Source organism: Staurois parvus, unplaced genomic scaffold, assembly GCF_062004578.1.
Source record: "Staurois parvus isolate SC_StPar_1 unplaced genomic scaffold, SC_StPar_1.0 ptg000633l, whole genome shotgun sequence".
NCBI classification, from domain to species: domain Eukaryota; kingdom Metazoa; phylum Chordata; class Amphibia; order Anura; family Ranidae; genus Staurois; species Staurois parvus.
The window spans coordinates 353,551-425,639 of record NW_028318429.1 but is presented as its reverse complement, the minus strand read 5'-3'; the positions used below and the strand labels follow the sequence as shown (position 1 = coordinate 425,639).

At 45.9% G+C, this 72,089-nt stretch overlaps 1 protein-coding gene across 1 annotated transcript; it reads left to right on the top strand.

The window, feature by feature from the left end:
* The first annotated feature begins 38,622 nt into the window (after positions 1 to 38,622).
* Positions 38,623 to 45,019, top strand: LOC149449298 (E3 ubiquitin-protein ligase TRIM39-like). Its single transcript, XM_089693431.1, has one exon. It carries the CDS (start codon positions 43,068 to 43,070, stop codon positions 44,640 to 44,642), a length of 1,575 nt encoding a protein of 524 aa, XP_089549557.1. The 5' UTR covers positions 38,623 to 43,067; the 3' UTR covers positions 44,643 to 45,019.
* The last annotated feature ends 27,070 nt before the right edge of the window (positions 45,020 to 72,089 follow it).

Sequence of the window (72,089 nt, the reverse complement as noted above, 5' to 3'; positions counted from 1 at the left end):
ACACACATATATGAAGGAAGGTCGGACACATTGGAGGAGGAAGTTCTTCTATGTAATGAGAAATGTTGCTTTCAGTGAGAAGAATGCGGAGCGGACACATTGTTACATTGTACAGATACCACTTGTGTGTGAAGGGAACAGCAAGGTCCAGTTCTACTGATCACTGTCAGTGATAAACCGCAATCACAACATCTGTTATCCCACACTCAGTGACATCTCACCGTGATTGGTCCTGTAAAGTATAGCTCCGCCCAGTGCTGGGACAAGGCCATCCAATGCCCAGAGTGCAGATTAAAATGTGCTTCCAGGGGGCGCCCCCGATAGGAGTCAGCCTATGTGTGTAGCCCCCTTGTCCTCGTTATTTTCACCCTCAGACCTGGGGAAATAAATCTGCGGACACCGAAGTGTGCTCAATAAATCTCTGAACGTTTAATGCAGAACAAGAACGGATATACAGAACTCAGTAGGCGTGGCTTAATCTCAGGGTGACCAATGAAACATGTCAGTCTATAAATATAGTTATGTGAAGAATAGAAACTGCAGACAGTTGAGGGATACAATATAAGGCAGTTCCGTTTCATCAGAAATATAAACTCAGAAAACAAGAGAGAAGTTACAAGTGAAACTAACTGTTCACACATCTAGAAATGGCGGCATTATACAGAACAGATGACAGTTAATAAGACACACCTCCTTGCCCCGCCCTCTCCCGTCCCTAGCAGGCTGGAATTGGAAGGAGGAGAGAGCAGAGTCTCTGGCTGCACGAGCAGTTTCAGCCCAGCCCCATTCACTTGAATAGGTTGAGTTTCGTGCGCACTACTGCCTGAGGAACGTGATGGGGGTATCATTTCTGCTGCATCCGTGATGGAAAGCACCAAGCCATGTGTACCCCCATCCACTGCCTTTGCAGCTTAAGGGGGAGTAGCTGGGGGAAGTAAAAACACAGCTTAGGTGCATGTTTTTTACTGCCCCCACAACCGCAAGTGTAAAGGAGCCTTAATAGTCACTACAGGAAAACACATAAAGTGCAGTGCCTCCAATATAATCCATCAAATAGTAGAAAGTTGCCCTAAGGGCTCGTTCGCACTAGTTGTCTGGTGGTGGTAAAACCCAGAGGTTAAGCTGCGCTTTTACTGCCTCTCAACCACTCCCCCTTTAGCTGCAGAGGCAGTGGCCAGGGGTGTACACATGCTGTCCAGAGGCATTGGTGGGGGGTGTCCACACACTGTCCAGAGGCAGTGACCAGGGGTTCTCACACGCTGTCCAGAGGCAGTGACCAGGGGTTCTCACACGCTGTCCAGAGGCAGTGACCAGGGGTGCCCACACGCTGTCCAGAGGCAGTGGCGGGGGTGTCCACACGCTGTCCAGAGGCAGTGGCCAAAGGTGTCTACATGCTGTCCAGAGGTAGTGGTGGGGTGTCTACATGCTTTCCTGGGGCAGTGGGGGGGGGGGGGGAGGGGTGTCCACATGCTTTCCTGGGGCAGTGGGGGGGGGAGGGGTGTCCACATGCTGTACAGAGGCAGTGGCCAGAGGTGCTCACAATCTGTCCAGAGGCAGTGGCCGGGGGTGCTCACATGCTTTCCAGAGGCAATGGCCAGGGGTGCTCACATGCTGTGCAGAGGCAGTGGCCAGGGGTGCCCACATGCTGTCCAGAGGCAGTGGCCGGGGGTGCTCACATGCTGTCCAGAGGCAGTGGCCGGGGGTGGCTCACATGCTGTCCAGAGGCAGTGGCCGGGGGTGCTCACATGCTGTCCAGAGGCAGTGGCCGGGGGTGCTCACATGCTGTCCAGAGGCAGTGGCCGGGGGTGCTCACATGCTGTCCAGAGGCAGTGGCCGGGGGTGCTCACATGCTGTGCAGAGGCAGTGGCCGGGGGTGCTCACATGCTGTCCAGAGGCAGTGGCCGGGGGTGCTCACATGCTGTCCAGAGGCAGTGGCCGGGGGTGCTCACATGCTGTCCAGAGGCAGTGGCCGGGGGTGCTCACATGCTGTCCAGAGGCAGTGGCCGGGGGTGCCCACATGCTGTCCAGAGGCAGTGGCCGGGGGTGCTCACATGCTGTCCACAGGCAATGGCCGGGGGTGCTCACATGCTGTCCAGAGGCAGTGACCAGGGGTGCCCACACGCTGTACAGAGGCAGTGGCGGGGTGTCCACACGCTGTCCAGAGGTAGTTGGTGGGGTGTCTACATGCTTTCCTGGGGCAGTGGGGGGGAGGGGTGTCCACATGCTGTACAGAGGCAATGGCCGGGGGTGCTCACATGCTGTCCAGAGGCAATGGCCGGGGGGTGCTCACATGCTGTCCAGAGGCAATGGCCGGGGGTGCTCACATGCTGTACAGAGGCAATGGCCGGGGGTGCTCACATGCTGTCCAGAGGCAATGGCCGGGGGTGCTCACATGCTGTCCAGAGGCAATGGCCGGGGGGTGCTCACATGCTGTCCAGAGGCAATGGCCGGGGGTGCTCACATGCTGTCCAGAGGCTGGGAGTAACTCATAAATCAGCAAAGCCAGCAATAAACAGTACATAAAAGCATTCAGTGCAATGTGAATAATAATACAATAACTAGTTAGAGGGCATGCTAGAAGGATGACTAGGACATGGACGGTGTAATGTCTCCTGAAAGGCACCTCTCAGCGTAGGCAATAAGAAAGGTCTTTGTGTAGCAGCTGTATGGGGGCAGTTAACAGTCCTAACTCCTCAGCCGGCTAGTGTGGGGCCCATTTTATTTACTGTTGGTGCACATAAGTAGTCACAGTCAAGCCTGCAGGCAACAATACGGCTACTAGATGGTTGTATTGGTATTTCCTAAAGGGCTCAGTCTCTCCAGCAGCAGATAGGAAATCCCCACAGCAGCAGCTCACCATTCTCAGCGATATTGCAACTCACCAGATAATTGTGGCTGTTGGCACCTCCCAACTTAGAACTCTTCTATGACTCTCCTCTCCTGAAATACTCTGCGCTGCTGGAGGACTCCGCTCCTTCCTCTATAACTCCTCTCCTGAAATACTCTGCGCTGCTGGAGGACTCCGCTCCTTCCTCTATAACTCTCCTCTCCTGAAATACTCTGCGCTGCTGGAGGACTCCGCTCCTTCCTCTATAACTCTCCTCTCCTGAAATACTCTGCGCTGCTGGAGGACTCGGCTCCTTCCTCTATGACTATTCTTTCCTGAAATACTCTGCCCTGCTGGAAGACTCCGCTCCTTCCTCTATAACTCTCCTTTCCTGAAATACTCTGCTCTGCTGGAGGACTCCGCTCCTTCCTCTATAACTCTCCTCTCCTGAAATACTCTGCACTGCTGGAGGACTCCGCTCCTTCCTCTATAACCTCTCCTCTCCTGAAATACTCTGCACTGCTGGAGGACTCCGCTCCTTCCTCTATAACTCTCCTCTCCTGAAATACTCTGCACTGCTGGAGGACTCCGCTCCTTCCTCTATAACTCCTCTCCTGAAATACTCTGCACTGCCGGAGGACTCCGCTCCTTCCTCTATAACTCCTCCTCCTGAAATACTCTGCACTGCTGGAGGACTCCGCTCCTTCCTCTATAACTCCTCTCCTGAAATGCTCTGCGCTGCTGGAGGACCCCGCTCCTTCCTCTATAACTCTCCTCTCCTGAAATACTCTGCACTGCTGGAGGACTCCTCTCCTTCCTCTATAACTCTCCTCTCCTGAAATACTCTGCTCTGCTGGAGGACTCCGCTCCTTCCTCTGTAACTCTCCTCTCCTGAAATACTCTGCACTGCTGGAGGACTCCGCTCCTTCCTCTATAACTCCTCTCCTGAAATACTCTGCGCTGCTGGAGGACTCCGCTCCTTCCTCTGTAACTCTCCTCTCCTGAAATACTCTGCACTGCTGGAGGACTCCGCTCCTTCCTCTATAACTCCTCTCCTGAAATACTCTGCTCTGCTGGAGGACTCCGCTCCTTCCTCTATAACTCTCCTCTCCTGAAATACTCTGCGCTGCTGGAGGACTCCTCTCCTTCCTCTATAACTCTCCTCTCCTGAAATACTCTGCGCTGCTGGAGGACTCCGCTCCTTCCTCTATAACTCTCCTCTCCTGAAATACTCTGCGCTGCTGGAGGACTCGGCTCCTTCCTCTATAACTCTCCTCTCCTGAAATACTCTGCGCTGCTGGAGGACTCGGCTCCTTCCTCTATAACTCTCCTCTCCTGAAATACTCTGCTCTGCTGGAGGACTCCGCTCCTTCCTCTATAACTCTCCTCTCCTGAAATACTCTGCACTGCTGGAGGACTCCGCTCCTTCCTCTATAACTCTCCTCTCCTGAAATACTCTGCACTGCTGGAGGACTCCGATCCTTCCTCTATAACTCTCCTCTCCTGAAATACTCTGCACTGTTGGAGGACTCCTCTCCTTCCTCTATAACTCTCCTCTCCTGAAATACTCTGCACTGCTGGAGGACTCCGCTCCTTCCTCTATAACTCTCCTCTCCTGAAATACTCTGCACTGCTGGAGGACTCCGCTCCTTCCTCTATAACTCTTCTCTCCTGAAATACTCTGCACTGCTGGAGGATTCCGCTCCTTCCTCTATAACTCTCCTCTCCTGAAATACTCTGCTCTGCTGGAGGACTCCGCTCCTTCCTCTATAACTCCTCTCCTGAAATACTCTGCGATGCTGGAGGACTCCGCTCCTTCCTCTATAACTCCTCTCCTGAAATACTCTGCTCTGCTGGAAGACTCTGCTCTTTCCCCTATAACTCTCCTCTCCTGAAATCCTCTGCACTGCCGGAGGACTCCGCTCCTTCCTCTATAACTCCTCTCCTGAAATACTCTGCGCTGCTGGAGGACTCCGCTCCTTCCTCTATAACTCCTCTCCTGAAATACTCTGCGCTGCTGGAGGACTCCTCTCCTTCCTCTATAACTCTCCTCTCCTGAAATACTCTGCACTGCTGGAGGACTCTTCTCCTTCCTTTATAACTCTCCTCTCCTGAAATACTCTGCACTGCTGGAGGACTCCTCTCCTTCCTCTGTAACTCTCCTCTCCTGAAATACTCTGCGCTGCTGGAGGACTCCGCTCCTTCCTCTGTAACTCTCCTCTCCTGAAATACTCTGCACTGCTGGAGGACTCCACTCCTTCCTCTATAACTCCTCTCCTGAAATACTCTGCGCTGCTGGAGGACTCGGCTCCTTCCTCTATAACTCTCCTCTCCTGAAATACTCTGCGCTGCTGGAGGACTCGGCTCCTTCCTCTATAACTCTCCTCTCCTGAAATACTCTGCTCTGCTGGAGGACTCCGCTCCTTCCTCTATAACTCTCCTCTCCTGAAATACTCTGCACTGCTGGAGGACTCCGCTCCTTCCTCTATAACTCTCCTCTCCTGAAATACTCTGCACTGCTGGAGGACTCCGCTCCTTCCTCTATAACTCTCCTCTCCTGAAATACTCTGCACTGCTGGAGGACTCCTCTCCTTCCTCTATAACTCTCCTCTCCTGAAATACTCTGCACTGTTGGAGGACTCCTCTCCTTCCTCTATAACTCTCCTGTCCTGAAATACTCTGCACTGCTGGAGGACTCCGCTCCTTCCTCTATAACTCCTCTCCTGAAATTCTCTGCTCTGCTGGAGGACTCCGCTCCTTCCTCTATAACTCCTCTCCTGAAATACTCTGCGCTGCTGGAGGACTCCTCTCCTTCCTCTATAACTCTTCTCTCCTGAAATACTCTGCACTGCTGGAGGACTCCTCTCCTTCCTCTATAACTCCTCTCCTGAAATACTCTGCACTGCTGGAGGATTCCGCTCCTTCCTCTATAACTCTTCTCTCCTGAAATACTCTGCACTGCTGGAGGATTCCGCTCCTTCCTCTATAACTCTCCTCTCCTGAAATACTCTGCTCTGCTGGAGGACTCCGCTCCTTCCTCTATAACTCCTCTCCTGAAATACTCTGCTCTGCTGGAGGACTCCGCTCCTTCCTCTATAACTCCTCTCCTGAAATACTCTGCGATGCTGGAGGACTCCGCTCCTTCCTCTATAACTCTCCTCTCCTGAAATACTCTGCGCTGCTGGAGGACTCCGCTCCTTCCTCTATGACTCTGCTCTCCTGAAATACTCTGCTCTGCTGGAAGACTCCGCTCCTTCCTCTATAACTCCTCTCCTGAAATACTCTGCTCTGCTGGAAGACTCCGCTCCTTCCTCTATAACTCCTCTCCTGAAATACTCTGCTCTGCTGGAAGACTCCGCTCCTTCCTCTATAACTCCTCTCCTGAAATACTCTGCGCTGCTGGAGGACTCCGCTCTTTCCCCTATAACTCTCCTCTCCTAAAATACTCTGCACTGCCGGAGGACTCCGCTCCTTCCTCTATAACTCTCCTGAAATACTCTGCTCTGCTGGAGGACTCCGCTCCTTTCTCTATAACTCTCCTCTCCTGAAATACTCTGCACTGCTGGAGGACTCCGCTCCTTCCTCTATAACTCCTCTCCTGAAATACTCTGCACTGCTGGAGGACTCCGCTCCTTCTTCTATAACTCTCCTCTCCTGAAATACTCTGCTCTGCTGGAGGACTCCGCTCCTTCCTGTATAACTCTCCTCTCCTGAAATATTCTGCGCTGCTGGAGGACTCCGCTCCTTCCTCTATAACTCTCCTCTCCTGAAATACTCTGCGCTGCTGGAGGACTCGGCTCCTGCCTCTATAACTCTCCTCTCCTGAAATACTCTGCGCTGCTGGAGGACTCGGCTCCTTCCTCTATAACTCTCCTCTCCTGAAATACTCTGCACTGCTGGAGGACTCCGCTCCTTCCTCTATAACTCTCCTCTCCTGAAATACTCTGCACTGCTGGAGGACTCCTCTCCTTCCTCTATAACTCTCCTCTCCTGAAATACTCTGCACTGCTGGAGGACTCCTCTCCTTCCTCTATAACTCTCCTCTCCTGAAATACTCTGCACTGCTGGAGGACTCCGCTCCTTCCTCTATAACTCTCCTCTCCTGAAATACTCTGCACTGCTGGAGGACTCCGCTCCTTCCTCTATAACTCCTCTCCTGAAATCCTCTGCACTGCTGGAGGACTCCGCTCCTTCCTCTATAACTCCTCTCCTGAAATACTCTGCACTGCTGGAGGACTCCGCTCCTTCCTCTATAACTCTCCTCTCCTGAAATACTCTGCACTGCTGGAGGACTCCGCTCCTTCCTCTATAACTCCTCTCCTGAAATACTCTGCACTGCCGGAGGACTCCGCTCCTTCCTCTATAACTCCTCTCCTGAAATACTCTGCACTGCTGGAGGACTCCGCTCCTTCCTCTATAACTCTCCTCTCCTGAAATACTCTGCACTGCTGGAGGACTCCGCTCCTTCCTCTATAACTCTCCTCTCCTGAAATACTCTGCACTGCTGGAGGACTCGGCTCCTTCCTCTATCACTCTCCTCTCATCCTCTGCACTGCTGGAGGACTCCTCTCCTTCCTCTATCACTCTCCTCTCATCCTCTGCACTGCTGGAGGACTCCTCTCCTTCCTCTATCACTCTCCTCTCATCCTCTGCACTGCTGGAGGACTCCTCTCCTTCCTCTATAACTCTCCTCTCCTGAAATACTCTGCTCTGCTGGAGGACTCGGCTCCTTCCTCTATCACTCTCCTCTCATCCTCTGCCCTGCTGGAGGACTCCTCTCCTTCCTCTATCACTCTCCTCTCATCCTCTGCCCTGCTGGAGGACTCCTCTCCTTCCTCTATCACTCTCCTCTCATCCTCTGCACTGCTGGAGGACTCCTCTCCTTCCTCTATCACTCTCCTCTCATCCTCTGCACTGCTGGAGGACTCCTCTCCTTCCTCTATAACTCTCCTCTCCTGAAATACTCTGCTCTGCTGGAGGACTCGGCTCCTTCCTCTATCACTCTCCTCTCATCCTCTGCCCTGCTGGAGGACTCCTCTCCTTCCTCTATCACTCTCCTCTCATCCTCTGCCCTGCTGGAGGACTCCTCTCCTTCCTCTATCACTTTCCTCTCATCCTCTGCACTGCTGGAGGACTCCTCTCCTTCCTCTATCACTCTCCTCTCATCCTCTGCACTGCTGGAGGACTCCTCTCCTTCCTCTATAACTCTCCTCTCCTGAAATACTCTGCGCTGCTGGAGGACTCCTCTCCTTCCTCTATAACTCTTCTCTCCTGAAATACTCTGCACTGCTGGAGGACTCCTCTCCTTCCTCTATAACTCCTCTCCTGAAATACTCTGCACTGCTGGAGGATTCCGCTCCTTCCTCTATAACTCTTCTCTCCTGAAATACTCTGCACTGCTGGAGGATTCCGCTCCTTCCTCTATAACTCTCCTCTCCTGAAATACTCTGCTCTGCTGGAGGACTCCGCTCCTTCCTCTATAACTCCTCTCCTGAAATACTCTGCTCTGCTGGAGGACTCCGCTCCTTCCTCTATAACTCCTCTCCTGAAATACTCTGCGATGCTGGAGGACTCCGCTCCTTCCTCTATAACTCTCCTCTCCTGAAATACTCTGCGCTGCTGGAGGACTCCGCTCCTTCCTCTATGACTCTGCTCTCCTGAAATACTCTGCTCTGCTGGAAGACTCCGCTCCTTCCTCTATAACTCCTCTCCTGAAATACTCTGCTCTGCTGGAAGACTCCGCTCCTTCCTCTATAACTCCTCTCCTGAAATACTCTGCTCTGCTGGAAGACTCCGCTCCTTCCTCTATAACTCCTCTCCTGAAATACTCTGCGCTGCTGGAGGACTCCGCTCTTTCCCCTATAACTCTCCTCTCCTAAAATACTCTGCACTGCCGGAGGACTCCGCTCCTTCCTCTATAACTCTCCTGAAATACTCTGCTCTGCTGGAGGACTCCGCTCCTTTCTCTATAACTCTCCTCTCCTGAAATACTCTGCACTGCTGGAGGACTCCGCTCCTTCCTCTATAACTCCTCTCCTGAAATACTCTGCACTGCTGGAGGACTCCGCTCCTTCTTCTATAACTCTCCTCTCCTGAAATACTCTGCTCTGCTGGAGGACTCCGCTCCTTCCTGTATAACTCTCCTCTCCTGAAATATTCTGCGCTGCTGGAGGACTCCGCTCCTTCCTCTATAACTCTCCTCTCCTGAAATACTCTGCGCTGCTGGAGGACTCGGCTCCTGCCTCTATAACTCTCCTCTCCTGAAATACTCTGCGCTGCTGGAGGACTCGGCTCCTTCCTCTATAACTCTCCTCTCCTGAAATACTCTGCACTGCTGGAGGACTCCGCTCCTTCCTCTATAACTCTCCTCTCCTGAAATACTCTGCACTGCTGGAGGACTCCTCTCCTTCCTCTATAACTCTCCTCTCCTGAAATACTCTGCACTGCTGGAGGACTCCTCTCCTTCCTCTATAACTCTCCTCTCCTGAAATACTCTGCACTGCTGGAGGACTCCGCTCCTTCCTCTATAACTCTCCTCTCCTGAAATACTCTGCACTGCTGGAGGACTCCGCTCCTTCCTCTATAACTCCTCTCCTGAAATCCTCTGCACTGCTGGAGGACTCCGCTCCTTCCTCTATAACTCCTCTCCTGAAATACTCTGCACTGCTGGAGGACTCCGCTCCTTCCTCTATAACTCTCCTCTCCTGAAATACTCTGCACTGCTGGAGGACTCCGCTCCTTCCTCTATAACTCCTCTCCTGAAATACTCTGCACTGCCGGAGGACTCCGCTCCTTCCTCTATAACTCCTCTCCTGAAATACTCTGCACTGCTGGAGGACTCCGCTCCTTCCTCTATAACTCTCCTCTCCTGAAATACTCTGCACTGCTGGAGGACTCCGCTCCTTCCTCTATAACTCTCCTCTCCTGAAATACTCTGCACTGCTGGAGGACTCGGCTCCTTCCTCTATCACTCTCCTCTCATCCTCTGCACTGCTGGAGGACTCCTCTCCTTCCTCTATCACTCTCCTCTCATCCTCTGCACTGCTGGAGGACTCCTCTCCTTCCTCTATCACTCTCCTCTCATCCTCTGCACTGCTGGAGGACTCCTCTCCTTCCTCTATAACTCTCCTCTCCTGAAATACTCTGCTCTGCTGGAGGACTCGGCTCCTTCCTCTATCACTCTCCTCTCATCCTCTGCCCTGCTGGAGGACTCCTCTCCTTCCTCTATCACTCTCCTCTCATCCTCTGCCCTGCTGGAGGACTCCTCTCCTTCCTCTATCACTCTCCTCTCATCCTCTGCACTGCTGGAGGACTCCTCTCCTTCCTCTATCACTCTCCTCTCATCCTCTGCACTGCTGGAGGACTCCTCTCCTTCCTCTATAACTCTCCTCTCCTGAAATACTCTGCTCTGCTGGAGGACTCGGCTCCTTCCTCTATCACTCTCCTCTCATCCTCTGCCCTGCTGGAGGACTCCTCTCCTTCCTCTATCACTCTCCTCTCATCCTCTGCCCTGCTGGAGGACTCCTCTCCTTCCTCTATCACTTTCCTCTCATCCTCTGCACTGCTGGAGGACTCCTCTCCTTCCTCTATCACTCTCCTCTCATCCTCTGCACTGCTGGAGGACTCCTCTCCTTCCTCTATAACTCTCCTCTCCTGAAATACTCTGCTCTGCTGGAGGACTCGGCTCCTTCCTCTATCACTCTCCTCTCATCCTCTGCACTGCTGGGAATGCGGAGTTGCTCCCTATGTTGGGATCACACACACAATACACACATATATGAAGGAAGGTCGGACACATTGGAGGAGGAAGTTCTTCTATGCAATGAGAAATGTTGCAAAGAATGCGGAGCGGACACATTGTTAGATTGTACAGATATGACTTGTGTGTGAAGGGAACAGCAAAAAACAAGGAAAAATTCCCAGCTCACTTACCAGCCGGCAACAAACCGGATGGTCCTGTCTAACAGTTCACGTTATAACAAGGGGTTTAGTTTGCACACATTTGCAAATACATGTGTAAGCTGCAGAATCGGCATTGCACCCCACATCACGGCACCCCACATCACGGCACCCCACGTCACGGCACCCTACATCACAGCACCCTACATCACGGCACCCCACGTCACGGCACCCCACATCACGGCACCCTACGTCACGGCACCCCACATCACGGCACCCCACATCACGGCACCCTACATCACGGCACCCCACGTCACGGCACCCCACGTCACGGCACCCCACATCACGGCACCCCACATCACGGCACCCCACATCACGGCACCCCACATCACGGCACCCTACGTCACGGCCCCCCACGTCACGGCACCCCACGTCACGGCACCCCACATCACGGCACCCTACATCATGGCACCCCACGTCACAGCACCCCACATCACGGCACCCCACATCACGGCATCCCACATCACGGCACCCTACATTACGGCACCCCACATCACGGCACCCCACGTCACGGCACCCTACATCACGGCACCCCACGTCACAGCACCCCACATCACGGCACCCCACATCACGGCACCCCACATCATGGCACCCTACATCACGGCACCCCACGTCACGGTACCCTACGTCACGGCACCCCACATCACGGCACCCCACGTCACGGCACCCTATGTCACGGCACCCCACGTCACAGCACCCCACATCACGGCACCCTAGATCACGGCACCCTACATCACGGCACCCCACATCACGGCACCCCACATCACGGCACCCCACATCACGGCACCCCACGGCACCTCACGTCACGCCACCCCACATCACGGCACCCCACATCATGGCACCCTACATCACGGCACCCTAGTGTACTGCAGTCCTAAGTTTAAATTTGAGAGTCTCCATAGTAGGAGAAAATATATAATAATGGATAGATTAAAGCGGAGTTCCAGATAAAAAAAATAAAATAAAAGTCAGCAGCTACAAAAACTTAAAATACAGCCACTTATCTGTCCCTCGGTCCAGCAGTGTCCTCACCACCACTGGTTTCACCAGCTGTCTTCTCTCCCTGGTGCCAGCATCTTCATTGTGGGCACCCGGCTGTGACAGCTTGCGGCTTCACAGCCGGGTGCCTACTGCACATGTGCGAGAAGCGCTGCGCTTTGTGAATGGCCCCGGAGTCCTCTGGGACCTGTCACGTGTCCCAGAAGACCACTGGGAGGGAGGGGGGAGGACAACTTCCGCTTCTGACCACCTAGGTGATCGAAGCGGAAGTGGGAGCGGTGTTCTGTTAGTGGATCCTGCTCAGATGCTCACACACTGTAGTTAACAGGAGACATTTTATTAGGTGCTTCTAGCTGCCATTATACATGTGTCTGCCCTAGAACTACAACCAAAGAGAGGCCATCACACAGTTGTACCAGTATCTAAGTAGTGAGACCCCTAGAGGCCATACACAGCATATAACATATTGCTACATCCTTTCTCTTTTAAATCAAAGAACAATGAAATATAACAAACACAAAATGGTGAAGTAGAACATAGCTATAAATTAGATATAATCCTTGAGGTGAGCCGGCTTTCTGATTGTTCTGCCAGCTCGCGTAACATATGAGGTTTCTTCTGATTCTGGCAGTCTATTTTCTGGGACTGTCTCTCTCTGCCTAGAGACCTCCCTATGCTCCTCAGCAGTTCCTGTTTCTTTGTTGCTGGTATTCATAGTCTCATCGCTTTGAGTGTCCATATACTGTTCCCAGGGCCCTGTATCATCTCCTTCTTGTGTTTTTCTCAGATGTCTCCGATTTCTCCTCCATCTTCTTCCTTCCTCTGTTATAATTTCATAGGACCGTGGTCCCAATTTCTGTACAACCTTCGCTTTTTTCCAGTGTTTGTCATATTTCCCTATTGGCTGAATCCGTACATTGTCATTGTTCTGGAGAACAGGCAGATCTTTTGCAGATTTATTATAATAGAAAGCTTGCCTATCTTGATTCTTCGTTAGTTTGGCTTTAACATTGCCCACAAGCTTTGGCTTTAGTAGTTGACCTGCAGTTGGTAGGAGAGTCCTTGTACGTCTACTCATAGGCCGCTGTGCTGGACTGGTGTCTAGGCCTTGTGTGGGTGTGTTTCTGTGGTCCAGTATAGACAGGTATATCTCTGTACCTGCCTGTTTTGCCTTTTGCATGAGTCTTTTGGCTGTTTTTACTGCTGACTCGGCTTTACCATTACTCTGCGGATATCCAGGAGATGATGTCTGGTGCTCAAATTCCCACCTCTCCCTGAATTTTTTGAATTCTTCCGATGTAAATTGAGCGGCGTTGTCAGAGAACACAATATCCGGAATGCCATATCTGGCAAAATGGGCCTTGAGTTTTTTAATTACTGTTTTGGCCCTTGTGTCCTGTAAGTAGTCTATCTCCCAGAAGTTGGAAAAATAGTCCACAGTTACCAGATATTCCTTGTCGTTCCACGTGAACAGATCTGTTCCTACTTTTGACCATGGTCTGTTTGGAATTGTATGTGGTTGCAATGTCTCTTTCGGTTGCTTATCATTGCACGATGCACATATTTCACACTGTGCTATAAAGTTTTTTATGTGGTCATTCATTCCAGGCCAATAAACATATTCTCGTGCACGACGTAGACATCCTTCTACACCTAAGTGAGTCGAGTGCAATCTTTCTATAATGTCTCTTCTAAGTGATTGTGGTATGACAGCCCTTTCTCCTTTAAAGATGATTCCATGCTGCACAGAGAGTTCATCTCTTATATGAAAAAATGGAGAAACCTCCATTGGAGCATGCTGCTTGTGTTTTGGCCATCCCTTCAAGATGACAGTCGATAGGATCTGTAGAGTTTTATCTTCCGCTGTGCTGGTTTGTATTTGTTTCAGTCTGTCTTTTGAGACAGACAGATATTCACACGTATTGATGCTTTCAATGTCTTTTTCTTCTTCATTTGTGATGGGTAAGTAAGCTCTGCTCAGGGCATCTGCAATCAGTAAATCCTTCCCTGGACAGTAACAAATGTTCAAATCATATTTCTGAAGCCTTAACAGCATACGCTGCAGTCTTTTTGGGGCATTCAGTAGTGGCTCTTTGTAATACTTTCTAAAGGCTTGTGATCTGAATGCACCACCACTTGTGGACCGTAGGTGTACTGGTGAAATGTCTCTAACCCAAATACTACCGCTAGTAGTTCCTTCTCGATTTGAGCATATCCTTGCTCTGTTAGAGTTAACGCTCTGCTTGCATATGTGATTGGCTGTTTATCCTGCATTAGTGTGGCTCCAAGGCCAGTTTCTGAGGCATCACATTGTACTACCACTGCTTGATCTGGATCAAAATATTTTAGCGTTGCTGCGTCTGCAATAGCATTTTTCACTGACTGAAAAGCAGTTTCATGGCTTTCTGTCCATTTCCAGAGTACGTCTTTGTGAGTTAGCTGTCTCAGTGGCTCACACATGTCTGATAAATGCTTGCAAAATTTGGAAAGATAATTCACCGTGCCCAGGAATCGTTGTACTCCACGTATATCTGTAGGTGTCGGCATGTCCTGTATCGCCCTCACCTTCTCTGGATCGACTTTAACACCATTTGAGGTAAGAAGATGTCCAATATATGGTACTTCTGTCATTTTTAGTTTGAATTTTTCCAAGTTCAGTTTGATTTGTTTTTTTCTACATCTGTCTAAGAATTGTATCATCTTTTTATCGTGATCCTTTGTTGCGGATTCGAGATCATCACCTTCCCCAACTATTAGTATATCGTCTGCTATTATTTTTACTCCAGACAGTCCTTCCAAAGCTTGCATCAATTTTTGTTGGAACACTTCTGGAGCCGGGCTTACTCCCATTGGCATTCTAAGCCACTTATAGCGTCCAAATGGGGAAGAAAATGCTGTTAATAAACTTGATTCTTTATCCAGTTCCACGTGCCAGAACCCATTTTTCACATCACATACCGAAAATATTTTAGCCTTTGATAGATCTGGTAGAATATCTTCTATTGTTGGCATTGGATAGTGATTTCTTTTAAGGGCCTTGTTCAGTGGCTTAGGATCAATGCATATTCTTAACTTGCCTGATGGTTTTTTCACTATCACCAAACTGCTTATCCAGTCTGTGCTTTCCTGTACTGGTGCTATCATACCTCTGCTGTGCAGATCCTGCAGTGCTTTCCTGTACTGGTGCTATCATACCTCTGCTGTGCAGATCCTGCAGTTCCTCTTTAAGCGGTTGCATTAAGGCTACAGGTACTCTTCTTGTAGGCAGTCTGGTAGGCTGTATTGTGTGATCAATTTCTAGTTTGTATTTACCTTCCAGGCACCCATCACCTTCAAATAAATCAGCATACTCTGTTTTTATGTGGTGAAAATCCAAAATGTATTCTGCCTTTTGTGTAGGATTTTGAGTATTGTCAGAAACTTCCAGAGCCATGATGTTATGGGACTGCACCTTTATTAAGTCCATAGCCTGAACTGCTTTAACTCCCAGCAAAGGAATGTGATCGTCCTCCTGCAACACAGTAAACTCCATTCTGTAGCTCTTTCTGTTACGTGGATTTCTTAATTTTAGCTTGCATGTTCCCATGGGTTTCAGAACACTTTTGTTGTACATGACCAGTACCTTATCAGTGGGCTCAATGGGAACCTGTTTGTTAAGCAGAGTAAATGGAATGACATTGCAGCTTGCTCCACAATCCAGCTGAAATCTTATGGGCTGTTCATCCACCATAAATATGGCAAAGAGCTGCTTTGCATCATTGGCTACTGGCTGTTTGACTACATTGACGTTCTCTGTTGCAGACTGCAGCTGCAGCCATGTGATGCCCTCTGTGCTGTCCTCGTCTGTGTCCTGGGTCACTGTGTGGACTTGTCTGTACTGTTTGCTGGTTTTGAATCTGCACACAGCTGAAAAGTGGTTCATCTTGCCACAAGTCCTGCAGGACTCCCCATACGCTGGACATTTCTCTTTGTCTCTTTCATGTCTTTTGCCACAGTATTTACACTGGACTGAGCTCACAGGGAGCCTGGACCTTGCTCTGCCTTTCACAGATACTGCATGTACTGAGGCATCACTGGTGCCCTCCATCATCTTCAGCCTGTCTTTAGTCAGCTCTGCAGCCCTGCAGATTTGTATACATTTCTCCAGCGCCAGCTCTTCCTCCCTCAGTAATCTTTCTCTGAGGTGAGAGTCTCTGATGCCACACACTATCCTGTCTCGGATAAGGGAGTCCCTGATGTCCCCAAATCCACAGGTTGCAGCCAGTCTCCTCAGCTCTGTCACATATCTGTCCACACTGTCCCCAATCTCCTGATTCCTTGAGAAGAACTTGTATCTCTCCACCGTCTCATTCTTTTTGGGGTCACAGTGCTTATCAAATGCTTGCAGTATGTCTGTCAGTGCCATGCTGTCTGTGAGCAGGGTCTCGGCTAGTTCTCTGCCTTTTTCCCCAATCAAGTAATAAAACAGCTTTACTTCCCTCTGCTCATCTCTGGGTGCCACTGTCAGGTCCACATACAGAGTAAACTCTTCCTTCCAGTGTCTCCATGTCTGTGAGAGATTGGAAGAAGTGACATCCAGTCTCTGAGGGGGTTTCAGGCCACTCTCCATAGTGCAGTCTGATAGGGACTCTGTACTTACAGTTGCTGATTCTCTGTACAGTTCTAGTGTCACACAATCTGTATTTGTAGACAGAAGACTTGCTATTCAGAGGTTCAGTGCCCAGCTGCCACCATGTTCTGTTAGTGGATCCTGCTCAGATGCTCACACACTGTAGTTAACAGGAGACATTTTATTAGGTGCTTCTAGCTGCCATTATACATGTGTCTGCATAAGAACTACAACCAAAGAGAGGCAATAACACAGTTGTACCAGTATCTAAGTAGTGAGACCCCTAGAGGCCATACACAGCATATAACATATTGCTACAAGCGGGTACCTGTCAGATTCGGGTACCCACTCCCTAAAGGTGCCAATCCTTTTATAGGCTTCCCATTGGGACAGGGGGTTGCCTCGGGGATGTCATTATCTGTGAAGCAATCATGGATACCTGTCAGGAGTGTGAGCAATCTGCATGTGCCTTTCAGTAAGGATGAATCCAGTCTCCAAACTTTTGCCTTCAGGCTTTTCTTTGGGAATACTAAAGTAATAGTTATAAGATGGTGGTCAGTCAAAACATAGACTCTAAAGGGCTTTGTATAGAAAAGAGAGGTCAGCTGGAGAATAAAGGAGGTGTCCTCAATCAGTCCATGTAGGTCCAGCACAGAAGAGGTCAGAGTAGATATTGGAGGAGGTGAGTATGGTTGCTAAAATGTCAAAATGGAGTGAACCTTAAAGCCTGAAGACCATCCTAAGAGGGGTTATACTCAGGGGTGTATTAGTTCTCCCTAGGACTTCTCAATTAGTATATCTCTAAATCCCTTGCTCAGGGACAAGACAGCCAGGTGGATGAGATTTTCATCTGGGGGCTGATGAGGTTCACTAAAAGGGACCAAGTACTCCTTAAAAAGACTTTGTGCTGATTTTTGTCTGTTTTACCTAAGAAGTTTTGTTCTGCAAGTTGTACAATTCCATTGGGCATTCCATATATGCCTAGACCCCGTCCAAGTTGTTAACCCCAATAAAGCAACAAAAACCAAGCTCATGGACTTGGTGTGGAAAATGCCTGGCTGTGCAGAACTTATGGGGACCCAAAAAATGCATCGACCCTCAAGAGGGTAATGCTACACATTTAATTGAGGCAGAAAAGAGGAAAAAAAACTTAGAGAGACACCCCATGTCAAAGGTGGCCAGGAACTCAGGAACTCAGGGGCTCGGGGCTTAGATTGTAGACCAAATAAATGTTTGTAGACAGTCTCCTCGTGAAATTCTAGGCCGCTCCAAGATGACACTCCCTCTGTATCAATACAATATATACAGTATATCACAACCCTGAACTTAAAAAAAAAACACACACAAAAAATATAAATTGGAAGTACAGCATTCCATGTAACGAGAGCTTGCTGTGACTCAGAAAGCAGATATTGACTTCCTGGTACAGACATTTCTTAAAGAATTTCTATAGCTTCTGTACCGTAAAAGCATAAAGACCATAGCTGTAGGGGTAGTAACTCCCTGACGTTCTATAGAGTACTTTATACAAGGACAAGCTGACATTCACAATAAAACAACTTAATCCCAAACATAGGGATAAAGTAATCACACAAAGTGTAAACCGAACACAAAATCCACGTCCACACTCTGTGATTCCAATATAACTAATAATGTACAATTCAATTCCTTTGCAAAACAATGCCAGATATACACCCACCGGTCACTTTATTAGGTGCACCTTGCTGGTACCAGGTTGGACCCCCTTTTTCATTCAGAAGTGCCTTCATTCTTCATGGCATAGATTCAACAAGGTGTTGAAAACATTCCTCAGAAATGTTGCTCCATATTGACATGATAGCATCCCGCAGTTGTTGCAGATGTGTCGGCTGCACATCCATGATGCGAATCTCCCATTCCACATCCCAAAGGTGCTCTATTGGATGGAGATCTGGTGACTGCGGAGGCCATTGGGGTACAGTAATCTCATTATCATGTTGGAGATGATTGGAGAATTGTGACATGGTGCATTATCCTGCTGGAAGTAGCCATCAGAAGATGGGTACACTGGGACTTAGGCTGCTGTAGCCCATCTGCTTCAAGGTTCAATGTGTTGTGTGTTCAGAGATGGTATTCTGCATACCTTGGTTGTAACGAGTGGTTATGTGATTTACTGTTGCCTTTCTGTCCTCTCGAACCAGTCTGCCCATTCTCTTCTGGCCTCTGACATCATCAAGGCATTTTTATCCACACAACTGCCACTCACTTTATATTTTCTCTTTTTTGGACCATTCTCTGTAAACCCTAGGGATGGTTGTGCGTGAAAATCCCAGCAGATCAGCAGTTTTTGAAATACTCAGACCAGTTCATCTGGTACCAACAACCTTGCCACATTCAAATCACATAAATACTCTTTCTTCCCCTTTCTGTTGCTCGGTTTGAACTTCAGCAAGTTGTCTTCACCACATCTAGATGCCTAAATTGCATGGAGTTGCTGCCATGCGATTGGCTGATTAGCAATTTGTGTTACCAAGCAATTGAACAGGTGGACCTAATAAAGTGGCCGGTAAGTACATAAGTGAAAATCTGCTCTCCTGATCTGACCCCGGATTGGCTAACAGATATTCTCACTCACTCTCCTGTGTATGACCCCGGCTATCCTATTGACTATGTCTGCTCCAATCTCCACCCGGCATCTGACCTTGGCTTTGAACCGACTACTCTGTGGTCCTCTGCTACCCTGAAGGCCTGCATACCTCTCATGGGCACCACCATTCCAGTGCATCAGCTGTGCTCCTGGGAGTACCTCCTACAGGTGACCCGTGCTAGTTTGGGCCTGACTCCTTCTGTTCCATATCCAGGGGAGTCTGGAACTTAGCCGCCAGGGAAGCCCTCTCTCCATTAGTCTCTAACGCCAGGTACGTGATAGTCCCTCTGGTGACCTTTGAGGTTGGAACTACTCTATATATTACAAAATACCACTAGGTATGCTACATACTTGATGTTTTACCTTGCAGATAATATACATGCATCTACTCCTGAAGAAGTGAACAAAGAGTCGTGAAACGCGTTGAGTTTTTAGGATGCAATTTTAATGTAATTTTGTATTGACATCTGGATTATATACGGTCAACAGTCTATCCAATTATGTATGAAATGCATTCATACAGATTTATTACAAATCAGCTTGCTACCATTTTATCCTCTTTTGGTGAGCAATGAGAAGTTTATTCATTTATTAAATATTAATGCTGGAAATTAGTTATTCCTTGGTCGTGTGTGTTGTGCCTCATTTAAAGCCCCCAAACAAATAAATTGGATGTATGGCTATATTAAGGGACGGAGGCACATCACTGGGTGCACCAGATCACATTCTATATTTGTTCTATCATTTTGGCCTGAAGAAGGACCACATTTCCCATGATCAATGTATTTTGTATTATTGTGTCACTTGGGGGGGATAGTCTTGTAGAGTTACTGCCATTGTTTCCTTTTATGCTGTATAGAATTTTTTTATTTGTGCTTGTTCAATCATTTTTTATTAGTTTAGCAGAACATGAGCATGTACACTTGGAGCCATTGTACTGATGACATTGCAACAAGTTTGATACAACCAATTTATTTGTCTTGTGACTTTAAATAAGGCACAACACACACGACCAACAAATAACTCATTTCCAACATTAATTTTTTCTTTTTAATACAACTTATAAATAAACTTCTCATTGCTTACAAAAAAGAGAATACAATGGCAACAAGCTGATTTGTAATAAATCTATATGAATGCATTTCATACATAATTGGATAAGGTAAGGAACAGAAGTATCTGAACACCCTGCGATTTTGCAAGTTCTCCCCCTTAGAAATCATGGAGGGGTCTGACATTCACATTGTAGGTGCATTCCCACTCTGAGAGACAGAATTTAAAAAAATAAATTCAGGAAATCACATTGTATAATTTGTAAAGAATTTATTTGTCTTGCACTGCTGAACAGAAGTATTTGAACCCCTGAGAAGATCCGTGTTAATATTTGGTACAGAAGCCTTTGTTTGCAATTACAGAGGTCAGACGTTTCCTGTAGTCCTTGACCAGGTTTGCACTGCAACAGGGATTTTGGCCCACTCCTCCACACCGAACTCCTCTAGATCTGTCAGGTTTCGGGGCTGTCGCTGAGCAACACGTAGTTTCAGCTCCCTCCAAAGATTTTCTATTGGATTTAGGTCTGGAGACTGGCTAGGCCACTCCAGAACCTTGATATGCTTCTTACGGAACCACTCCTTGGTTCTCCTGGCTGTGTGCTTCGGGTCGTTGTCATGTTGGAAGACCCAGCCACGACCCATCTTCAATGCTCTGACTGAGGGAAGGAGGTTGTTGCTGAAAATCTCACAATAAATGGCCCCATTCATCCTCTCCTTAATACAGTGCAGTCGTCCTGTCCCCTTCGCAGAAAAGCACCCCCAAAGCATGATGTTACCACCTCCATGTTTCACAGTAGGGATGGTATTCTTGGGATGCAACTCATCCTTCTTTTTCCTCCAAACACGACGAGTGAAGTTTAGACCAAAAAGTTCTACTTTGGTCTCATCTGACCACATGACTTTCTCCCATGCCTCCTCTGGATCATCCAGATGGTCATTGGCAAACTTCAGACGGGCCTGGACATGTGATGACTGGAGCAGGGGAACCTTCAGATGGGCCTGGACATGTGATGACTTGAGCAGGGGAACCTTCCGTGCAATGCATGATTGGAAACCATGACGGCGTAGTGTTCTACCGACAGTGACCTTTGAAACTGTGGTCCCAGCTCTCTTCATGTCATTGACCAGCTCCCCCCTTGTAGTTCTGGGCTGATTCCTCACCTTTCTTATCATCAGTGATACCCCACGAGGTGAGATCTTGCATGGAGCCCCAGTGCGAGGGAGACTGACAGTCGTCTTTAGCCTCTTCCATTTTCTAACGATTGCTCCAACAGTTGATCTATTTTCACCAAGCTGCTTGGTAATTGCCCCGTAGCACTTTCCAGCCTTGTGGAGGTCCACAATTTTGTCTCTGGTGTCTTTTGACAGCTCTTTGGTCTTGCCCATGGTAGTAGTTGGCGTCTGACTGACTGTGGGGTGGACAGGTGTCTTTAAAGAGCTCAGACAGGTGCTAATAAGTTAGATTAGTGAGTGGAGTAGATGTGGACTTTTTAAAGGAACAGTAACAGGTCTTTGAGAGCCAGAATTCTTGCTGTTTATTAGGTGTTCAAATACTTCTGTTCAGCAGTGCAAGACAAATAAATTCTTTACAAATCATACAATGGGATTTCCTGAACTTTTTTTTAAAATTCTTTCTCTCAGAGTGGGAATGCACCTACAATGTGAATGTCAGACCCCTCCATGATTTCTTTTTTTTTGTTTACAAACGATTTTATTGTACAAGAGTAGACAGTAGAACAACAGCACATTTTAAAAGTGATATTGTCAGCAAAAACAAGGCACTTTTGAAAAGTACAATACATAAAGGTATATTAACATAACAAAGAAGATAAGAAAAAAAAAAGGAAGTTACAAGTGCATGAAGTACATAAACGACAAAATAGGTTAGGTGATACACCTGTCAATAGTACATGCCAGCCAACTTTTACTGGGGATGTTATTAAGCATGTAATAAGTGTCTGCAATCTCTCCATGACTCCCATTTTTTATCGTATAAGTGCAGCTTATCCAGTAGGGTATAATGAATGCGTTCCATAAGCATTATAGTGTCAATTCTGTGTAAAACGGAGTCTAAGGGTACAACATTGGACCTCCAATGTAGGGCAATAGACCATAAAGTGGCAATACATAATGTGTGTATCAATCTCAGATTGGCATCAGAGACCCCCGGGATATGGGCCCCCAACAAACAGGTCTGCATGGACAATCGTATCGGGGCGCCCGACAATAAGGTAGCGACCTCAGAAATCCTACGCCAGATCAAAGATATGGTCGGGCAATCCCAAAATATATGAACCAAAGTACCCGTGCAGTCACAGCCCCGAAAACATAGAGGGGACGTTTGTGGAAACAGTACATGTAGTCTTGACGGGGTATAATACCATCTGGTTAGAACTTTAAGGGCCGTCTCACGAACCGAAAGAGATCTAGAGCTCTTGCATATATTATCCACCATGGAATCCCAATCCTCATCCGAAAAAGTGACGCCACAATCCTCCTCCCATTTTCGTCTGTACAAAGGGGGAGCATGAAAAAGACAGATCAAAAATTGGTGATAAAGATTTGAGATAAGACCCCTACCCCTGGGAGAGTCACGGCTGACACGTTCAAAAAAGGAAATCGGAGAGGATGGGGCAAGGCCAAAGTGCGCTTTAAAAAAGTGCCTAATCTGTCTATAACGAAGGTACTCGCGAAGAGGAACATCAAACAACACGCGCAGCATATCAAAGGTAATATAAGATCCTCCTCTTTGGAAATCAGACAATCTGATAAAAGATCGATCATACCACCAACGAAACATATGAGGGGAAGAAAAGGCTACAACAAAAGTAGGATCCCCAAAAAATGACACACCTGGGGGAATAGAAGAGACTAAACCCAATTTAGATTTGTCATCTAAAGCGTCAGTGAGTGAGTCACTATGGAGTTATAAAAAACAGTCGATCGGGGGGAGATGTTAGACCATAAAATTCCCGGTAAATAAAAAGGGCGTATCGACTGAGACTCAAACTTGATCCACGGGATTTGAGAGTTAATAGTAGCCCATTGTGACAATTGCGCAAAGCGAGCCGAGAGATAATATAGCCAAAAGTTAGGAAGACCGAGACCTCCCGACCGTTGCGAGCGATACAAAATGGATGAGGCAAAACGTGGATGCTTATTTCCCCAAATAAAATTATTAATAGTCCGCTGAAAATGATCCAAAAAGGTTTTTGAGACCGGAACTGGAAGTGCTCTAAAAAGATAAAGCAATTTGGGCAAAATATTCATTTTAACCGCCGTGACTCTACCCAGAAAGGAGATATGATAACCGTGCCAGATATTCAGTAGAGTAGAGAGACGCGATACACATGGTGGATAATTAGCCGCAAATATATCCGAGTATCTGGGAGTGAGGTTAATCCCCAGATAGGATATCCTGTCCTTGACCCAGCGAAATGGGAAAGAACTACGGAGAGATGCACTTAGGGAGTCAGGAACATTAACAGGCATGACCACAGATTTGGTAAAATTAACGGTGAGACCTGACACTTTGGCAAAATCGTTCAATACAGCACACAAGTTAGGTAAAGAAGTCAACGGGTTAGTAATAAAAAGCATAACATCATCAGCATACATGCTCAATTTAAAATGTGAAACTAATAATGAATAGCCAGAAATATCCGAATGTGATTTAATCGCCAATGCCAAAGGTTCCAACACCAGCGCAAATAAAAGGGGTGAAAGAGGACAGCCCTGGCGGGTACCTCTACCCAATGTAAAGAAGTCAGAGTTACAGCCAGGAAGCCTAATTCTCGTTTTAGGAGAGTCATACAGGGCATGTATGCCTGCCAAAAACCCCTCACTAAAGCCCATTTTCTGTAGCAAGGAGAACAAGTAGGGCCAAAGAACACTATCAAAGGCCTTGTTTATATCCAAACTCATCAACAGAACCTCTTTGGAATGTAAATTGGCGTCTTGAATAACATTTAGAGTGAGACGAATGTTATCTGTAATAAATCTGTCGGGAATAAAACCCGACTGGTCTGGAGAGACCAAAGAGGAGATAATAGGGGCCAACCGGTCCGCCAAAATACGGCTAAATATCTTTAGATCATTATTCATGACTGAGATTGGTCTATAGTTTTGTGGCAAACAGTGGTCCTTCTGTGGCTTGGGTATTAGAGACATGTTAGCCAATAACATCTCCTCCGGGAACTTACCCCCCTGCAAAACATCATTAAATAAAGTTATCAAGTATGGAGCCAATGTAGAGGCAAAATGTTTATAATAGCTAGCGGTAAATCCGTCAGGACCCGGCACAGTAGAGCGCTTGAGCGCGCCTATCGCACATGTTATTTCCTCTAAAGTACAGGGGGCATTAAGAGTGACAATCTGAGAGGGTGTAAGGGCAGGGAAGGGTATAGAGTCCAGCCAAGAGTCCGACAGAGGGACAGAATCCGACTGCGGAGGAGCTAGTAGTTTTGAATAAAAATGTTCGAAAATACCCAAGACTTCCTGAGGTAGAGATGAGATAGCACCCGAGTTTGTGCGTAATTTATACACATGTGGGGGGCGCAGAGAGTGGTTCAACTTCCTTGCGAACATGGTAGATGCCGAGTTACTATGTAATAGGAATGAGGCCTTCGACCAGCGAAGGGCCTTTTCAGTTTTTTGGGAAAGCAGGGCATTCAGTTCCAAGCGCTTTTGGGACAGTAGCTGTTTATTAAGCAGAGATGGATTAGCGACATGGCTTCTATAGTGTGCTTCTAATTCTCGGGTTAGAAGTAGTATTTGCTGCCAACGTTTTCTATTTCTGGATGAGGCCATGGAGATAAGTCGGCCTCGTAGGACCGCCTTGTGGGCTACCCAGAGTGTGGCTGGGGAAATATCAGGGGTTAAATTAGATTGAAAATATTCCTGAATAGATGTAACCACTTCCTGGCGAGAGTCGATATCGGTTAGCATAGAATCATTAAGTCTCCAAGAGAAAGGAGTAGGTGCCAATCCCACAAATGTGATAGATAAGGCCACAATACTGTGATCCGACCAGGGGCTCAAATGAATGCAAGCTACCTTAGAATTAGCTAGTAAAATTGGGGTACAATATATATAGTCTAATCTAGCATAAGAGTCATGTGGGTGGGAATAAAATGTGTAATCCCTGGCTCCGGTGTTGTGCGCTCTCCAGGCATCCACCAACTGGAGGGTATCTAATTTCTTAGTAAGGGATTTTGGAAAAGCCTGGGAAGAATGCGAGGGGGAACTACGGTCCAAAAGAGGATTTGCCACCAGATTAAAATCCCCACCCACCAAGAGATGAGGGGACAAAAACCTATCCAGAGTACCAAAAAATTTTGAAAAAAAGGTAGCTTGAGCTGAATTCGGTGCATATACATTAGCAATAGTAAGTTCTCGACCTGAAAGGGTGCCTTTAAGAATGATAAACCTACTGTCCGGATCACGATACACATGTTGAACCTCAAAGGGGAATGAATTATGTAGAAAGATGGCTACGCCCCTACTCTTGGAGGAATGCAGGGTATAATACCCCTGCCTATAAGATCTATGAAAATATGTCGGGTGTTTTGCAGCTGCAAAATGTGTTTCCTGTAATAAGATAATCTTGGCTCCCAGTCGTTTATATTGAAGAAAGGCCGTTTTGCGCTTGTTTGGCGAATTGAAACCCTGGACATTATGCGAAATACATTGAATTACCATAGTAAACAGAGCTTATTACTATCATCATAAAAGTATACATTACAAAGATATCCCCTAAAATTAATTGGCTAGACATAGAGATCCACAGGTCTATAGCAAACAGACGTACAGGTGGCAGAACCAACCCAGGGGACCCCCCGGCCCCAAGATGGGGGCCATGATGTCCATAGACCGACACAACACAATCCTCATGCACTAAAGTGTTGAAAAAAGAGAAGACAAAAAACAATAGAGAGGAGATTTGAAGAGCTCCTACAAATAAGGTAACTAAAGAACATGGATCAGGCTGAAAATTTGTCATACCTGATAAAACAAAAAGTTCAAATATTAAGGGGCCAAATGGGCCCAAACCCTGTCTCCCTAAAACATGGAAAACGGAACTGCCACCCCTCAATCGGGCAGCGACACTTCCGGCCATGTCAGGAGGCAGGGTGGGGTAACGTGTCAAAGAGTTGTGGAACCATAAACCAATGGGCGCAATTAAGAGGGACCAAAGACCCTTGTTATACCTTAACTCGTCCAGCTATCAATGCAAGGCACACATATATTACTCAGGATTATAAAATTAACATAGCAGTAACCATAGAAATACACATCCTGACAGCGTAAGATGTAAGAAACAAAATCCCTGTGTCTCAATTCTCGGTAAAGTCATAAAAGACAATAGGCAAGACCAAGGACTGTCAAACAATAGGTAATAGGCAAGTGAGAATGGACCTATCAACCCGGATCCTGTCTGACTCTCCTTCTATCTCTCCGTGGAGATGGGGTATGCCAAATGGGAGAGACACGAGGGGTGGAGGGTGGACGTTGAGGTGATGGGGCATCCGCTAGGCCCAGTTTGGCCAAGATTGCTCTACCTTCAGAAGGGGATGTAGCTATATATGTGCTCCCATTATGTGGAACAATCAACTTAAAGGGAAAGCCCCATTTGTAGCGAATACGAGCTGAGAACAGGACCGTTGTGACTTCTTTCATTTTTCTACGCTTCTCCAACGTGGCCGGGGAAACATCCGGAAAGATTTGTAAGACCGAGCCTTCAAAGGAGATCGTAGGGGTATTGCGAGCAGCTCTGAGTATTTCCTCTTTGGTCAAAAAGTCCCTCATGCACAGGACAATATCCCTAGGTGGCTTGTCAGTAGGAGGTTTAGGGCGCAGGGCTCTATGGATGCGGTCACAGGCAAAAGACCCAGGGTCACGATCCGGGAGGAGTGATTGAAATAATTTGGTCACGATTAAGGAGAGGTCAGACATAGACTCCGGGATTCCCCTGATTCGCAGATTATTCCTGCGATTGCGATTATCAAGGTCCTCCACCTGCGCCTGTAGTTGAAAAAAGGCCGTTTGTAAATGATCATGCTCTCTGGAAAGTTCACCATAGGCCAGGCTAAGTTCATCGTGTTTGGTTTCTAAGCGGTCTGTCCTGGAGCCCAATGTGGCTATTTCCTGAGAGAGAACATTAGTGCTTTTATGCAATTCTGATTGAAATTTGGCGGCTAGTTTGGCGTACATAGATTCCAAGCAGGACTCCAAGTCTCCTTTTGTAAGTTGCTGTGTATTTTCACTGACCAAGGCCGATAAGGGAGCGGTGATATCCTGCGTGGGATCGGACAGGGATGCTCGCTCTGTATTGACTGGAGACATGTTACAAAGCTCGTGTGCCTTAAGTAGGTATGTTGTGAGGGACTTCTGGGCTTGTCCCTTTTTTTTCTTTGTGGACGGCATACAGGGAGTCTCCTGGGGGTGATCAACTGAAAATAGGATAATGAATGGAGATTATAACCCCAGGGGACCTATAACGCCCAAAATAGGTTCAGGGTTGTAGTTACATGAATGCGGTTAGATTCATCTGCGAGAACATTATATTGTAAAGATAATTAGCAAGTCATGGAAGGGTAGAGAGGACATAGATAACAGTAACACGCAGATATAGCACACCGGAGCAGGATGATGGCACTAGATCCCAATCTAGGACACAAGAGGGACAAGTGGGAGGCAGAGGACCCCCAACACCAAGCACAGGGCCCTCCAGGGAGACACTCCACGGGGCAATATCAAGGCCCCAGTAGGCCTCTGAACCCAACAGGGGCTGTGGTTACAGGAGATGGCAGGCTCCGGGGTCAGCAACGTGAGGCCCACCTCCAGGTCACTGCGGGGGGAGCTAATAATAAGAGGGCACCTGCATCCCCCACTCACTGTGACCAGATGGAGGCTCCAGACCGGTGATGTAGGCCGCCGCCACCGCGGGAAGCAGCAAGGCTCAGTGGCGTCTCTCCCCCAGTCCCAGCAATGCAGAGGGCGCCGCGGATGTTCCCAGGCGATCTCCCACAGCCCGGATGGCAGCAGGTGTGGATGGGAGAGCTGATGGGTGGCGTCGGAGCCCCGGCCCGCGCGGCCGCACCAGGCCGCGGATGTCAGCCGCCACGAGGGGCGGAAATATCACCCGGGCCCCGACTCCCCGGGATCAGGGATACTACCCGGGTCCTCCGCCGGCACTCTGTGATCCGCCGCCGCACGGATGGCAGCGGACTTAAAAGTTCGGCACCGGATGGCAGCAGGTGCGGATGGGAGAGTTGATGGGCGGCGCCGGAGCCCCGGCCCGCGCGGCCGCACCAGGCCGCGGACGTCAGCCGCCACGAGGGGCGGAAATATCACCTGGGCTCCGACTCCCCGGGATCAGGGATGCCACTCGGGTCCTCCGCCGGCACTCCGTGACCCGCCGCCGCACGGATGGCAGCGGATCTAAAAGCTCGGCACCGGAGCTCCGGATTATGCGGCCGCTCCGGTCGCCATCTTGGACACGCCCCCCCTCCATGATTTCTAAGTGGGAGAACTTGCAAAATCGCAGGGTGTTCAAATACTTCTGTTCCTCACTGCACAGTTCCTCCAATTAACAGAAAGCATAATAAATGCACTGAGTTACAGAAGCAAACAGGAAGTGCAATTACAATATGTAATTGAATGATATGATACATAACAAAATGCAATACTGATTAGCATGTGAAGACCTCTGATTCATCGGGTGAACATGTAAACTGCATGTAAAGCAGAATGCATAACCCCATGGGAGAAGTGTGAATACACCAAACCTTTGGGCCCTGAAAAGGTCCAGGGAACATACAAAACACTGCAGGTTCAAAAAACAGAAAAAAATCACATTCAGTGCAACTACAGAATAAAAGAGTAGAGCAGAGGGGAAAGGAGAAAAATAAAGAAGAAGAGAAGAAAAAAAAAGAGAGATGTTCCCGAGGGATCACAGTAGAAGGTCATTAAAGCGACAGAAGGGCATTGTCAAATCTAGATGGCTGGGCCATGTTAAGCCAGGGTTGCCAAACCTGAAGGAACTTTGCATGTGTGTCTAACAATATAGCTATTAACTTCTCACTGACCATTATAAAGTTCATCCTATTTTTGACTGCTTTGAAACTGAGGAGGGGGGTCTTCCATGCTTTCGTAATTGTCAATTTGGCGGCTGTGAATAAATTACTGTGAATAAATGTGATGCCAGTTGTCACTCAGGGTGGAGTAGACCTTCTATTGGTTTAATGAATAGCAACTCATAGGGGTTGCGCTTAATATTTGTATGAAACATAGAGCAAAGAAGAGCATAGACCCTGACCCAGAGTCTGCATACAGGTCCACCAGATGTGGGCCATGGTGCCAGTTTGTTCACAACTCCGAAAACAGTTCGGTGAGTAAGATGGGATGAAACGGACCAGTCGAGCTGGTGTATAGTACCACCTATAGAGAATTTTGTAAGCATTTTCTAAAATAAGAAAATTTTTTGAACATTTGGACAATGCTAGGGTCATGATCTGCCAGTCCTGCTGGTCAAATTGGGCCTCCTAATTCAGATTGCCAATGTTGGTGATAAGGTCGTAGCGGGGGCTTTCTGTAGGAAATAATGGAGGAATAAATCAGTGATATCAGGCCCGGAGAATTAGGGAGTCAATCTGTAGGGTGTAGGCTGTGCATGTAAAAGTGTAGTGATAAAATGGCGAATTTGAAGGTAGCAAAAGTGCTCCCTCAGTGGAATGTTATAAGACGATCGAAGGGTGTCAAAAGAAAGAATCCTAGTAGGGAAGAGTAAAGGGTGCACATCATTGAAACCATGGGCCATCCACCACGTGAATTGTCCTGGATTGTCAAGATCCGACGGAAATAACGGATTATGAAGAAGACGCATTAAGGGTAAATGAGATGAAATGAGACCGGCCAAATACTTGATGGAATCCCAAAGTCGAAGTGTGTTTGTGTTAACGTCAGACCGAGAGGCATAGGACGATGAGTAGGAAGGAGCCATGGTAGAGATGGAAGTCATGTTGGATGGGAATCCATCAGATCCACAGTGGCCCACAGAGGGATATTTTGGGATTCATGAAGATGGGATAAAGGGGCGATATTAGCTGCCAGGTAGTAGGCGTGAAGGTTTGGAATGGATAATCCTCCATTAATCTTACGGGCAAATAAAATCTGTTTGTTAATTCTAGGGCGCGAAGAGCCCCAGATAAATGACAGAAGTTTACATTGATGAATACTTAATACTGTATATGCAGGGGAACAGGGACTGGTTAGACACAGAATACGTATAATAATTTAGGAAGATAAGTCATACGAATTGCGTTAATTCAAACCAGGATAACGGGTAATGAGCCCATGAAGATAACATACAGTCAGGTCCATAAATATTGGGACATCGACACAATTCGAAAATGTTTGGCTCTATACACCACCACAATGGATTTGAAATGAAACGAACAAGATGTGCTTTAACTGCAGACTGTCAGCTTTAATTTGAGGGTATTTACATCCAAATCAGGTGAACGGTGTAGGAATTACAACAGTTTGCATATGTTCCTCCCACTTGTTAAGGGACCAAAAGTAATGGGACAATTGGCTTCTCAGCTGTTCCATGGGCAGGTGTGTGTTATTCCCTCATTATCCCAATTACAATGAGCAGATAAAAGGTCCAGAGTTCATTTCAAGTGTGCTATTTGCATTTGGAATCTGTTGCTGTCAACTCTCAAGATTAGATCCAAAGAGCTGTCACTATTAGAGATGAGCGAATTATTCAAAAATTCGATTCGGCTGATTTGCCGAATTTGCGGGAGAAATTCGATTCGATGCGAATTTATTCGCTACGAATTTAACTTATAAAAAGGGTTTCTAGGCTTCAGAGAGCCTTTAAATTAGTGCAGAACACTGTACCTTTAATTTAAATGCCCTTGGAGATGAGGAAGGAGAAGGAGAAGGAGAAGGAGAAGGATGAGAAGAAGGAGAAGGAGAAGGATGAGAAGAAGGAGAAGGATGAGAAGAAGGAGAAGGATGAGAAGAAGGAGAAGGAGAAGGATGAGAAGAAGGAGAAGGATGAGAAGAAGGAGAAGGAGAAGGATGAGAAGAAGGAGAAGGATGAGAAGAAGGAGAAGGATGAGAAGAAGGATGAGAAGAAGGAGAAGGATGAGAAGAAGAAGGATGAGAAGAAGAAGAAGGATGAGAAGAAGGAGAAGGATGAGAAGAAGAAGAAGGATGAGAAGAAGAAGAAGGATGAGAAGAAGAAGAAGGATGAGAAGAAGGAGAAGGATGAGAAGAAGAAGAAGGATGAGAAGAAGAAGAAGGATGAGAAGAAGGAGAAGGATGAGAAGAAGAAGGATGAGAAGAAGAAGAAGGATGAGAAGAAGGAGAAGGATGAGAAGAAGAAGAAGGATGAGAAGAAGAAGCAGGATGAGAAGAAGGAGAATTCCAAGCCGGCAAAAAGTGTATCTGCAGAGCTCCGCTATTTCTTAGCGGAGCTCTGCAGATACACTTAGCGGAGCTCTGCAGATACACTTTTTGCCGGCTTGGAATTCTTCTTATTTTCATCCTACTTCTTCTTCTTCTTCTTCTTCTTCTTCATCCTCATCCTCAGAAGAAGAAGAAGAGGATGAGGATGAGGATGAAGAAGAAGAAGAAGTAGGATGAAAATAAGAAGAATTCCAAGCCGGCAAAAAGTGTATCTGCAGAGCTCCTCTATTTCTGACAGTTCTATGTCAGAGAACTGTCAGAAATAGAGGAGCTCTGCAGATACACTTTTTGCCGGCTTGGAATTCTTCTTATTTTCATCCTACCTCTTCTTCTTCATCCTCATCCTCTTCTTCTTCTTCCGAGGATGAGGATGAGGATGAGGATGAAGAAGAAGAAGAAGAAGAAGTAGGATGAAAATAAGAAGAATTCCAAACCGGCAAAAAGTGTATCTGCAGAGCTCCTCTAAGTGTATCTGCAGAATAGAGGAGCTCTGCAGATACACTTTTTGCCGGCTTGGAATTCTTCTTATTTTCATCCTACTTCTTCTTCTTCATCCTCAGAAGAAGAAGAAGAAGAAGAGGATGAGGATGAAGAAGAAGAAGTAGGATGAAAAGAAGAATGAAAAGAAGAAGAAGAATGAAAAGAAGAAGAAGAAGAATGAAAAGAAGAATGAGAAGAATGAAAAGATTCTTCTTCTTCTTCTTTTCATTCTTCTTTTCATTCTTCTTCTTTTCATTCTTCTTTTCATTCTTCTCATTCATCTTCTCATTCTTCTTTTCATTCTTCTTCTTCTTTTCATTCTTCTTTTCATTCTTCTCATTCTTCTTTTCATTCTTCTTTTCATTCTTCTTCTCATTCTTCTTTTCATTCTTCTTCTTTTCATTCTTCTTTTCATTCATTCTTCTTCTTCTTTTCATTCTTCTTCTTCTTCTTTTCATTCTTCTTTTCATTCTTCTCATTCTTCTTTTCATTCTTCTCATTCTTCTTCTCATTCTTCTTTTCATTCTTCTTCTCATTCTTCTTTTCATTCTTCTTCTTCTTTTCATTCTTCTTTTCATTCTTCTTTTCATTCTTCTTCTCATTCTTCTTCTTCTTTTCATTCTTCTTTTCATTCTTCTTCTCATTCTTCTTTTCATGAAGAAGAAAAGAAGAATGAGAAGAATGAAAAGAAGAATGAAAAGAAGAAGAAGAAGAATGAAAAGAAGAATGAAAAGAAGAATGAGAAGAATGAAAAGAAGAATGAAAAGAAGAAGAAGAAGAATGAAAAGAAGAAGAAGAATGAAAAGAAGAAGAATGAAAAGAAGAAGAAGAATGAAAAGAAGAAGAAGAAGAATGAAAAGAAGAATGAAAAGAAGAAGAAGAATGAAAAGAAGAGGAAGAAGAATGAAAAGAAGAATGAAAAGAAGAATGAGACGAATGAAAAGATTCTTCTTCTTCTTCTTTTCATTCTTCTTTTCATTCTTCTTCTTCTTTTCATTCTTCTTCTTCTTCTTTTCATTCTTCTCATTCTTCTTTTCATTCTTCTCATTCTTCTTCTCATTCTTCTTTTCATTCTTCTTTTCATTCTTCTTCTCATTCTTCTTTTCATTCTTCTTCTTCTTTTCATTCTTCTTTTCATTCTTCTCATTCTTCTTTTCATTCTTCTTCTCATTCTTCTTTTCATGAAGAAGAAAAGAAGAATGAGAAGAATGAAAAGAAGAATGAAAAGAAGAATGAGAAGAAGAATGAAAAGAAGAATGAAAAGAAGAATGAGAAGAATGAAAAGAAAAATGGAAAGAAGAAGTATTCCAGTACAGCAAAAAGTGTATCTGCAGAGAGCTCCGCTATTTCTGACAGTTCTGACAGTTCCTTCACATGTACAGCGGTTGAAACATTGTATCTATTTATTTCCGAATAAAAACATCTGTATCCTAAATGGAAACAAATAGATACAATGTTTCAACCGCTGTAAATGTGAAGGAACTGTCAGAGAACTGTCAGAAATAGCGGAGCTCTCTGCAGGGACACTTTTGCCGGCTGATCGGGAAAAATCCGATTCGCGCACCCGAATTATGCAAATATTCGGATTCAACGCGAATCGAATTTTTCCTGAAATTCGAAACGAATTCCACTTTGCCTGGTTCGATTCGCTCATCTCTAGTCACTATCATTGAAGCCATCATTAGGCTGAAAAAACAAAACAAACCCATCAGAGAGATAGCAAAAACATTAGGCGTGGCCAAAACAACTGTTTGGAACATTCTAAAAAAGAAGGAACGCACCGGTGAGCTCAGCAACACCAAAAGACCCGGAAGACCATGGAAAACAACTGTGGTGGATGACAGAAGAATTCTTTCCCTGGTGAAGAAAACACCCTTCACAACAGTTGGCCAGATCAAGAACACTCTCCAGGAGGTAGGTGTATGTGTGTCAAAGTCACCAATCAAGAGAAGACTTCACCAGAGTGAATACAGAGGGTTCACCACAAGATGGAAACCATTGGTGAGCCTCAAAAACAGGAAGGCCAGATTAGAGTTTGCCAAACGACATGTAAAAAAGCCTTCACAGTTCTGGAACAACATCCTATGGACAGATGAGACCGACATCAACTTGTACCAGAGTGATGGGAAGAGAAGAGTATGGAGAAGGAACTGCTCATGATCCTAAGCATACCACCATCAGTGAAGCATGGTGGTGGTAGTGTCATGGCGTGGGCATGTATGGCTGCCAATGGAAATGGTTCTCTTGTATTTATTGATGATGTGACTGCTGACAGAAGCAGCCGGATGAATTCTGAAGTGTTTTGGGCAATATTTTCTGCTCATATTCAGCCAAATCCTTCAGAACTCATTGGACGCTTCACAGTGCAGATGGACAATGACCCAAAGCAGACTGCAAAAGCAACCAAAGAGTTTTTTAAGGGAAAGAAGTGGAATGTTCTGCAATGGCCAAGTCAATCACCTGACCTGAATCCGATTGAGCATTTCACTTGCTGAAGACAAAACTGAAGGGAAAATGCCCCAAGAACAAGCAGGAACTGAAGACAGTTGCAGTAGAGGCCTGGCAGAGCATCACCAGGGATGAAACCCAGCGTCTGGTGATGTCTATGCGTTCCACACTTCAGGCTGTCATTGACTGCAAAGGATTTGCAACCAAGTAATAAAAAGTGAAAGTTTGATTTATGATTATTATTCTGTCCCATTACTTTTGGTCCCTTAACAAGTGGGAGGCACATATGCAAATGGTTGTAATTCCTACACCGTTCACCTGATTTGGATGTAAATACCCTCAAATTAAATCTGACAGTCTGCAGTTAAAGCACATCTTGTTCGTTTCATTTCAAATCCATTGTGGTGGTGTATAGAGCCAAAAATGTTAGGATTGTGTCAATGTCCCAATATTTATGGACCTGACTGTATCTGTCAATTCTTTAAATAATAAAGGGAAATTAGCTTGGTAAAGTCCATCGTAGGATGCGGTGAGCCTAACCCCCAAATATGGCAACGCTGGGAGCCATTGAAAAGGAAACTAATGCTTTAGAGCTTCTAATAGTGGTGGGGAGAGAGTTAGTGACATAGCTTTAGATTTGTAAGGGTTAACATGAAGGCCCGAGAGGGAAGCAAACGTGCCCAAGACTGAGATTAAATTCTGTAAGGTGATTCCCGGGTTCGTTAAGGTCAGTAGTATATCATCAGTAAACAATGATATCTTATATTGTGAACCTGCCACATCTAGCCCCTGGACATCTGGATGAGTGCGAATAGCCTCCACCAATGGTTCCAATGCCAAAATAAATAATAAGGGAGAAAGCGGGCAGCCTTGTCTGGTTCCCCTACCGATTGGAAAGGTCGAAGACTCAAAACCGTAATATTTAATTTTGGCCTGTGGGGATGTACAAAGGGCTGAGATTCAACGTAAAAAGGATGGACCTAAGCCATAGTGGAGGAGGACAGACATAAGATAGGACCAGGACAAGGCATCAAAAGCCTTGTTGATATCTAGGAACAAGAGCATCATGTTGATCTTGCGGATGTGAGCTAAGTGCTGTAATTGCAGAACCCCTCTAATGGCGTCCCCTGCTTATCTATGTGGGACAAAGTCCACCTGATCTTTTTTAATTAATCGAGTGAGGAAGGAATTCAGGCAGCTAGCTAAAATTTTAGTGAGGATTTTCATGTCTATATTGATGAGAGAGATAGGTCTATAATTGGCCCAGGATGAATGATCCCCAGGGCCGTGGATAGGGGGGTACCACCAGTCCTTCTGCACAGGGTCCTAGCCAGCAGGGGGGCCCAAGCAGCTGGGTAAATCAGATTTGTGGGCAGGGAGGGTGATCGGCACGGTAGGGGGGCAATTACTGGAACCAATCCCCTGTATGGCTCTCTGCAGCAGCTGAAAGCTGGCTTCTTCTCCTCTTTCTTTTGCAGGCTTTCATCTGTTACAGAGATTGATTCCAGTAATTCACTTCCTCACCGTGCTCGTCACTGTCCCTGTGCACCATAAATTTCCCCTTGCCGCCCAGGCCCCCCTGTGTGCCCCCACCCCTGCAGTGCTGCTGGCTTCCCTCCTCTCCACCGGCAACTGCAGTCACACAAAAGGATCCTTCAGGATGGAGACTGAGGGAAGGGCCTGGTAAATATGTCACATTTATCAGCCCCTTTCTTTCCTGAATGAACGCAATGAGGGATCGATACCAATCTCTCATTGTATTCATTCATAACTAAAGACTAGTAAACTGTGTTTTTTTTTGTTTTTTAGGGGGCCCTATCAGGTTGGCTATATGGGGCCCCGTGGCCCATCTTTACTGAATTGTACATGGTAGCTAAGTGAGGTGCGAGGACGCCAGCCAGTTTTTTATAATACAAAGCCGTAAAACCATCAAGGCCTGGACGTTTGTTCATTTTCAGGTCTGCAATACAATTTAGGACTTCCGATACTTGGATATCCCAATCCATCAGGTCTTTATATGTCTGGTTCAGTTTAGGCAAGGGCAGCTGATTCAAAAAGTCTATGACAGTTTGAGGGTCAGCTTGAGTGGGATCAGCATAAAGTTTAGTAAGGTGATACTTGAATTCCTCCAACACCTTTTAAGGGGTTACTGGTAAGGATGTTATGGCGAGTACGCAAAGAAATCGGTTTGGGATTGTTTGTGAAAGAACGTAATCTGTGGGCTAGCATAGAATCCGGTTTATTTGCCTTGATATACCACTTCTGATGAGTCCAACTCAAAGAGCGCTCGGCTCCATCCGTAAGACAGAGGTCCAATTCAGTCAGCAGTTTACGATTAGAGGGAGTTGGCGATTGCTTAAATTGTGAAGTTAGGTGTGCCAATTGAGTTTCAAGTTGGCGCTGTTTGTGTTGTTCTCTTTTACGTCTGGATGCTATCTGTATTATATGGTCCTGGAGGACTGCTTTGTATGCTTCCCATAGCGTCACTGAGGAGGAGGCAGATCCTGAGTTGAACTGAAAATATTCCCGAGATTTATGCAGGAGGTCTGTCCGTCTGTCTGAATTTCTTTCAGTGAAAGCATGGAGTCATTCATAACCCAGGGGGAATACAGAGGTTTACAGGAAAGAACAACAAACCACTTGGGTCATGGTCAGACCAAGGTTCTGTAAGAATAGATATTGAGCGCATCATGGGGAGATGCTTAAATAACACAAAGGCATGATCAATTCTAGAGTGGGAATGATGTGGGTGAGAGTAGTGGGTGTAGTCTATGTCCACGGGGTGGAACTTGCGCCAGATGTCTACCAAATCATGAGTCCGTAATGCATGAGAGAACATCCTAGCGTCAGCAGATGGGTAGGAACCATCTGAGGGGTATTTATCGAGATTAGGATTCAACACCCAGTTCAAGTCTCCCACCACCATAAGGGTGCCTCGTTGGTGGGTTGCTAGAAGAGAGCAGACATGGCTCAGAAAGGGCCCTGGAGTAATATTGGGAGCATAATAGGTCAGGATTGTAATATCCACATCATGGATCGTACCTTGTAGTAAGAGGTACCTGCTATTTGGGTCAGCAATATGTTTCACACAGGTAAATAGGGTTTTTTTATGGAAGGCAACAAGGACCCCCTTTGGTTGGGCTCATGGCTTGAAAGACCTGAGGATAACAGGCATCAAAATATTTTGGGCTGGGTGTCATGGAAAAATGGGTTTACTGTAAGCAAGCGATATGTACATGGCATGACCTAAGATTCTTAAATACCTTCACCCTCTTTTGGGGGAAATTCAACCCCTGGACATTTAAGGATAGCCAATTCAGCGACATAGCGATGGAAAAATGAGAAGATACTTTCCATCACGATTCCCGAGAACCCTGAAGAGATTAAACACAAACAAAGAACAAGAAAAGGAAAGAATTAAAAGAAAGTGGAAAAGAGAGAAAAAAGGAGGAGATGCAAAGAGCTGTTTACTGTAAGGCCAATATACAGTATATTTGGTTCAAAAGGTATAGTACAGGTATAATTGCATCGAGCTGTGGGGTGTGAGGCCCACATGACGGCTGGGTGGTGGTCAGGGTGGCAGTCCCAACCATATGCCAGCTCATAGGGGGTGCAGTGGCCTGCCGGAACCACTCGGCTTAGCTGAAATTGTAAACTAGTGAAACATATAATAAGGGCTAGATAACTCCACCAACAAATATCTTTCAATTAGTACATCAGGATGTGGGCCCCATAGCAGCTGAGTATCATAAAGAATAGGGTCCTAGAGGATCCACAGACAGTGATCTGTTCCTGGGTGCACCCATTAAGTAGGGACAGACCCACGACAGAGGAACCACGTCTATCACAACCAAAAATCAGTGAGAAAATGAGGTCATAATGACAAAACGGTCACGTCCTTAGAGTGGAAGTCGCTGTATTTGAGGGGTAGATTTGTCCTGCTACTTACAGACCAGAAGTGCAGCAAAAAGGCTTCACAGTAACAATGTCAATTGTAGAAGAGAGTAATGGATGGAACCATCAGGATTCGTAAGGTCATCCCACAGAGTCTTCCTGAAAACGTTGGGCTTGTAAGGACCGAAGAGCTTGGGAGCTGCTCTGGGATGGAGGAGGTGATTTGCATGATGATTGTGATTGTCAAGCAAGCCACTTCAGCCTGTGAGGGTGACAGTTAAAGCTTTAATTCCTGGAAGTGGTGATGCAGGTCCGCTGGAGTGGATGCTTGGAACTGGTGGCCTTGATAGGAGAATGAGAGCTTGAACGGGAATCCCCAATGGTATTTAATACCATTGGACTCTAGAACTTGTAGGTAGGGCTTCAAGGTGTGACATTTTGCTATTGTGAATGTAGACAAATCTTCAAATATCTGGAAGGAGTTGCCCTGGAAGTTAAGCACCTTTCGATCCTGTAAGAGGCATTCTTTAGTGCAGTAATATTGAAATTTTAAAATAATGTCCCTTGGAGGGCCCTCCGTAGGTTTAGGAGTCAAAGCTCTATGAATACGATCAAATTCTAAACACTCCAAGGGAATCTCAGGAGCAATTTCTTGAAAGAGGGCCATAGCAGTACCTTGCAGATCAGTAATCACTTCAGGAACACCGCGGATGCGGAGATTATCCCTGTGAGCCCTGTTTTCTGCATCTTCAAGTTTATCCTTCAAGGTGTCTAATTCAGCATGTAAATCTTCTACCTCCTGTTCATGGCCCTCCAGCACAGTAGTCGCTAAGTCCATGTTGTTCTAATTGATGGGCACGGTGTCCCAGTTCTTTAAGGCTTCTTACCAACTTAGAGGAAAGTTTGTGGGATGCAGTTGTGATCTCCTCCCACACTATTGAGCGAAACTTGTGGAGCGGGGCTTCGGGGCATTGCTCAGGAGGGCTGGTCAGTACAGAGGGAAACTGTTGCAGGCTATCCTCTCCAGAGTCAGGATCAGCAGCCGAGAGCCTTGTGGTGTGATCTGGCTCAGGGGGATCAGGCGCCATCTTGCCTGTTCTCGGGAGCGGAGAGGCCCTCTGTTGTGCCCGGTGTTTGGGCTTGTTTTTCGAGGTACAATGCATCTCCCAATGTTACCCAGGTGTCTGGGCAGTACTGCCTACAGCGGGGGCTTCAGTGGAGGAGTAGGAGAGCCCAGTATGCCAACGGCTAGGTCGACACAGAGCTGGAGAATTAGGGGCCATCTTCCTCGGCTGCACGCATGCGCCCCCCGCAATTAATTGCAATTCATCTGATCACTCTTCATTACATTCTGAAGTATATGCAAATTGCCATCACAAAAACGGAGGCAGCAGACTTTGTGAAAATTTATATTTGTGTCATTCTCAAAACTTTTGGCCAGTGCTGTAGGTGATCATCTGTTGGGTTTCAATAAGGAAGATTCATCTATATTCCTTGAAATAATGTCAATGAAGTGGAAGTACTTTACAGTGCATGAAAGGTCCAACTCTGTTCCTCAATATCTAATGACATGTTCCCATCCTAATAAAGACCAACATTTTTTACTCAAAAATAGATCCAAGATAGTTGGAAAGAACTTTCCTAGCCTTCAGTAACCATTTAATACTCCTTGTACCATTCTTTTATTTCTCATTCCTAAGATACATCTTTCTTTTTGGGGAAATGGCAATATTTGGTGGTTATGTTCAGATTTTCATATGTAATTTCAACAAAGTGATAACTCTCAATTAGTCCTCATGCACACTGGGCGTTTTTACAGTGGCTGTTTTTGGCTTTTGGTGTTTTTTTCCTACAGCCAGTAAACTCCCCAGCATGTTATCCTATGTGTCCATGCACACATAGACTTTAATCAGCGTTTTTTGGCTGGAAAAAAATCCTGAACTAGTGGGTTTCTAGAGGACTTTTTTAGCTGTAAAAACACTCTAATAGTGGTAAATGCGGAAAAACGTGGCAAACCGGCATTTTGGGGCTTTTTCTGAGCTTTTCTGAATTTTGTTTTGTGTGTAAAAAACACTCAAAATGCAAATGCAGAAAAACGCGGCTAAATGCTAATGCAAAACCTCGAAAAAATGCAGAAAAACTTGTTTCTAACATGAATTCATACAGCTGATGCTACCGGCCTTTTTAAAACTCCCAGTGTGCAAGAGGACTCATCACTAGTCATGGAATAATACAAATACATGACAATGGCTGGGCCTACTCTAGATCTGGCATCCCCCATCTACTGGGTACTGTGTTCACCCCAATGTGAAGTTCTAGGGACGTAAAATACAATTAAGGAGAAACTTCACCTTCTCATCTCCTTACAGTTTTACATTTTTTTTTTTTAGTTTCTCTGAATAGTTTGAAGGCTCCAGCATTCTTCTCCAGCTGTTCAGCAGGCCTTTCCTATGTGTTCACATAGTACCAGTAAGGTATTCATGATTCCTCCGAGGTGCCTTTACACACAATGATTGTGACGGGAGTGACTTTTGGGGGTGGGGGGACCTCTGTATCATCTTCCCAAATTCCCATTATGTTTAAGGCACCCTGTGCCTGTTAAGGGTTACAGGGTGTGTATGTGAATGTCTGAGTCTTGTGTATAGTGTGTGTTCCTTTGTCTAGGCCACATGGCTGTCCATTGTCTGTTTGCCATGTGCTACCCCCCATTGTGCTGTGTCTTCCTGTCCAGCCAACTATTATGGGATGTACTGTTTGTGTATTGGTGTGGGGGTTGGTCAATATCCTTTGCCATGTGTTTCATCCCATTGTTCTGTGTCTTGGGTTGGTTGGGGTGGTTCCCTGTAGCCCTTCCCACTGATAGGGCGGGCTGATGATGTATTTCCTGTCCCTGGTTGTGTTTCCCCGCCCTCTGTATATATTCTGTGTTTTGTGTTAAAATAAAGAGTTGGCTTCCTGTTTTAAGAGCTGGGTGCTGTCTTTTTCCTGAGGGATTTTAAGGGTGTGGTCCATGGATGGTGTTCGGACAGGGAAGCTGCGGTTCAACGGAATATACCCAAGTGCGGTCGGGTACCGGTTCCGTAACAATGATAATACAAATTAAGACCCACCACACTACCTCCTCTGAGAAAGGAGGACAATGGGTGGAATCCTTTGGTGGACATTAATTGGCTACTTCTTACAAATGATGATCCCAATTTGAGAATTAATTGCAATGATTGGGTGTATTATGTCCTCCTGAAAGGACAATAAGGGGCACCTCCACTGTAGGCTCTCAGTTGCACACAGAAATATTTCAGCTTTTCAGAAAATCACAATAATGCAAGCACTGGTCTTTGCTTGCTTGATCTCTGCTATGGTGTTGTCACCACAGACCTAGTGTTGTCTTGGAATTTCATGACCGTTATGGACAGGTGCATAATCCGGGTTGTGAAAGACCAGGGGCACCCTTGGAAACCCTAAGGAAACTAATTATTATTATTATACAGTATTTATATAGCGCCAACAGTTTGCTCAACGCTGTACATTACAATGGGAGACAATACACGAGACAGCACAGTAACAATACAATACAATACATGAGGGGTTTGAGGGCCCTGCTCCTTGGAGCTTACAATCTAGGAGGGAGAGGGAGAGTGGTACAGGAGGAAATAGCTGTGGGAGATGGAGTGGTGGGAAGAGCAGAGGAGATCGGCAATTAGGTGAGGGCGGGGTAGGCTTCTCTGAAGAGGTGGGTTTTCAGGGTTATTATTAATGAACTGGTGTGTGAAGCATAGCATGTGGAATGGTGGTTGTGGCCAAATTATGCTAACAGTGGGAGAATTATTGAGACAATGAACACTTTGGTTAAGACTAAGTAGAGAAATGGGGACAGAGAGAGAAAAAAAGAAATGGGGCAGAGAGAGAGAGTTGGGTGAGAGGAGGAAAGGTGGGAGAAAGAAAGAAGGAGAGCGTTCCAAGTACACAATGTGTCTACAGCTCACTCACCCCGGGGTTCAAGCTCACTCATCAAGCTTGGTCTTCCCCATGATCAGGCAATGTGCCAGCAGATAGCATTAGTGCTGACTTAGAAAGCTTCAGGTTGTATTTTTAAAGACTGTTTCTGATGCCCAGTGCCCACACAACCCCTCCAGATTCTAGAAGCAAGCGGCCATTATAAATTTGCCACCCTCACAACCCCCACCACAGGCTCAAAATGCAGCTGTGCATGATCTCACTGCACGCACGGAGATTGGAGTGTGGGTGGACATACCTATCTGGCAGCTGCTATCTCCACCTGCCGCCTGTCAGACCTGCAGCTCAAAGCGGAGGAGGATTTTCAGAGCAGTCTCATCAGCTCTGTAATGCAGGTCTGACAGGTGGCAGGATAGAAGAAACGGTGGGCAGTGCTGAGATCAGAAGCACCCAGTACTAGATGTGGGCCATGTGTCCGGAGTGCCTGACTCTAGTTATGCCCCTGGCTATCGACACAACCGGTGTGCAATGCAGGATGAGCATGTTCCTAAAATAGGTATGTACATTGTTCTTAATGAGATATTTTTTATTATCTGTGCCCCTCCATATAACTAATCCTATGAATACAGTACAAGTCACAGCCCAGCCTCGCCCTGTGTAGGAGAATGTGACCCCTCCCAGCTGCATTCTTCTCCAGTGTCACTGAATTTCACTGCCATTTGCTTTCTGCTGTCAGCGATGGCGTCTGCTGATCTGAGAGTTGAGCTGGAATGTTCCGTCTGTCTGAACATTTATACAGATCCTGTCAACCTGAAATGTGGACACAACTTCTGCCGGGTCTGTATTGATCGTGTGCTGGATACACAGGAGGGGTCTGGAGGATATTCCTGTCCTGAATGCAGACAGAAGTTTCAGAAGCGGCCTGCACTGCAGAGGAACATAACACTGCGTAACATAGTGGAGAATTTCCTGTCTGCTCAACCAGATGAGGAGTCTGGGGTCTTCTGTACTTACTGTGTGGGCTATACTGTACCTGCTGTTAGATCCTGTCTGCTCTGTGAGGTTTCTCTCTGTGATAAACACCTAAAAGTCCACAAAAAGTCCCCAGAACACATCTTAATTGACCCCACCTTGTCCATGGAGAGCAGGAAATGCTCCGTCCATAAGAAGATCCTGGAGTATTACTGCACTGAGGATGAGACCTGTATCTGTGTGTCCTGCACTTTGGCTGGAGAACATAAAGGACACCAGGTGGAGATGCTGGATGAGGCTTCTGAGAAGAAGAAGAAGACACTGAGGAATGTTCTGCAGAAACTTCTGACAAAGAGAGAGGAGATGGAGGAAAGAGTCCAGAGTCTGCAGGAACAAAGGAGGAAAGTAGAAGAAAAAGCAGCTGGTGACACCGAGAGAGTCACTGCTCTGTTTATAGATCTCAGGAGACGTCTGGATGACCTGGAGAAGAGAATCCTGAGGGAAATCTCCGGGAGAGCAGAGCAGGTCTCCATCTTCATCCGGGATCTGGAAATAAAGAAGGATGAGCTGTCCAGGAAGATGCGTGACATTGAGGAGCTGTGTAACATGACGGATCCACTGACTGTCCTACAGGGATCAGACACAGGTGACTTGTGTGATACTGAGGATGGAGATAATGAGGACAGAAAGAGACATGAGGGACTCCTCCATGATGGAGGGGGGCTGGATGTGGCTGGGATATCACACACATTACACACATTATCTGATATAATAACAGAGGGAAATGTATCCTTCTATATACAGGGAGCTGAGGACATATTACTGGATGGAAACACAGCTGTTAAATATCTACATATATCAGATGACAGGAAAACTGTATCCAGGTCAGATAGAAAACAGAAACGTCCACATACACCAGAGAGATTTCATGATTGTCCTCAGGTGTTGAGCAGTCAGAGTTTCTCCTCAGGGAGACATTACTGGGAAGTGGATGTCGGGGGGTCAGATGGATGGATAGTTGGGATGTGTTACCCCAGTATAGACAGGAGAGGATTGCAGGCAGAGATTGGATGGAATAACAAGTCCTGGGGTTTATACTGGAATGGTGGTCAGTATTGGGTGATACATAACAGGAATAAGATCCCCTTACCCTCCAATCCACGCAATACCAGAGTCAGGATATATCTGGATTATGAGGCCGGGCGGATCTCCTTTTATGATCTGTGTGACCCGATCCGACACCTCCACACCTTCACCACCACCTTCACTGAGCCCCTCCATGCCGGGATAGGTGTAGGGAGAGGTTGTATAAAGATCTGTGGGGGGAATCGGGGAAAGTGAGAACTCCGCCCAGAGTGGTGACATCACAGGGAGGGGGGACGGGATTGGTGAGAAGATCATTTATTGAAGATATTTAAGTGAAATTTCTCCCTCCCTCACAGATCACAGTGATTGGCCGAAATACCTAACCAACTACAGAAGTCACTCTTATTGAATAGTAACTAGGACAAGAGATTGTTTATCTATCTATCTATCTATCTATCTATCTATCTATCTATCTATCTATCTATCTATCTATCTATCTATCTATTATCTATCTATTATCTATCTATCTATCTATCTATCTATCTATCTATTATCTATCTATCTATTATCTATCTATCTATCTATCTATCTATCTATCTATCTACCTATCTATCTATCTATCTATCTATCTATCTATCTATCTATCTATCTATCTATCTATTATCTATCTATCTATCTATCTATTATCTATCTATCTATCTATTATCTATCTATCTATTATCTATCTATTATCTATCTATCTATCTATCTATTATCTATCTATCTATCTATTATCTATCTATCTATCTATCTATCTATTATCTATCTATCTATCTATCTATTATCTATCTATCTATCTATTATCTATCTATCTATTATCTATCTATTATCTATCTATTATCTATCTATTATCTATCTATCTATCTATCTATCTATCTATCTATCTATCTATCTATCTATCTATTATCTATCTATCTATCTATCTATCTATCTATCTATTATCTATCTATCTATCTATCTATCTATCTATCTATCTATTATCTATCTATCTATCTATCTATCTATCTATCTATCTATCTATCTATTATCTATCTATCTATCTATCTATCTATCTATCTATCTATCTATCTATCTATTATCTATCTATCTATCTATTATCTATCTATCTATCTATCTATCTATTATCTATCTATCTATCTATCTATCTATCTATCTATCTATCTATCTATCTATCTATCTATCTATTATCTATCTATCTATCTATCTATCTATTATCTATCTATCTATCTATTATCTATCTATCTATCTATCTATCTATCTATCTATCTATCTATCTATCTATTATCTATCTATCTATTATCTATCTATCTATCTATCTATCTATCTATCTATCTATCTATCTATCTGACATTAGTTTTCCAAACAGGAAGTTATTACAGTGAATGATACTGGAAACCTTTCCTCCTTCCCTTCCCGCACCCTCTGCCAATCCCCCACATGGTTGAGTGGCAGCAATGATAAGATTTGGAGGGTGCAGTGGGGTCACTGTGATGGGATAGGATGTGGTCACCTCTCCTCTCTTTCCTCCTCTTACTCCAATCACACTGAGGAGTGGTATCGGTGTTGGCAGCACTGAGATGGACATTGCTGTGCAGCATGTTCTCCAGTCTCATGTCTTCTATATAATGTGTGAGGAGCTCCTGTAGAATATCCCACTCACCGATCGGTGGGGAGCCAAAGAGGGAGACTGAAGAACACGCTGTACAGTGACATACTTCAGTGCTGCTAACAATGACCCGACACCACTCCTCAGTGTACATGGAATAGAAGGGAGGAAAGAGAGTAGAGGTGACCACATCCCATCACAGTGACCACACTGCCTCCTCTGTACATCTAGGAGAGGTCACATGACACCATGTGGGGGAAGGACAGAAGTGAGGTCTGGTGGATGGTGGTGGGTGATGAGCTCCGTCTGTACTGGGGGGACTCATGGAGATCAGCTCCATCACACAACAAGAGGGGGAGGGGAGAGGGTCAGCGGCTTTTTCTGCAGAGGGGGGAATGGTGACCATAGAGCAGGCTGGGGGGCAGAGGAAGAGGACCGGCATAACCCGGTGTGTGTCTGTACAGAGCAGCATAGATCTCCCACCTTCCCCAGGATGTACAGGACATAAAAAGGTGACACATACTGCTAATATACACTTACCGGCCATTTTATTAGGTCCACCCTGCTAGTACCAAGAAAATCTCCCCCACACCATGACACCACCACCACCAGCCTGAACCGTTGATACAAGGCAGGATGGATCCATGGTTTTATGTTGTTTACACCAAATTCTGACCCTACCATCTGACTGTCGCAGCAACCAGGCTACCCATTGTCCTCAGACATCTGACCTCAACAAGGCATTTTCCTCCATACAACTGCTGCTCACTGGATATTTTCTCTTTTTTGGACCATTCTCTGTAAACCTTAGAGATGGTTATGTGTGAAAATCCCAGCAGATCAGCAGTTTTTGAAATACTCAGACTAGCCTATCTGGCACCAACAACAATGCCACGTTCAAAATCATCTAAATCCCCTTTCTCCTCCATTCTGATGCTCTGTTAAAACTTTAGCAAGTAGGTGGACCTAATAAAGTGGCTGGGGAGTGCATGATCACACACTAATCCATCTCGTTTTTACAGAACTTTGCTATAGGGGACATGTAGGGAGGAAGTATAGCAGTAAACCTTGGGAACTACTTCTTGGGAAAATACCAGTTCCCTGGCTGTCATGCTGATCCAATGGCTTCTATACTCTCTAGGTCATTGACTAAGAACAAGGATTCAAATTGGGAGTTTTGCATGAACTTGGATTTCTTCATCTGCATGATTGTTCTAGGTCAGTGTCTCAAAGTACTGAGATAATACCAGAGATAGCCAGGCAAACAGCATTTTCAGAAGGGGTCCAGCATCCATGAGTACAGGTTTCCTTTAAAGTCTCAGCATGGGAGTCTTTTGTTGCATTTTTTATTTTCGTTTTACTGAAATACAAAATGGTTAAAAAAGAACAATAATGTGTTTAGGTCAACTTTATAAAAAATAAGGTTTTGGGAATATTTACTCATTTATATATATTTTTTGACACATTTATTATTTTTTCTGTAACTTGTATATATACTGGTAACAATATTTCCATTGATGACAGGGCGCTTCCATATCATGGTGTCACTGGAAATTTTGGGTTTCCCTATCAGGCAGACCAGGAGCAGCTGCTGACTTTTGGGTTGTCTCTCTCTCATTGATCCTCCACACAAAGCTGTATGAAGTCAAGGCAGGGAGGTGGGCATGTCCTTCCTCTGACTCATCCAGCTGGGTGTAGCTGGAATAGCAGGAGACCAAATTACAGGCTTCAAGGAAGTGCTGAAGAACAGACCCAAAAGCACCAGCTGCTGTCTGGTACTTGGCAAATGTGAAATATTCGTATACAAGATTTTATATTTACCTGGGATAAAAAATGTATTATATTTTCTAATTGGATCTGAACATAATCCAACATTCACCAACTCCAAGGAACTTTTGATCTCTACAATTAAATTCCTCTAATCTCTACAATTAAGTTCCTTTGGAAGGAGACGCATCAGAGGGAGGAGTTTGTGCAGATGGTGTTGTATCAATAAAGTTGATTGTCAGACCAAAAATCTGAGTGTGGCTACTGCTTTCTTTGGAATTGGTGCATATTCAGCTTGGATCAACCCATAGATCCCCCCACCATATCCCCAGTCCTGATTTCATGATTTAAAGGAAAAGTCAATGGTTTATGGTTCTACAATAAAACATTTATAATCCGATCCAATTATTTGTTTTCATTTTAATAAAACCTTTTTTTTTTCAATGTAAAGGGTGCATTCATGACACTCATTTTATAAGGCATGCTGGGTTTTTTGGATCTCCAGACTGGACAAGTAGGCTGACTAGGCCCAGTTTGTCATGCAAGTGTCGTCATGCCCATCCTCTGGTGTCCTTTCTAAGAGAGAGCATGGCATGATGACATTGTTACAAGTATCCAGAGATTGATGGTAAAAATGAATTGGGTTGGAGAAGTGGAAACCTTTAGTTCCCTCCCCCTATTACCAATGAATAGATTGTCACCTCTGCCAACACAGACTGTTCTACAACCTGCTGCCGCCATTTTGCCATCCTGATACCATATATATATATATATATATATATCTGTATATATACACCCTGTATGTATATATATATATATAATCCAGTAGTTGTCACTGCACATGTATCTGAGATAAAATGGCCCAAAGGGGGCTCAACAATGCATGAAATCCATATAATCCAGAAGATAAGGCGGCAGTCACAGGTTTGAAAAGGTGAACCCTCAGCGATGAAGTTTTATTTTGATGTTCCGATGACCCTCGCAACGGAGTAAGGCCGATGCCCACAAGTGCTTCCCCAATGAAACCAGATGATGTCCTGGACCAGCAGGCCTCGCCCAACTACCCTGACCACTATGTCTGGAAGGAGCCTAGCTGCAGGGATGACCAGTCTTCAGGTGAGCCAGTGTGTCAGTGGTGGTGGAGGGGGGTGGATTGGGAGTCATTGGAATTGGATTGGCTAGGCTGACAAGGTTTGGGCCCCTAGAGATTGAGCAGGAGAGTTGGTCCTCGGAAGATTCAGGGGTAGAGTGGGACTGGTAGGTCACCTCAGAGCACGTATCCTACCAGACTCTGTTGGAAATTCCTGAAGGCCAGATTGTGTCAGGGTACCCACCCCAACCCCACCACCACATTTTTCCTCCCCATGGGCTAAGACCAGAGCTAGAAACACTGAACTGCAGAAATGGGTTGTCCATTCACCTCAGTCTTGTGTGCAGCCCGGATTAGGGGACAAAAGATACCTACACCGCTTCTCTCGCCTGAACAGGGAAGTGCAAAAGAGGGTAGTTTTAGAGTGGGGACTGGACTACCCATATGTTCCACAAGATATTATGGACACTGTTGAGGAATTTCGGGTCAAATGGGAAGAGGACTTGATCTGGGACCACATGCATGTCACAGGACATCTGAGAGGGCCTCATCTGGAGGGAGCTTGGGACCACTTCCAGAATATCAAGAGAAAGTGGAGTAAAGGCCGGGCCATCTACAGGGACCGGGTGGTAGTTGTGAAAGATGGACAGCCAAATCGTAGCTACTCAGAAACCTGATGGCAGGAAGTGGTGTGAGAGATGCTGAAACCACTGAGGGAGATAGAGGCCAGCTCTGGATGATTCTTATCCTTGTGCTCAGGTTTTTTCACCCGTTAATACTTACAGGGGGCCAAAAATAAATATACCTGTATGTACGCTATACAAACCATGGCAGCAAAAGGACAATGAAAATTGCTTTGGTTGTCCTAATTACAGTATGAAAGTTTAATCCCCAACAAAAAGCATTCACCAGAACTCAAAAAATCCCAAGCGACTGTACAATCAGATTGCATAGCATATTGCCAGATTTATACACAGGCCCCATTCACATCTCTGCGTAGTATGTGGTTTTATTGGGGGGGGCATTTTGGAGCATTTGTGCTTATTGTGCATGGACTGCCCTACTCATGACAAATGCTCCAAAGAAGCTCCAGAATTTTTTGTTTGTCGCTTTATTTACCTTGCTTATTGTTGCATTTACAGAACGTTTTTCGTACAACAAAACTTGGGGCAGACATGCACCTCCTACCCATGTTTGGGGTGCCATTAACATTTACTGGCAACGCAGTCGCCATGTTCCTTCGCATCGCATATCCGAAACAGAACAGAAACACACAGATGTGAATGGAGCCTCACTGTATTTCACTTTCAGGCCCCATTCACACCTAGCGCACTTTTTTTGGGCTTGTTTTACCCGCGACATGCATAGTACGGTCCATTGATTTCCATGGGCTGCTCAAAGTAGCTGATGGGACAATTTGGCACGTTGCAGGTTTGCACATTTTTACTGCGCTTTATGCTCCATTTGATGATCATTTTTTTCACCCAGCAAAATGTGTGCTTGCTTCTCTGTTTGGGATGCCATTAACAGTTAATGGAACTGAAAGCTCGGCTAGTTCATTTTAGGCGTATAAAGGTGGACATACGCTATGCAATCTGATTGTACAGTTTCTGTACAATTTCCATTAGATTTATCCAAAACTATGGAATAGGAGGACCCACCTATCTATCCATTCACTCAGTATCCAATCAGGCAGGCCCTTGGACTACATAGTTGATGGTAGATCTAAAGGAGATTGTACAATCAGATTATTATTATTATACAGTATTTATACACCAAAAGGGTTTGCTCAGCGCTGTACATTATAGTGGGGGACAGAATATGAGACAATACAGTAACAAAACAATCCACGAGGGGTTCGAGGGCCCTGCTCCTTGGAGCTTACAATCTAGGAGATTATATAGTGTATAGAGACTTCCAGGGACACACTTTTTATTATTATTATACAGGATTTATGGCGCCAACAGTTTGCTCAGCGCTTTACAATATAAAGGGAGACAATTCAGCAACAATACAGTTCAATACATGACTAGTGTAGAAGAGATGTGTTGTCAAATTCTAACACCCCCAAAACATACTTACCCAACTTCTGAAAAAAAAAACCCATTTTCCCAACATTCCGTCCACCAATAAAAGGAGACCACACATTGTTGGAGTAAAATGACCTTCACAGCATTTTATTAACAATTTAACTTAAATATACAGAAAACATTCCTTAAAACAGAAACCTCCATAAACTTACGGAATGAGTTGTTGGTCTAGGCAGGCACCCAAAACAATATCGATCTCCCCCTTCGGAACCTTCACCTTAATGTTCCTACTAGGCCTCCAGCCGCAATGCACCGACTCGGAGACAAGGACACACCTTCCGCAGGTAGACCTCCACCTTCCAGTTAAACCTCGGTTAACTGGAGTTTACCCGGGCACACCATACCACAGATGGGTCCCCACCATACCACAGATCGGTCCCCACCATACCACAGATGGGTCCCAACCATACCACAGATGGGTCCCAACCATACCACAGATGGGTCCCCACCATACCACAGATGGGTCCTAACCATACCACAGATGGGTCCCCACCATACCACAGATGGGTCCCCACCATACCACAGATGGGTCCCAACCATACCACAGATGGGTCCCAACCATACACTTATCATCACAAACCATTAACAACCTCCCAAGACCAACAACTGCTACTAAACTAAACAAGCCAAACAGATCAAACACCCCAGGGGAGTGCGGGTGGGAACTTCTCTCTTCAGCTGCTAACCAGCACTGGCTCCTCTGACCCCCCAGCACTCCCCCAAGATTCAAGGATGATCCCACCCAAACCTACTAACACCAATCAGGTAACCTTACTATCTTTTAAACCCTTCCCCTTTAACTTAACCCTTTCCTGTCTTTTCTCCCTCTTCACCTAGTCATGTCTGCCCTGCACTATTCTCTTTCTTTCTTTCGCTACGGGCACCCCTAGAGGGTTAGGAGGGCCTTGCTCCTTGGAGCTTACAATCTAGGAGGAAGGGGCTAGTGGTACAAAAGGTAATAACTGTGGGGGATGGACTGGTAGGAGGAAAAGATTCCATTATTAGCTGACGGCAGGATAGGCTTTCCTGAAGAGATAGGATTTCAGAGATCACCTAAAAGTGGGCAGAATAGGCGACAGTCTGATAGATTGGGGTAGAGAGTTCCAGAGGATGGGGGAGGCTCTGGAGAAGTCCTGGAGATGAGGATGGGAGGAGGAGACAAGGGAGCTAGAGAGCAGGAGGTCGTGTGAGGAGCGGAGAGGACAGTTCTGTTTTCGTACAGAGGTAGGTGGGAGCAATCTCCTGAAGGGTGAGGGCAGGTGCAGGGTGTGTGCTGATAAGGTCATCTGGTGAACGCCTTGCTGTGTCTTAACAGTTTTTATGTCCTAAATCTACATACCAGGAAGTCAGGAACTTTTCCATGGAGCAAGCTGGAGGATGAGGAAAGGACAAAAATACATAGAAAGACAATAATGGTATAATGGTACATAGGGGATCTAGAATTTAGAAGAAATAAAGTGAACTTGGAGGATAGGTGGGTGGTACCTCCTCATTGAGCACCAAGTGTGGGTCACATGTGAGGCCTATCCCAGGGTGTGTTCTTCTGGGCTATGCTAGGCACCTAGAACGGGTCACTCTCCTGCACAAGGGCTACCTTTACTTCTGCCATAACCATCAATGCCCCAGGACAAGGCTAAGGCCTTACAAGCATTGCTCCATCTTATGGCAGACCTCTGACTTGAACAGATGCTTGAACTGTAGTTAACTCTCTTGAACCCCATGTCAATGTACATTACTACTGCCACTTGTTGCATTCAGGAAAGCCAATGCCCTCTCCAACTGGCCAGCATATCTCCGCTACCTCACTCCCAGTAATGGAATCCAGTAATGGAATGGGGTCTGCTCCTGTTGCTAAGGAGGGTGGAGAACCAGGAGAGATAATCAACTGTCTCGTTACAAAAGGCTGTCCCAACTCCCACCCACAGGTACACGGTTAGCAACAGGCTGCTTGTTAAACCTTCAATACCCTTGGTAACCACTCTCTGTTTTCATATTCCAATGTGCTCTAACTGACCCAAGCTGTAGACCATGTGTGCCCAGGGGCGGACTGACAACTCATGGGGCCCCTGTGTCCTTGCCCAAACTCAAAAAAGCCTATGAAAAAGGTACCAGGGGCATCTCATGGGGCCCCCTACTGACCCCGGGCCCTCGAGCAGTGCCTGAGTTTCCAAATGGTCAGTCCACCCCTGTGTGTGAGGGTTACTTACATACACCCCACCTTTAGAATAAGCATAGCAAAGTTTCAACACTTTACTTGGATAACTTGAGCCCTACAGACAACAGTAATACAGTTCTTTCCTAACCTAGTCCTTAACCACTTGCCGCCTGGCCTATGGTCAAATGACGGCCAGTTGAACAGCTCATCCCTCCAGTAGGGAGTCATATGACGTCCTTCCTGGATCGCGCATTGCGCGTGCCCGCAGGTCCACGCTGTGGCGAGATCTGTCACATGTACCTCGGACACAGCCAATGACAGATCTGTGTACCAGCCCTGTTGCCAATACCATGTGACCTGCTGTGACCAATCACAGCAGGTCACATGACAGTTGTATACAATGGATGGCTTCCTTTCATGCCATCCATTGTATACAAGTGCATCTAGCTGTGAATGGTCACAGTGATCACATGCACAGGCTGGGCCAATCACAGCCCATCTGTGTCATATGATTAGCTGTGGCCAATCACAGCTAATCACAACAATAAAACCTGAATGAATTGATTTCATTCAGTTAAATGCTTGCTTATAGCAAAGAAATTCTTTGCTATAATCAAATTGTGTAAAAAAAAATTAAATAAATACTGATCACTTCCCCAAATTAGTACACTGTTACTATGGTAACAATATACTACTTTGTTCATAGTGCAATATGAAAAAAAATCTTAAAAAAAAGAGAAAAAAATGGAATAAAAAAATAAAAAAAAATTGAAAAAAAATTATCATGATCATACTGTCACCAGTCAGTGTCCCTGATCACCTCCACACCAGTTATATGCTGACAATGTACTGCACTGGTGACAGTATGTAAAAAAAAAAAAAATTGTGATAAATTTTTTAATTTCTTAATTTTCCAAAAAATTATGACAAAAAAATTACAACTTCAAAAAACTCGCCATGCCTCTTATGAAATATGTTGGATTGTCTACTTTGCAAAAAGGGGTCATTTGGGGGATATCTGTACTGTCCTGACATTTGGGGATATCTGTGCTGTCCTGACATTTGGGGGATATTTGTACTCTTCTAACATTTGTGGGATATCTGTACTGTTCTGACATTTGGGGGGATATCTGTACTGTTCTGAAATTTGGGGGATATCTGTACTGTTCTGACATTTGGGGATATTTGTACTGTCCTGACATTTGGTGGATATCTGTACTGTTCTGACATTTGGGGGTATCTGTACTGTTCTGACATTTGGGGGATATCTGTACTGTCCTGACATTTGGGGGGTATCTGTACCATCCTGACATTTGGGGGATATCTGTACTGTCCTGACATTTGGGGGATATCTGTACTGTCCTGACATTTGGGGGATATTTGTACTCTTCTGACATTTGGGGGATATCTGTACTGTCCTGACATTTTGGGGGATATCTGTACTGTTCTGAAATTTGGGGGATATTTGTACTCTTCTGACATTTGGGGGATATCTGTCCTGTCCTGACATTTTGGGGGATATCTGTACTGTTCTGACATTTGGGGGATATTTGTACTGTCCTGACATTTGGGGGATATCTGTACTGTCCTGACATTTGGGGGATATCTGTCCTGTCCTGACATTTGGGGGATATCTGTACTGTCCTGACATTTGGGGGATATCTGTACTGTCCTGACATTTGGTGGATATCTGTACTGTTCTGACATTTGGGGGATATCTGTACTGTTCTGACATTTGGGGGATATCTGTACTGTCCTGACAATTGGGGGATATCTGTACTGTCCTGACATTTGGGGGATATCTGTACTGTCCTGACATTTGGAGGATATCTGTACTGTCCTGACATTTGAGGGATATTTGTAATCTTCTGACATTTGGGGGATATCTGTACTGTCCTGACATTTGGGGGATATTTGTACTCTTCTGACATTTGGGAGATATCTGTACTGTCCTGACATTTGGGGGATATCTGTACTGTTCTGACATTTGGGGGATATCTGTACTGTCCTGACATTTGGGGGATATCTGTACTGTTCTGACATTTGGGGGATATCTGTACTGTCCTGACAATTGGGGGATATCTGTACTGTCCTGACATTTGGGGGATATCTGTACTGTTCTGACATTTGGGGGGTATCTGTACTGTTCTGACATTTGGGGGATATCTGTACTGTTCTGACATTTGGGGGGTATCTGTACTGTTCTGACATTTGGGGGGTATCTGTACTGTTCTGACATTTTTGGGTCTCAAGAAACTAGATTGGCCGTCACTACTTCAGGATTGATCAATTTTCAGATATATCCCATAGTTTGTGAACTCTATAACTTTCCTACAGACTAAATAATAAACACTGATTTAGGTTTTTTTTCACCAAAGAAATGGAGCAGAATACATCTCAGCCTAAATTTATGAAGAGCAATTATTTATTGGCAAACTTTTATAACAGAAACAAAGAAACATGTTTTTTTTTTTCAAAATGTTCGGTCTTTTTTTTTGTTAATTTAGCAAAAAACAAAAGAAAGCTCTAGCTGTGTGAACAAAATGATAAAATTTTAGTTTGGGTACAGTCTTACATGGCCACGCAATAGTCATTCAAAGTGTGAGAGCGCTGAAACCTGAAAATTGTCCCGGGCAGGAAGGGGGTAAAAGTGCCCGTTATTGAAGTGGATAACTACAGTGGCTTCCCAAGCATACCTACACAGGCATTAGTCCATCCATGGAAAGTCCTTATAGAAGATGCTCCAGGGTGGAATGCAAGTCCCAGCAACCCCCCTACATTGTGGAAGATCTCTGGACTCAGCGAGCAACTGGACCCGATCTCTTCCCTACACTCTCTTCCTCCTCAGACTGTGTGTGGCTGAAGATTACATACTGTGTCTTGTCTGTGTCTCTTCCCATGCAGACTCTGTGTGTGTGAGTGGGCATAGCCATCCTCCTTTATATTTACAGCAAAAAGAAAAAAGGCAAAGTTCATAGATAGTGCGAGAACTGAGCTAACGATTTTCCTACCGGCCGGGGCAGCAACAGTCTCACTGACCAACATTTCAACCTGCCAAACCTAGCCTTTAATATAGTCAACCCTTTCACCTTCAAAGACTACTTCCATCTCTTCCAACTGGCCACCTTAGCATTTGTCAACTTCCAACCTGCCTTGACAATTTTTAAGGCCATAATTGCCAGGTCTTAATTCAATTTCTAGTTTCTTAATTTTTTTCCCAAAGGTGTCAGGGAGACTAAATCCTTCACATTTCTTTCCCATGCAGAAAACTTGTTTCTTTTTCTGATTGACCTTGGAGCCTGATGCTTTGGAGCACCATGACGTCCAAGAGGGCACCTCCTCCACTTCATCTGTTCATTGTCCTCCACTTCACTGACACATTGTCTGCATAGGCCAAAACCCTCAAAAGGCAACTCCACTAGTACCCCATGCTGTTCTCTAGCCACCCTAGGAAAGGGTCAAACACATACAGCAAGGGACAACCCTGGCACACCCCAGAGACAACCCCAAAGGAATGCCCAACCCAACCATTAACAAGCCTTTAGCCCCTTATATAATACAAACAGCTAACAGAGGTTCAAGAGCTGAGGCATTACATGGACTGTCCAGTCATGTATGGGCAGGGGCAGATTGGTGCAGTGTTTTACTACAGTGAGAATGTCTGTTTTGCTGAAGAAATAGTTGCCAGTGGGAGAGCATTTCCGACCAAAGAGCAAAGAGTTAGCTTGTGCAGCAGTAAGTATTTCTTTGCTGAGAGTTTTTGGTGCCAAAACAGTTGGGAGGGGCGAGTCTCTTCTTACAGAGAAGAGATCAAAGGGCAAAGTGGAAAAACACATGGAGGCAGGTGTACCAAGCCTTTTTTTCAGGTGCCGAGCGGAGATGGTGCCAGGAAGCAGCATGCTCCCAGGGTATTTAAACTGACTTACTAAACAGGGAGTGGATGGTAGATACTGGCCTGCGGCTTGTTCACAGCAGCTGCTTTGCGCTGTTGTAGGGAGCTGAGCATTTGTGCCAGGTATGTGTGAACCATAAAATTATGATGGCACTGGTCAAGGTGTGGGTTCAGTGTGGACACGAGCCGCTTTTGGATCTCCTGCCCACTACTTATGCAATAATTTGGAACAATGGACACTGCATGGAGGTATCAGAGCTTTTCTGGGGGCTGTAGTATGATGTGACATATCACACAACCTCAGTGTTGTGCAGCAGAAAAGACCTGATCTGGTTTCAGGGCTTGGACTGAAGTTAGGGATCTACGTCTGTGGTTGCAGGCAGAGGGCAGACATGAGGGGGCTAGAGAAATCTGCATCCATCAATAAGAGAAAGGCAGATCCTACATAGGAGAAGCTGGCAGCAGCTGTAATCCCAATACCCTGCATGACAGGGGAGACAGCTCTTTGGAAAAAGGTGAGCCCGCTGGAGAAGCGGGGAAATATAGTTAGACCCCGGGTTCCCCATGTTCATCTGAGAGCCCAATGATGATGATATTAAATGGGACACCTCTGAAGGGTCAAAATTTAAGTGGTCCTGGGGAGATAGGAAGGAGGGAGAGGAGACAGAGCTCATGTCCACCACTGACCCTGAGGAAGCAGAGCAGGACCAGGACTGTCCACTGTTGCAGGACACTGAGAAACCACATTTTATTCAAGCATATGGAGAACCAGGGGTAGAAATGTCTCCATCCTGCTCACATGCAAGAACCTTAGCCCTTTCAGGCCTAAAAAGAATTCCACAAGAAAGAATCCTTATATTCTTCAAGGGAGGGGAGACACAACAAAGCTTCCTACATTTTCCAGGCTACAGAGAATTGTGCAAAAACAGGAAGCTTTAGAATACAGGTAGGAGTACCCTTCTGTGCCAGTACAGCTGATGGAGAAAATTGAAAGTAGTCACCAAGGCTGGTGAGACAAATAGATATGGAATTTCCTCAGTGTCCACTAGGTGGAAATATAATAGCAAAACTAATGTATGGGTTCTAAAACACTACATTCTAGGACTAAAGGTCATATTGTATTGTTGATTTGTTGGAGGATCATCTCTGAGGAGATAATGCTCCAATATTAAATTGAGATATTTATGGTGCTCCATTATCTCTATTTTTTTAGTCAAATAAATGTTTGCTCCGGTTGATACTTCAAGTGTGATAGAATTATTGTTTTTTAACCTCCCTAGCGGTATTCCCGAGTGTAGCTCGGGGTAAAATTTCAGTACCAAAAGCGGTACATTACATTACATTACATTACATTACATTGAGTTTATATAGCGCCAAAGGGTTTGCTCAGCGCTGTACAATAGAGGGGGGGACAATACATGAAACATTACAGCAGCTACGAACAGCACACGAGGGGTAAGAGGGCCCTACTCTTTCGAGCTTACAATCTGGGAGGGAGGGGGTAGTGGTACAGGAGGAAGTGGCTGTGGGGGATGGAGTGGTAGGAGGAATGAAGGAGAGCAGCAGTTAGGTGAGGGTGGGGTAGGCTTCCCTGAAGAGGTGGGTTTTCAGGGAGCGCCTGAAGGTGAGGAGGGAAGGTGACAGTCTGATGGATTGGGGTAGTGAGTTCCAGAGGATGGGGGAGGACCTGGAGAAGTCTTGCAGACGTGCGTGTGAGGAGGAGACCAGGGAGCAAGATAGAAGGAGGTCCTGTGAAGAGCGAAGGGTACGGGTAGGGTGGTACTTGGGAATCAGGTCGGTGAGGTAGTTAGGGGCAGTGTTGTGAATGGCTTTGTAGGTCAGAGTGAGTAGTTTGAATTTGATGCGTTGGGCGATAGGGAGCCAGTGGAGGGAGAGGCAGAGGGGGGTGGCAGAGGTGGAGCGGCTGGTGAGGTGGATGAGTCTGGCAGCTGAGTTCAGGATGGTCTGAAGCGGGGAGAGTTTGCACTGGGGTAGGCCAGTGAGGAGGGAGTTGCAGTAGTCAAGGCGTGAGATAATCAGGGAGTGTACGAGTAGTTTAGTGGTGTCTGGGGTAAGGAAGGTGCGTATTTTGGCGATATTGCGGAGGTGGAGCCTGCATGTGTTTGTCAGTGATTTGACATGAGGTTGGAAGGAGAGGTTAGAGTCCAGAATGACCCCAAGGACTTTGGCTTGCGGGGCGGGATTGATGGTGGTGATGTTAGTAGTGATGGATAGGATGGGGGGGGGGGGGGGCGGGCAGGAGGGAAGACGAGAAGCTCGGTTTTGGAGAGGTTGAGTTTGAGGAAATGGAGCGACATCCAGTCAGAGATGTCGTTTAGGAGGTGAGTGATGCGGGCGGAGAAAGTGGAGGTGAGGTGAGGGGTGGAGAGGTAAACATGGTAAGCCGAGCTACACTCAGGCTTACCATGCGGCGTTGCTCAGGGAGTCCCTGCAGCGCTTACCTTGTCCTTCGCTCCCGCGATGTGTCCCCTGCAGCGTCCCCGGCCATCTCTTCCGGCCGATGCCGGCATCCGGCTTCTGTGTTCCGGTCCCTGTGACGTCGGGACGTACGGGCACCGGCGGCGGGAAATTTGAAAATTTTAAAAAATTTCATTTTTTTCTAAACGAATTTTACATAGTAAAACATTGCTGTTTCAAACCATTTCACATACATTTTGTCCCGAGTGCTCTGTCCTGTCCCCTGTCTGCATTTTGACTGTTCTTTCTGCCTGGAAACTTAGAAAAGTCCATGGCTTCTAAAAAGCGTCCCTTTATGTCAAAAGCGGGTTTAGATCAGCTAGAAAACAGCGATAGTAAATCAGTACCACTTGCAGAATTGAGTGATAATGATTCGTGGGGGAAATTCACCATCAGACACTGAAAACGATTTTGCGACTTTGCTCAGCGATGTACGAACTTGGCGCTATGTTTCACATTTCAGTGTTTTTGGTTTGATTATATTATTGAATTAAATGTATTATTATTATATTATTATTTTTTACGATTATTTATTAAATTATAATTTATGATTTCGTGTTTCAAATTTTATCATACCCGGGATGTTTACTAGACTCTTGTTCGGACAGATTTCAGTGAGTTATTCCTAAAAATTACAGCCTACAATAAAAAAACTACATATTTCCATGCAAAATAATGGTACCGCTTTCAGCACCAAAAATCTGAAATAATCATACCGCCAGGGAGGTTAATGCATTAACCTTTTATTGTTAGTTAGCAGTAGGACTCTACTTAGATTGTATATATGTCAGGCCTTGAAATTTCCACTCGCCTGTTCGCATGGGCGAGTGGAAATTATGGTGGGGGTGAGTGTGTCTTGCTAAGCAGGCTCAGAGCTCAGACCGGATCTGTCACTCGCACTGGGAGTCATCAGACTGCTCAATAGTTGAGCAAAGTGAAAGCAAAGGAAGGAGTGTGTGATGTGCTCTCTGCCTCCCCCTAGAGTGCAGTACCCAGATCTGTGAGTGAAGGTAACGAACTACTGCAACTTTTTATAGGGCTGTGTGTGTGTTTATGTACATGTGTCTGTGTTTATGTACATGTGTGCGTGTGTATATACGTACATGTATATGTACATGTGTCTGTATGTATGTATTTCTGTGTGTGTTTGTATGTACATATGTCTGTATGTAAACCTACATGTATGGGTGGTTTGAACAGGTTCAGGATTATGTGGTTATTATGGGTGGTAGAGGATGGGGCATTTGAGGTATTGCTGGGTTGGATAGTAGGTAGGATTTGCTTGGTAGAGTTATGGTTTTGTGAGTGAAAGATTATGGGGGGTTATGGTTGTATGCGGTACATGGTCTAAGTATGATGGAGTGTTTATGGGGACATTGGAGGCCCTGATGTAATGTGGGGGGACTCTGGGAACACTGATGTAATGTGAGGGGACTCTGGGGACTCTGATGTAATGTGAGGGGACTCTGGGGACCCTGATGTAATGTGAGGGGACACTGGGGACACTGATGTAATGTTAGGGGACTCTGGGGACCCAGATGTAATGTGGGTAACATTTAACAGTGTCTTTTCATGAAATAATTTATGAGGGCATGTTAAGGGGTGGAATTAGGGGTGTAGCAGGGTAAGGGGTGGGGCAACTGGTGGCGAGTAACTCTTAAGGCCTGGCTCGTAGCTCAGGACGTGAAATGTTAAGCCTTGTTTGTATGTTGTGAGACTTCTGGAGAGGTTTTTGTTTGACCTGGTGACAGTTTCCGTAATGTACAAAAGTTTTTTACCTCAACTTAAAGCGTTTATTATGTGGAATGCCACATTTATTGTTACACTGTTATCTTTCCCTCTCCCCATCCTTGTTCTATGATATCTTTGTTCTTGGAAAGAAGAGCATTTTTTGCCATGCTATTTCGCCCATGGGGGCAGGGCTTATTTTTAGGGGTGGGGGGGGAATGAGTAGGATGCCAAGTAAATTTAGTTTTTGGTTTCTTCTGTAATCCGGGAAGCAGTAATTGTTTGTTCTGGTCTGTTTGGGGTTACAGAGGCTGGGAGTTTAATTGCTTTCCCCACCTCTGAAAGAAGCTTCCAAAGCTATGGGTGGGCGATTCAAAACAATCAGCCTGAATATTTATCAGGTTCCAGCCAATTCCTGTACAGGAGCGTCTAGAAGGGGGCTGGAATGGTGATAAATAGTCTGAAACATTTGAGAGCAGGGTTCCTCCTACCAGAGGAGAGTTCTGGAGCCAGAGGGGCTGCTGCCTTCAGGCTACCCATAGACTGCCTAACTGCTCTTGAGGCCTCAGCAGTGCCAGAGCCAAGTATCTTGATGAAGTTTTGCTTGGAGCTGATTGCAGAACCAAGCCACAAGGAATCTGGTCCTGAGAGGTGTGAGCAGGGGTGTATTTACCACAAGGCAAACAAGGTATTTGCCTAGGGTGGCATTTTTCAGGAGGGCAGCTCTGCCCCCCAGGAGAAAGGACAGAGGAAAGGACACATGTGGCATGGGGACCAGGTAAGATCCGAGAGAGGCTGCTTGATGGTGTATACAGATCCCGACTCTGGTTCCCAGGGATGTCCAGAGCTGTGAAAGTGTGTGTGTGTGTGTCTCTCTCTCTCTCTCTCTCGCCAGGAGGGAATGTGTGTAGTGGAAGGCTCTCTCAGGTGGGGGCAGGGGTGTTGTTGGTCAATGTCACTCTCTCTCCCCGGGGGCAGCCAATTTTTGTGTTGCCTAGGGCAGCACAAAACCTAACTACATCAATAGGTGCGAGGTGGTGGTGGTGGAGAGAGGATCGTGTCCAGAGGAAGTTGGAAGCTGTATTGGGTACTTGTGAATAGTGACTTTGACCTGATGCCTGTGACTGGCTAGAATTTTGGAAGCTGCACTGGGTATCTACAGTTGTTCCGCAGTACAAAGTAGCCAGGTGCCAAAAAAGACTTGCCCCATGGTCCTCAGCCATAGGGCCTTAGATTGTTCACACTTACTATTAGTCCTAAAAGACGACTGTCCTCCATTTATTAAGTGCCAAGATTTTTGGAGTATACCATGCCCTACCCTCCTCTCCTGCTGAAGTTTCTCAAGCAATAAGCTACACAAAAGATAGCCCCTAGACTGATTCTTTGGAGTTGGAGTGTATGGACTTGTGCTTGGGTGACTAGCAGCATCTGTGCTGCTAGAGAAAATCCAGCTATTAATTGTGGCCCCTATGGGGGTAGCGCTACATTAGCCGTCAAAGGATCTTCACCCCTTGTGGGGGCTGTAAAGGTCCTCTGATCTAGGTGACTTTTTGATGGCTAGCTATTCAGTTGCTCTCATCACTTCTTCAACTGTGGATCCCTCTATCAAATTCACTATAGAAATATCTCCACCCTTTACACCTTTCTTTCCATCTTGTCCCAAACAAGCTCCTTCTTCCTAACAAGATCAGTACAAAAGGACTTTATGACCTCCAGGATGCGGAACTAAATTTACAAAACACAATAATTACAGCCACACTGGTCACAGTGAGGCAAGCCAAATTTACCCAACTAAAACATACCCAGCTCCACGAAACACTGTGAGCTAGCACTAAGTGTACTAACCCTTGCACCTACCTAGAACCTACCGCGGAGTACTACTCAGAAAGATCTGGAAAAAATTTGTGATGGGATATAAAGTTTAAAATATACAGATCTTTAGTGATTTATCTCCTATAGTGCTTGATAAGAGACGCACATAAGACCAATTACCTCTCACCTTCAGAAATATTGCATACAATATCGATTGGGTTTCCCTTCTTAGCTTATCATCTCTAAGGACAACTTGCAATACTGCATTCTTTCCTGTTATTCAAGAAGGAGAAGCTTTCCTTAAACATCTGAGCCTACCTCCTTTTCTGGAAGAAATCTTGGTTATTCCTCTTTCTAGACCCTGGCCTGCAATGACTTCTAGCAAGATCTGGACCCCAGCCAAGTCTGACTAGGAGACAACTTACAGCTTCACAACAATTCTGTCCATCCAGGCTCCTGACCTGATCCCCAGTGGTGAGGAACACTTAACCTAGTTGTATGCCACCTATGAATAGAAAGGACATCCTAGTTGTATGCCACCTATGAATAGAAAGGACATCCCAAGTGCCGCACGCCGTACTGATCCATTCATCACATAAGTGATAGCAGCCTTAGCCCGGCTCCTCCCAAGCCACAGCCAAGCCATAGGTCACATATTTGTTTTGCTGATCATTCTTTGATCCCTTAGTGGATACCATCATATTCTCATGTGGACTATTTATGTTTGACACTGTGATTTTTTATTACTATATAACTGAAAGCAGGTGCTGGCACCCACCTTGAAGCCTCTGATATACATCATGGACTTGCACATACTGTAGTGTCCTGAGGCGCATTGACCTCTCGGGTTTTTCACTGCTTATGTGTCTTTTTTTTTTTTTTTCAGTTCTATATTAGATATAGACCACAGTTGTTTCTATGGGCATTTACATTTTGTTTACGGTTCTATGTACACTATATTGCCAAAAGTATTGGGACGCCTCTCTTTACACTCACATGAATTTTAATGGAATCCCAGTCCGTAGGGTTCAATATTGAGTTGGCCCCACCCTTTCCACTCACATGACCTTTAATGGCCCCCCAGTCTTAGTCCGTAGGGTTCAATATTGAGTTGGCCCCGCCCTTTGCAGCTATAAGAGCTTCAACTCTTCTGGGAAGGCCGTCCACAAGGTTTAGGAGGGTGTCTATGGGAAGGTTGGACCATTCTTCCAGAAGCACATTTGTCAGGTCAGGCACTGATGTCGGGGGAGGAGGCCTGGATCGCAGTCTCCGCTCTAATTCATCCCAAAGGTGTTCTATGGGGTTGAGGCCAGGACTCTGTGCAGGACAGTCAAGTTCCTCCACCCCAAACTGGCTCCTCTATGTCTTTATGGACCTTGCTTTGTGCACTGGTGCGCAGTCATGTTGGAACAGGAAGGGGCCATCCCCAAACTCTTCCCACAAAGTTGGGAGCATGAAATTGTCCAAAATGCCTTGGTATGCTGACACATTAAGAGTTCCCTTCACTGGAACTAGTGGGCCAAGTCCAACCCCTGAAAAACAACCCCACACCATAATCCCCCCTCCACCAAACTTTACACTTGGCACAATGCAGTCAGGAAAGTACCGTTCTCTTGGCAATCATCAAACCCAGACACCTTCATTGGATTGCCAGACAGAGAAGCGTGATTTGTTATTCCAGAGAACACGTCTCCACTGTTCTAGAGTCCAGTGGCGGCATGCTTTACACCACGACATCCGACGCTTTGCATTGCACTTGGTGATGTAAGGCTTGGATGCAGCTGCTCGGCCATGGAAACCCATTCCATGAAGCTCTCTACGCACTGTTGTTGGGCTTATCTGAAGGCCACACCAAGTTTGGAGGTCTTTAGCTATTGACTCTGCAGACAGTTGGTGACTTCTGCGCACAGTGTGCTTCAGCATGCGCTGACCCCGCCCTGTCATGTGACATGGCCTACCACTTGGTGGCTGAGTTGCTGTTGTTCCCAGTTGCTTCCACTTTGTTATAATCCCACTAACAGTTGAGTGCGGAATATTTAGTAGCCAGGAAATGTCACGGATGGACTTATTGCCCAGGTGGCCACCTATCACGGGACCACGCTTGGAGTCACTGAGCTCCTGAGAGCGACCCATTCTTTCACCAATGTTTGCAGAAGCAGTCTGCACTTTTTCCATCATTACCTTTTCACACCAGGATGCTAATACAATTCAGTCTTACTTACTCTGGGTTTCTCTAGCTACAGGTTTAATATTTGAGGGTGTTGTCTTACAAGGTAAAAGGTCTAAATTCTCTCTGGAGGAGATGGTTGACCCTGAAAGAATTTAAAGCCTCTCATGCAGATGTCATATTTGTACAGAAAATAAATTTTTGTGAGGGGAGTGCTCTCATTTTTCAACCTCTTTTGTAGCCTCAGTTCCTTCAGGCAACGTGCTGCTATTTTGATCAGATATTCTTGCCATTTAACCTCCTCAATACCTGACACTCTCACCCCCTTCCTGCTCAGACTATTTCAACGTTTTCAGCGCTGTTAAATTTTAAATGCCAATTATTCAGTCATGCAACACTGTACCCGCAAGAGAGTTTTTATAATTTTTTGAGAAAGACAGAGCTTTCTTTTTTCTCTAATCATCACTGTTTTGCTATATAAGTAAAAAAAATGCCAAAAATGTAAATTTTTTCTTAGTTTTTGTTAAGTTTGCAAATAAATACTTTTACATAAATTTAGGCCAAAATGTATTTTGCTACATTTATTTGGTAAAAAAAATAACCCAAGCCAGTGTATATTATTTATTCTGTGTGAAAATTATAGAATGTAGGAACTATGAGTTATATGTGACATTTATCAATCCTAATATACTGACTGCCTCATGTCTTGAGGGCCTAAAATGCCAGGACAGTACAACTACCCCCCAAGTGGCCCATTTTTTGGAAGTAAACAGTCCAAGGTATTTAGTAAGAGGAATGCTGAGTTTTTTGAAGTTGTAGTTTTTTGTCACAATTTTTTAGAAAATTAAGAAATTAAATATTTTTTTTTTTCACAAAGTTATTTTAACAAGTTATGTCTCATGCACAGCATAACTACACCCCAAACCACATTCTTCTATGCCTCCCAAGTATGGGGATAGCGCATGTGTGAGACATTTTCACAGCCCAAATGCATAGAGGGGCCAAAAATCCAAAGAGTGCCTCTAGGCTTTCAAGGAGCATAAATTACACATAAAGTATGCATCTAATTCCCTGACTACCTATCACATTTTTGGAGGCCTGGAGCACCAGGACAGAGGAAACACCCACAAAATTACCTAATTTTGGAAAAAAAACACTCCAGGGTATTTTCAAAGAGACATAATGAATCTTTTTGAAAATACCATTTTTTTTTTTTTGCACAAGTTTTTGGAAAACACAGGAAAGTAAATGAAAATATTTTTTTTTTTTTTTTTTTTTACACAAAGTGTAAACAATGTAATAACACACATCATAGGCTTACTTAGAATGACACCTCAAAACACATTCTGTTATCCCCTGTGGCATGGACTTTTTCGTGGACTTTTTCATGGCCTAGCCCGGGTGTTGGCATGCGGCTCTTTTTCACCTTTCCTGCGGCTCCGGAGCACACTGCCCACCAGGTGACAGGCAATAGGGTCGGCAAGCCGCGGCTCTTTTAATGCAGCTCTTCTATGTGCCGGGCGCCCGCTCCCCTCCCTCCTCCAAACATTGGCTGTCAGGATGTAGGCGGGGCAGCGTGACGAACTCCTCTCCTCTCACAGTCCGCCCTGAAGACCAGAACGGCGCGGGAACACAGCTAGAGGAACGCGCGGAGCAAAGGTAAGTGAATTGACACAGGGGGGATGAATTACTATAGGGGGGATGAATTACTATGGGGGATGAATTACTATGGGGGATGAATTACTATATGGGGGATGTATTACTATATGGGGGATGAATTACTATATGGGGGATGAATTACTATATGGGGGATGAATTAATATAGGGGGGATGAATTACTATAGGGGGGATGAATTACTATAGGGGGGATGAATTACTATAGGGGGGATGAATTCCTATATGGGGGATGAATTGCTATAGGGGGGATGAATTGCTATATGGGGGATGAATTACTATGGGGGGATGAATTACTATATGGGGGATGAATTACTATGGGGGATGAATTACTATATGGGGGATGTATTTTCAGTTTTAAAAATGTTTCTCTCAAAATAAATTTCAATCGTGGTTTTGGCGAGATTTGGCTCAGTTGAAAAAAAAGGTTGCCCACCACTGACCTAAGGCTATGATTGTGATTATGACGATACACTGTGGCCCTGGTTAACCCTTTGCTTACTGGGCCCTTAAACCCCCTTCATGACCAGAGCGCTTTTCGCAATATATGCAGTGTCGGATTTGTTTTAAATGTTGCAATTGTTTTGCGGCTCCCAGTCTTTTTTTCCCTCTCGGAAATGGGTCCAAGTGGCTCTTTATGTCTTAAAGGTTGCAGACCCCTGGCCTAGCCACATAGAGGGGCCCAAAATCCAATGAGAATCTTTGGGCTTTCTAGGGGCATAAATTGGTCAGAATCTAAATTCCTGTCTACCTATCATATATTTGGACAGTGGAAACACCATAAAATGACCACATTTTTGAAAGCACAGACCAAAAGGTATTTTCTAAGAGACATTGTAAGTCTTTTGAAGGCTTCATTTTTTTGACACAAGTTTCTGGAAAATGCACAATGAAAATTAAATTAAATTTTTTTTACAAAAAGGTGTCTATTTAATAAAACATTTCTCATACAGATTGCGCATACTTGGAATTATGACCCAAAACACGGTTTGCTATTCCTTCTGAGTATGGGGATACCATGCGTGCGAGACTTTTTTTAAAGTTTGGACATGTTATATACCATGCATTGTATCTTGCGGATCACACAAATCAACCAATTGTATTAAAACCAATGTACTGTAATGGTCGCCACCATATGAGGTCAAGGAATATAGCTTATTGTAGCATCACCTATAACAGTCCCAGTTCCTTTAAGCCGAGCAAGCCTAGCCTGTTGGTACATGTCCTCCCGAAGAATGTCATCTTCAGTGGCCAGGAAGTACAGAAGGCTAAAGAAAGGTAAGAACAAACAAGTTCCTGTGGTTCTAGGAGAGCAGATGTCCACAGGGGATGACTAGGAATGGTGTCTTGAAGGAACATAGTCAGTTAGCAGATAGGTCAGATGGGTCAGCTCAGGCACAGGCAGACATGGTCAGCACATGGGCAAAGAATGGGTCCAGGTAACAAGCAGAAATGTGTTCAATAAGCAGGCAAATCAGAAACACCGATTCTGGCTACAACGGTCTGGCGACACTGTGGCTGGTGTGGTGGTAATCGGAGAACTGTGACTGGCTGCCCTATTAAGGCTCGTTCCCAAGTGAGGTGTGTGTGTGTGTGTCAGTAAAACCTTGCAATTGAGCTTTGGGTTTTACCACCCCTCAACCGCTATCCCCTTTAGCTGCAGAGGCAGTGACTTACGGCGTACACCTGCCGTGGCTGCAATTCCTTTGTGGGAGGAATTATACCTCTTGTACACCTGCAGATCGTTATCCATTCAAGTGAATGGCATTTCCTCTGCAGGGTTGCTTGTGCAAGAGGTTGAAGCAGGTGGTGAGGAAGCAATGTAATGCCTCCTCTCTGAGGAGTGATCCAAACACGGATGGCTCTTGAGAAAGCATTGCAAATATGAACAAGTAATTGTAGTGCCGCAATGACTGGTGTGGTGGTGATCAGGAACACTAGGAGTGCTGTGGTAGTGATCAGGGACACTAGGACTGGTGTAGTGGTGATCAGGGCCACTGGGGCTGGTGTGGTGGTGATTAGGGACAATATGACTAGTGTGGTAGTGATCAGGGGCACTGGGACTGGTGCGATGGTGATCAAGGTCACTGGGACTGGTGTGGCTGTGATCAGGGGCACTGGGACTGGTGTGGCTGTGATCAGGGGCACTGGGACTGGTGTGGCTGTGATCAGGGGCACTGGGACTGGTGTGGCTGTGATCAGGGGCACTGGGACTGGTGTGGCTGTGATCAGGGGCACTGGGACTGGTGTGGCGGTGATCAGGGGCACTGGGACTGGTGTGGGGGTGATCAGGAACACTAGGAGTGCTGTGGTAGTGATCAGGGACACTAGGACTGGTGTAGTGGTGATCAGGGCCACTGAGGCTGGTGTGGTGGTGATTAGGGACAATATGACTAGTGTGGTAGTGATCAGGGGCACTGGGACTGGTGCGATGGTGATCAAGGTCACTGGGACTGGTGTGGCTGTGATCAGGGGCACTGGGACTGGTGTGGCTGTGATCAGGGGCACTGGGACTGGTGTGGCTGTGATCAGGGGCACTGGGACTGGTGTGGCTGTGATCAGGGGCACTGGGACTGGTGTGGCGGTGATCAGGGGCACTGGGACTGGTGTGGCGTTGATCAGGGACACTGGGACTGGTGTTGTGGTGATTAGGGGCAATGACTAGTGTGGCAGTGATCAGAAGCACTGGAACTGGTGCAGCGGTGATCAAGGTCACTGGGACTGGTGCGGCTGTGATCAGGGGCACTGGGACTGGTGTGGCGGTGATCAAGGTCACTGGAACTTGTGTGGCGGTGATCAAGGGCACTGAGACTAGTGTGGCGGTGATCAAGGTCACTGGAACTTGTGTGGCGGTGATCAAGGGCACTGAGACTAGTGTGGTGGTGATCCTGGATACTGGAACTGGTGTGGCGGTGATCAGGGGCACTAGGACTGGTGTGGCGGTGATCAGGGGCACTAGGACTGGTGTGGCGGTGATCAGGGGCACTAGGACTGGTGGTGCGGTGATCAGGGACACTGGGACTGGTGTGGCGGTGATCAGGGGCACTAGGACTGGTATGGCGGTGATCAGGGGCACTGGGACTGGTGTGCCGGTGATCAGGGGCACTGGGACTGGTGTGGCGGTGATCAGGGGCACTGGGACTGGTGTGGCGGTGATCAGGGGCACTGGGACTGGTGTGGCGGTGATCAAGGGCACTGGGACTGGTGTGGCTGTGATCAGGGGCACTGGGACTGGTGTGGCGGTGATCAGGGGCACTGGGACTGGTGTGGCGGTGATCAAGGGCACTGGGACTGGTGTGGCGGTGATCAGGGGCACTGAGACTGGTGTGGCAGTGATCAAGGGCACTGGGACTGGTGTGGCGGTGATCAGGGGCACTGGGACTGGTGTGGCGGTGATCAGGGGCACTGGGACTGGTGTGGCAGTGATCAAGGGCACTGGGACTGGTGTGGCGGTGATCAGGGGCACTGGGACTGGTGTGGCGGTGATCAGGGGCACTGAGACTGGTGTGGCGGTGATCAGGGGCACTGGGACTGGTGTGGCGGTGATCATGGACACCACCCAGCATCCGCCCAGACGTATATGTATGTATATTGGCCAGGCTGGAAGTGTCTAAAGGTTACTGTAATTCTTCCAAGGTGGATCCCCAGTGGAGGTTCATAGATCTTGGCTGCAGATTGCGGGGAATCCCTCCATTTTACCAATGTCTGTACCCCTCACTCGGGACAAACTTCTTGTTTCAGGTACGCAGCTACCTTCATCTCACCCTTTTATTATAGTTGGCGGAGACTTTAACATGATGACGTCAACCCACAGCGCTAGGCAAGCCTGATCAGGTGGACTCCCTTCTACCCAACTTATTAAAAAATTTGTATCCTTTCATTAGTACATAAGATGTGGGACTCCGCAAGTAATTTGTACTGGAATCACACGGCATACCTGTGCGAATTACATGCAAATGTTTGTGCGGTTCAATTTTAGCCATACTCTTTGTATGGTTCAAATCGCATCCGCACCAAGAAAGGTACAGGACCCTTTTATAAATCCGCACCTGAATCTCATGGCAATCGCATCGCGTTTTGCGATCTGTTTTGGGGTGTCATTAATTTATCATTGAAACCCGCACCAGTTTGCTTGAATGCGATGTGATTGCAATGCGGTACGGGACATGCACAGGATTTGCAGCGTTTCCCGCACCACATTGGTGTACACTGGGTCTGAAGGTAAACTAATCTGCTCTGTCGCTGAATTTTTTCAGGATCTCCACCCCCTGCCTTCTGGAACTCAAAAATGCTGCCTAAAATCTGTAGTTTGAATGGCTGTAGAGGACATAGGACTGCAGAAAAACAGGTATGACGTATGTTGGAGGATTTCTTTCATCTCTGTGTATCACCTGAGGTCAGTCCCATAACAGGGTATATGTACGGGTTCAGCTCCTTTCTCCATCTAACGCTCCTTTCCTGAAATACTCTGCACTGCCAGAGGACTCTGCTGATCTTATATTAAAAAGAATCGAGCAACAAAATTTTGTACAAATGTAAAGAAAAACAAAAACACAGAACAAGCATGCGTAAACAGAAAAAAAAAAGGATTAAGAATCCATATTCAAAATACATACAATATTTACATAGGCCATTACCAAAGCTTTCAAACCATGGAAAACTATTCACATAAAGCATCAGAGAGGGCCTACACCTAGGTAGGCATCAATTATTTTAAGAATTAAGGATCAAGAAAAAAAAACTAGGGTGATAAAGATAGACAGTCACATCCCCAGAAAGAGACTCCTGGCAGTCAGGGAGGCTAAAAAAACCTTCAACTAAGCCCCCGACCCCACTTGTCTCTCTCAAGCACCCGAATCTTCTCCACCTCATGCAAAATGTCAGACTCCACCACATGAACAGGAGTGGTGACCTGACACCGGTCTCCCCTCATTCACTATATCTTCCCTCCCAGGACCCTGCATTCACTATATCTGCTTTCCCTGGACCCTGCATTCACTATATCCGCTCTCCCCTCATTCACTATATCCGGTCTCCCCGCATTCACTATATCTGGTCTCTCCGAACCCCGCATTCACTATATCCGCTCTCCCCAGACCCCGCATTCACTATATCCGCTCTCCCCGGACCCCGCATTCAGTATATCCGCTCTCCCCGGACCACGCATTCACTATATCCGCTCTCCCCGGACCCCGCATTCACTA

Coding starts and splice junctions, on each gene's coding strand:
- LOC149449298 (XM_089693431.1), top strand. CDS start 43,068: ATGGCGTCTGCTGATCTGAGAGTTGAGCTGGAATGTTCCGTCTGTCTG.